This window comes from Oncorhynchus mykiss, chromosome 9, assembly GCF_013265735.2.
Source record: "Oncorhynchus mykiss isolate Arlee chromosome 9, USDA_OmykA_1.1, whole genome shotgun sequence".
NCBI lineage: Eukaryota > Metazoa > Chordata > Actinopteri > Salmoniformes > Salmonidae > Oncorhynchus > Oncorhynchus mykiss.
This window is the reverse complement of record NC_048573.1, coordinates 19,317,206-19,378,153: the sequence shown is the minus strand read 5'-3', so window position 1 is coordinate 19,378,153 and position 60,948 is coordinate 19,317,206. Positions and strand designations below refer to the sequence as shown.

The following is a 60,948-nucleotide window of genomic DNA, read 5'->3' as shown; positions in this document are numbered from 1 at the left end:
TGTGAGGGGCCACCCATAGCCTAGTCTACTAGGCTTCAGAGGGGGAGGGTAGCCTACAGCAGGTGTTACAGAGTTTGTGTTCTTATTTTAATTGTTTTATTTTTTTAACCAGGTAGGCCAGTTGAGAACAAGTTCTCATTTTCAACTGTGACCTGGCCAAGATAGAGCAAAGCAGTGCGACACAAACACAGAGTTACACATGGGATAAACAAACGTACAGTTTGAGAACAGTCTATGTACAGCATTTGCAAGTGTAGTAAGATTAGAGAGGTAAGGCAATAAATAGGCTATAGTGGCAAAATAATTAGAATTTAGCAATTAAACACTGGAGTGATAGATGTGCAAAAGATTAATGTGCAAGTAGAGATACTGGGGTGCAAAGGAACAAAGAAATACATAACAATATGGGGATGAGGTAGTTGGGTGGGCTATTTAAAGATGGGCTATGTACAGGTACGGTGATCGGTAAGCTGCTCTGACTGCTGATGCTTAAAGTTATTGAGGGAGATATAAGTCTCCAGCAATTCTTTCCAGTCAATGGCAGGAGAGAACTGGAAGGAAAGGCGGCTAAAGAGGAGTTGGCTTTGGGGGTGACCAGTGAAATATACCTGCTGGAGCGTGTGCTACGGGTAGGTTCTGCTATGGTGACCAGTGAGCTGAGATAAGGCGGGGCTTTACCTAGCAAAGACTTATAGATGACTTGGAGCCAGTAGATTTGGCGACGAATATGAATTGAGGGCCAGCCAACAAGAGCATACAGGTCGCAGTGGTGCGTAGTATATTGGGTTTGGTGACAAAACGGATGGCACTGTGATAGACTACATCCAATTTGCTGAGTAGAGTGTTGGAGGCTATTTTGTAAATTACATTGCCAAAGTTAAGGATTGGTAGGGTAGTCAGTTTTACGAGGGTATTTTTGGCAGCATGAGTGAAGGATGCTTTTTTGCGAAATAGGAAGCCAATTCTAGATTTATTTTTGGATTGGAGATGCTTAATGTGAGACAGGAAGGAGAGTTTACAATCTAACCAGACACCTAGGTATTTGTAGTTGTACACATATTCTAAGTCAGAACCGTCCAGAGTAGTGATGCTAGATTGTGGGCAGGTGCGGGCAGCGATCGGTTGAGGAGCTTGCGTTTAGTTTTACTTGCATTTAAGAGCAGTTGGAGGCCACGGAAGGAGTGTTGTATGGCATTGAAGCTCGTCTGGAGGTTTTAACACAGTGTCCAAAGAAGGGCCAGAAGTGTACAGAATGGTATCGTCTGCGTAGAGGTGGATCAGAGAATCACCAGCAGCAAGAGCGTCATTGATGTCATTGAGCAGAGCACTGTGTTGATACAGGAGAGACAGATGGACATCTGTGGATTAGATGAAGGAGGGGTTGAGGTCAGGAGGTGAGGACAGGTCACCTGAAGGGAGTAATAAGGGTTTGGGATCTTGTTACTCTATTTCTGTTAAACCATAAGAAGGATTGGAGAGAAGAAGGAGTGTCTTAAGTGGGATATAAATATCTGGATGGGACAAATGTTGGGTTGTCGGATTACAGCTGTACAGAACCGTTGGGAATAATTCAACTTGGTTATAGCTTCTCTAGTGTCCATGGGTTATTTACTCTGAAAAATAAGAAACTAACAAATGGCAGTGGTCTGTTTTTCTAATTGTGACGGGTGTGAACAACAAAAACTCTAACGTCCAAAAAGTGAACATTGGAACAATATGTGACCCAATTCAGGAAACTAGGCATATGTCTCAAGTCACGACTTAACAGGAGAGCCGTTTGAACGTACATTTTTTTAAATCAAAATGAATTTTTGGGGGCAGAAATGCCTTCTTGAACATGTCAACTTTCATGTGCCTAAACAAAAAACTCGTATGCGATCTGTAAATATGAATGTATGAATATGAAGGTTTTTTTTTACGAGCATTTTTGGTTTAACCACAGAAAAAGGTGGCAACCTTTCCACTAGCCATGAATGGCTGACATAATGAGTGGGCTGGACATGCCGTGAGAGAAGTTCGGATTGGTCTGCCATAGAAGCTCATCAGTCTGTGTTGGTGATCCTGTCGAATGTGGCGTTTAAATTTGTTTTATTGTGTAGTGGAGCTGCATAAGTGCAGCTCTCCACTTTCTGGAGGATTAGGTTTTGAAATCAGTGGAATATGATAGCTAAAGAGATGGAGGAAATACCTGTCTCCGGATTTCATCTTCAAACTAAGGGCAACCGTGGCATGGCATTCCTGACAGGGAGATGATCTATACAGGTAAGATAGTCTAGCGTTAGCTAGCTAATGTTACATTTTCAGATATGACATGTTTTCTAATTTTTACAGAAAGTGGTTTCATTTCAAGCTAACGTTAGCTGGCTGGCTCCCTAGCTGATGTTATTATTCATTTCCCAGAGCCGTTTGCTGTTCTAGTTAGAGCCTATTGTTAGCTAGCTAACATTGAACATGGTTGGCATTGTTCGCACTGTTCATTGTTGTTTGACTAGCTTACATTAGCTGGCTGGCTCGTTAGCTAACATTATGTGACGTGTGTGAACTTACACATTGTTTACCTAGCTAGGTACGTTGTTTACCTAGCTAGCAAGCTATATGTCCTAAGCTAAAGCTAACGCTAGCTGGCTGGCTCCCTAGCTGACATTATTATTTGTTTCCTTGAGCTGTGTGCTGTTCTAGTTAGAGCCTAATGTTAGCTAGCTAACATTGAACATGGTTGGTTAGCTCCCAGCGCTGTGGCATTGTTGGCACTGTTTATCGTTCAACTAGCTAACGTTGGCTGGCTGGCTTGTTAGCTTACGTTACGTGACGTGTGTACAACAACCGCTGAATAAGGCCGGTGTCAGTAAACGTCTGCAAAAAAACGTAATGAAATTGTTGCCAGCAGTGCTTGTTAGGCTGTTTTCATGTTATCCCGAGGTAAACAAATCCTCGGCCAGAGCATCGAGTGTGCGTTTCGAGAGCGAAATGAGATGGGTGGGGCTAAAGCTTAGGGTGAGGGTGTGAACGATGCTGAATGGGTGTAGACAAAGCAGAACCCTTCACTAGATAACAAAACATTCAAAGGTTATTTTTCTCATAAGTGAGTTTACAAGTTGATCAACTTTCAAAGCAAAATTACTTTCCCATTGTTCCTCAAATGCAGTGTATGATATACCATTTTGTAGCTTTGAGTCTCTACTTTTATATAATGTAAAAATCACAATTTCAAATTTTGCTACATAAGTCCGAATCCAGGTGGTGAGTCACATGTACCTAACATCAGAATGTGGGGAATGGTCAGTGAGAACCTAAAGAATAATCATGTCATATTGTTTTTCATTTTGTGATGTCATTAAAAACTGTATGAACCAAATTCTGTAACTTAGGAAGTAGCTGTCAAGTTTTCATCCAATCAGATGTGAATACAATATGAAGAATGATGAAACTATTTTTATGAATGTGATTTTGGTTTGAGCACTTGTAATAATATCCTTTGCAAATTAAGTAGCCACCTCCCGAATGAGGTCAGAGAGCTTGTCAGCATGATAGAACTGCCCTTTTCAATCCGAGTGCTTAAAAGGACTGGCTAAGAATTAACATATCAGACCAAAACATTGCCGGGTTGCTACTGGCGGTAAAGTGGTCGGGAGCTAAACGCTAAATAATTCCTTTAGACCAGAGAAGTGTGGAGAGTTAGCTACATGTTGGAAATGGTTGAAACTCTCAACCTCAACATGAAATGGAGAAGATAACCTCACCTACCAGACCAGAAAGACCGCCAGTCTGCAGCTGTGCGTGTAAAGTGATTTGGAACTTTGACCATCTACCCGAGGAAGGAGGGAGAAAATCCCATCTCAGACAAGTATCTGAGTTTTCCCTTTGAAAACACTCCACTACAAGCCAGGACAACTAAGAAGAAGGACATTTTGACCTCTGGTGGACAACCAGAGCCTTCCCCATAGAAGGATTGATTGGTTTCAACAGAGATAGACAACGAACAAAGACATCTACACGTTAATACATGCATTACTTCTTATCCCAAAATGGGTAGTGGTTCGCATGGAAAGTATATGGTTACTGTGAGCCTAGTTTCCAAACATACAATAAGTATTATCTTTGTCCCATTGTCTCTGTCTCTCTGTTTCCCCCTCTCCATCTAATGTTATGTTGTAACAAGCTTTCATTTCTTGTCAGTCCACTATGGACTTTTGTCTCATGTAAGTGTGTATGTGTATTCTGTGTTATTATTTAGTTAGTTAGTAAATAAATAATTAAACCAATTTGTGTATTGCTGAATAATCAGCAATGGTTGGGGTTCTAGCGGAGCCAAGGGGGTTACGACTGTTCAGAATGAGACTGATATGACGTAATGATTAATAAGTGACTGTTATCGATATACTGTTATATAAGTTATATCTTTTAGAGTTTAATTCAGGAGATGGTAACACGTTAAAGAACTTCTTCCGTGGTGCCCAAAATTCCTAATGAGATAATTGTTACATGATTCATTTAATCGGGTAACAATTAAATATAGTTAGTGGACTGAATAGGGGACAGTTATCGCATTAATGAAAGTCACATCACGACAACAGTTACAATACTCCAGACGACCAATGGGAGGTCTGCTGTGCAAAGAACATGTCTTGTCTTGTCATGTACAGTATAGTATACTATGTACAGAATGTGGGGCGGCAGGGTAGCCTAGTGGTTAGAGCGTTGGACTAGTAACCAAAAGGTTGCAAGTTCGAATCCCCGAGCTGTCGTTCTGCCCACTGTTCCTAGGCCGTCATTGAAAATAAGAATTTGTTCTTAACTGACTTGCCTAGTAAAATTTAAAAAATTAAATGTACAGTATAGTATGGAGCATCATGAGTTTATGTGGGGGAAACACCTACAGAATAAAACAAGTACATTTTAGTTAGTTTTACATTCCCTGAATATCTAACACAACAAGTACAGATAGTGAGAACAACAGTGACTTTCACGCCCTGACCTTAGATATCTCTGTTTTTCTATATATTTTGGTTAGGACAGGGTGTGACTAGGGTGAGTACTCTAGTTTTTGTATGTCTAGGGGGTTTTGTATGTCTAGGGTTTTTGTATGTCTAGAGGTGTTTGTATGTCTATGTTGGCCTGATATGGTTCCCAATCAGAGACAGCTGTTTATCGTTGCCTCTGATTGGGGATCATATTTAGGTAGCCATTTTCCTCATTTGTGTTGTGGGATCTTGTCTATGTATAGTTTCCTTAGTGCACATCAGTAGCTTCACGGTTCGTTTGGTTGTTTGTTGTTTTGTTCAGTGATTTTCGAATTATTAAAATGATGTGGAACTCTACTCACGCTGCGCCTTGGTCCGATCCTTACAACGAACGTGACACCACACAGACATCCTGCTGTAAACCACATAGAGGCAGACACACAGAGAGCAGGTAGGAGGATCCTATGTGCACAAAGCCAGCAGGCCCACCTGACCAAAATGTATATACGACCTTGTGCTCGATCTTGTGCTTACAGAAGACCGCAGAGTACCTGTGAACTTGTTGTGTGGGGGTGAGTGTGAGTGACATGCTATCAACACTACTAAAAGAGGTGTTGAGAACACAGTACAGAGGAGAGATGACTTGAAAAAATAGGTTTTCTCCCATACCTATTCAACTACTCAGGAACTCAATTCAAAACTACACACAAACACATGAGTCATTGTCTTCGTCATTTAAATATCTCTCTGCTACCCATTTTATTTTGAGTGCCTGTGTGGCTCCTCCTGGTAACTAAGCTACACTTTATAATATCTTAGTTTATGTTAGTAGTAATGATCCATCCAGTGATGATGACTACCTAGCCTGTTTGATGCATATGACTCTATGATTCTGAAATGGATTTATAACATGATACAGATGTGTAATATGTAAGTAATAAATGTATATATTACCTTGTTATTGATTCTTAACAGCACCACAGTGTCTTTGTTGGGCCTTTGTTAACAGATATTATGACTAGACATCAGTGGTGTAAGGTGATTTAAGTAAAACTACTTTAAATAGCTACTTGTGTTTTTTTTTGGGGGGGGGGGGGTATCTGTACTTTACTTTACTATTTATATTATTGACAACTTTTACTTTTACTTCACTACATAAAATTAAAATAATATACTTTGTACTCCATACATTTTCCCTGACACCCAAAAGTACTCTTTACATTTTGCATGCTTAGCAGGACAGGAAAGTTCACACACTTATCAAGAGAACATCCCTGGTCAACCCTACTGCTTCTGATCTGGTGGACTCCCTAAACACACATGCTTCATTCGTAAATGATGTCAGAGTGTTGAAGTGTGCCCCTGGCTATCCGTAAATAAATAAAAATACAAGAAAATGGTGCCGTCTGGTTTGCTTATTATTAGGAATGTGAGCAATTTTATATTAACTTTTGATACTTAAGCATATTTTAGCAATAACATTTACTTTTGACACTTAAATATATTTAAAACCAAATACTTTTAGACTTTTACTCAAGTAGTATTTTACTGGGTGACTTTCACTTTTACTTAAGTCATAATCTATTAAGGTATCTTGACTTTTACTCAAGTATGACAATTGGGTACTTTTTCCACCACTGTTATACACGTGAAATATCACAGGTAAGTACGTTTTCAACAATTCTTAGTGAACAATTTGAAAATGTTGACAATTCCAAAAGTTGCTGCCAACTCTACTGTTAAGAGAGTTATGGGTACTTCCATGTACACTGCTGCACCCCATTGAAAGAGAAATGAAGTGCAGTACTTCAACCTGCACAAATGCATATTAACATTTTGTATTGTTTGTCAAAACGTCTCAGTTACAATGTGTAGTGATATTTTAATTATATTTTCAACATTATCAGCGCTCTTCAAAATATACTCAGCTAAGGAGTACATTATTAGTTCAGGCTTTTATCATTAAAGAGTGAGTTGTGATCTTAGTGACATATTATTTTGTGGTTTTGATACACTGAGGTGTGAGAAGACAGTGTGTGGTGAGGATTACCTGTTATTGCTGGGGGTTAGAGATGAGTTAAGCTGAGTGGAACATATGTTTAAGGCTGTCAGAAAACCACAGATATGTGATGCAGTATACAGCTTAAAAAATAGAGTTTTGAGACAACTTGAAGAATATGAGAGAAAATCAAACAAAACATCTAAATTACAGTGAATTCATGTTTTATTTGATCTAAAATGCACAACAGTAATGTAAAAAGGAGTTTGACAGAATATAAGCAATTGTAACACAATTATAATGATAAAAAGCAGTGTATAAGAGAAAAAGCGATGCAAGTCCTTACGGAATAAAAGTTGACATTTCAAACCATGTTTTGGCACCTCAGCCCAGAGTACACAGTGTCTCTCTCCATGGTGCTCCTCTGTCTCTGGGTCTTTGGCTTCATGTGGATGACATTCAGAGCAGCGTAATGGACCGATGTGAGTGTGTCATCGTGTTCTTGATCCTAAGAGGAAAAGCAAAACAAATTTCAAAGGCATCAGGAAATAAACTGATTGAGGGATCTGTTTATAGTTCATCAGAGTAATACTCAGAATAATTCACTATACGGTCTGCATACCTGGTTATGACAACTGGGGACTGCCGGACTACCTGACTGAGGATGCTTTCCTTTTAAACACATGAAGGAATCATCTTAATCATGATCATTATCATACATTGAATCAACCCAGTTTCATTACTAAAACATGTAATGTAAACCGCACCAACAGATTAATCATATATTGTGGGCAATGATAACACTTACCGCTGCACAGCAGAGAGGTTTTCTTCGTAAACTTATACAAAACACAACCAAGGACAACGATGAGGATGACACAAAGAGCCAACGCCACACCCAGGCAGTACACCAAGAAAACATGGTCCTCCTTACAACCATCTGTAGAAATACAGACAGTGATAGAGGAGATTCAGGACATTTTGTTTAAGCAGGCATAAAATGTTAGATCATTTCAAAAATGTCAGAAATATCACTAACAGTCAACGTCCAGCTTGGTACCGTTCCCAAACAGTATCTCTCCAAATGATGCCACAGCGCAATAGTAAGTCCCAGCATCAGAGAGGCTGAGGTTCCTCTTGGGGAGATTATAGACAAATCTCTTTGTAGGAGACCCAGCCTCAGGGCTCTCCTCACACTGTTCACTACTGTCTCCGTGGGTGTAAATTATTCCTGGACGGGATTCTCCTGAGCCATGTCTGAACCAATAGATACTGTGTCCTCCAGCACAGGTCTCAGTGTGTATTGTACAGTTCAGAGTCACAGAGTCTCCTGGCTGGACTGACTCAGACACAGGTTGCTGGAGTACATACATGCTGTTGGACTCTGAACCTGAAGAGAGTGACGGAGTAAGATCATAGTGTGTATATTGTATTAGCCTGGTATGTTCATTTAGTGCCAAAGTCTAAAGTATATTTCTATTTTAATGGTGCAAAATATAAAATCCAAAATTAGGGAAGGAATTTAAGTTACCTTTGACAATTAAAACAGTTCCTTTTCCAAATTTGACTTGGCCCGCTTTCATAGCACCACAGTAGTATGTAGCTGAGTCACCTGACTCTGTCTTGGAGATGGTCAGGTTAGAGCTGCCAACTCCTCTCTTCACACTCAAACGTTTAGTCTCCTTGAAGTCCTTGGTAAAATTGTTGAAATAAAAGGTATTTTGAGTGCGATAATATGATGATGCCATGAGAAGAGGCTTCTGTCCAACAGTTTGCTTGAACCAAGAGACTCTGACTATCAAATTAGATCGACAAAAGCAAGTGAGAGATACATTTTGTCCCAGATTTGTAACTATCAAAGGGTCTGGTTGGATTACATCATTTTTAAGCGCACAACCTGTGAAGAAAACAAACAAAATAAATCAGACAGAGGCATCGTACAGATTTATACATTATTAACATTATTCAGACTACATAGTCATTCAAATGGATTCAAAAAGACTGACACAAAAAGTAAAAGGAACCGTATCAGTATTTCTTACTTACCAAAGTTGCGGAAAAACAAAATGATTGTCCAATATATAATCATCATTTCACTGTCCTTTCTGAACTGTATAGTGTGTGGGTCTTGTGTGTGGGCCCCTTTTATATGATGACACACATCGGGTAATCATTATGAAGTAGGTGGAAACTCTGAACTAAGTGATTTTATTGGCTGTCTGAACAGGCATAAAACATGTGATAAAAACTTCAATCTAACATGTGTCCTGTGGCATACCATAGTTAGAGCAGACCTTCAAATGATGTACAGTCAGAGTTACTGGTTTGTATTTTTTCATCATTTGGGTCAGTGGCTGAGACTACCGGTACATATGTCCTCCTTGACTTACACAGGGTGTTTACGTTCCATTTCTCACTTCATGGTTGTAGAACGCAGTTCAAGCTTTCAGGAGGAAGTGAACTCTGGTGAGGTTGGCACCTTTTTTGACAAAAATGTGATCGTTTGATACCTGGTGCAAATAATTGGTAAGAATTGGGTAAGTCATTAAACGTAGGAAATAACAACAAGTTTATTGAAATATCACACAAGCATAAAAGCAGGTAACAGAGTTCCATGTTACAACTATTATCATCATAAGGAAGAATTAAGACATTCGCTAAATCATTGTATACATTTTGTTGTACACTTCTACAAAAACAAATGTATGCAGTCAGTCAACCTCATGCACTATTTCTGAGGATTTGAGACTTCTGAAACCATCCCAATATCAGCTTTCACACTTTCTGGACAATTATGCTCTGCATCTGAGTGATTTTACATTATTATTAGCTGAAGCTTGGCCCCTGCAATGGTGCTAGAATGATGCTTATTGGATGACCCTCACATGTCACTTCCTGTCTTGTTGACTCACACCAGGGCAGATGGTTTCTTCCTCTCTCTGTTCAATCCTCTGTCTCCTGGGCTTGGTACTCTTCTTGTCAGTGAGCTTCAGGGCAGAATAGTTCAGGGCATCATTGTCACTGGGGAGCTTTGGGGTTTAAACAAAGACTCACTAAATTCAGACTCTGGATCCAATCTAATGATGTAATATTTTGCTGTAATATTCTTTCCCAGTCCCATTCTACTAACCTGTTGGTCTGATGTCTTGACATGAAGCTTCCCATACTGGCTATGCTGAGAAAGGGTCCCCGCTAAAAGAAAAATGAAAAAACATTTAAAACACGTGAAACCTCTTATTGTTTACTCATAAAAAGGCGTACTACAATGTATGTATTGTGCTCTTCTTCATTAAAACATTTCATCAGAGTATCTGTAAATAGGTTGCTGTGTGTGTGAGGGAGTGTTCATGGCATGGCATGTAAACATAAATAGATGTTCATTACTGCAACATAAAGATGCCTGAGTATGGCCTAAATAAATATATTCAACTTCCTTTGTCTTGATTAGTGTTAAATTATTAATTTATCTTATCACAAGTAAGTAATGGTCAAATGAGTTTGGCAGAGAAGAAATTCATTAATTCTTTACAATTACAGCTAATAAAGTGAACAACTACGGCTATGTCATTCATCCAGTTCTACAGTCTGATAACATGTACAGATTACCTCAACTAGCCTGTACCCCCGCACACTGACTCGGTACCGGTGCCCCCTGTATACACCCTCGTTATTGTTCTTCTTATTGTGTTACCTTTGTCTTGTTTTTGGAATCATTAAACTGAAGACTGTTAGTTTATCAAATCAATTCTCTGTAATTATTATTACGTGATTATTCTAATAATGTACATTTCATTAACTATGAAGTCGGGGCACCAAGGAAAATATTCAGATTACAAAATTAGAATTTTCCTAATATAACGTTCAGATATTTTAATATCTGATCAATTAGTCTACTAATGACTGAATTATTTTTTACCTCACATTAGTCTCATTCCAAACGTCATAAATTGTTGGTTATCTGCACAAACCCAGTCTTCACTATGAATCACCCATACATAAATTGTCTCAATCATTTATTTATTAACTAACTAAATAATCACAGAAATGCACACACAAACAAAGTAGATATGGTTACAAGAAAATTATAGGGGATGTGCCCTAGTGGGCTAAACAGGCATGGCGGCTTGGTAGACAAAGGGACTGAGAAGGGCGAGATAGATAAAAGACACTACACAGTTGATAATTATAACCATTGAAATGGTAATCCTTTGCACATGAACACTCCCTCATTCGGTAGCAATTGCAATCGATATATATATTTAAGCTCAGTGTGTCGTCGTGATCTCGGTTGGAAGTTCATCCAGACCTCTCTCTGCGCCCCTGGAGTCTTTGGTTAGAAAGGCTACTTCAGAGTAACATTCAGAAATGTTGTTATAGAATAGATGTTTCGGCGGTTGTCGGCCTTCGCATTCATTGGTATAGAATTCCTAGCTGCAGACTAGTAAATAGTATCAAAGATTTGCTCTTATTCAGTCAGATCGATAGTCTCAGAGTTTAACCACGTGGTATGGTTAAAAGGTTCAGCAATCTACTCAAACCTTAGCTCCCTCTGTGATGAGGTACTGGTCTCTACTCAAACCTTAGCCCTCTCGTGGTAATCGAGATAAGCTGGTCTGAAGGGAAATCCTTCAGGTGGGGATTATATTCATAACGGCAGAAGAGGGCTGTCCCATGACGCCAGGTCAATGTCTGTGCTCATGGGGAGGGCCTATGACCTAGTTAAACTCCAAAGGGAATTGGAGTTTCCTTCATTAAACAGTTTAAATCACATTATATAATTTCACAAATAGTTTCATCTTTACTCATTCATTTTATACAACAAGTAGATGCAAGCCTCACAACTGAGACTGCTGTATAAACAGAGTTATGGTAATGTGGCTGTATTGTCTCTCATGAGTTTCACAAACATTAAATTAAATGGACCGGTCGTAGCTGGATTCTTCCCTTACCGTGTACACATTCTCCAAAACATGGACATTGTTCAGTTCTCAAGTTCTGAGATGTGGAAGAGGTTCCTTTGTTCTCCTGTGAAACTCACTCTCTCTCTCTATACTCTGGCCATGAGGAGAGAAAGAGCCTGGGTGTAGTGGGAAGAGAGAGGTGGTGAGAGAGAGAGGAGGATGGTGCTCGCTGTACCCAAAGAGGGCCACATCATGACACTTTTATTATTACTTTTTATTTAAGTCTAATTGGTATGTATTTTCTTCTTATTGAACTGCACTGTTGGTTAAGGGCTTGGAAGTAAGCATTTCACGGTAAAGTCTACAATTGTATTCGGCGCATGTGACAAATAAAATTTGATTTGATCCCAGAGCACCCCTTCCATGTTGCTTCTCTGTCTTCTAGACCTGTTCTTCACTGGTCATGTGGCATTCAATAGTGACATTGCCTCCCAGCTTTGCTTTCTGGGAAGAAGTGGGCTGACCAATAACTCTCTCAGAGAGAGAGAAAGACATAGAGTCCTGTGCAGAAGGCCAACAGGCCTTACCAAAGTATAGACAGCTACAGCCTTGTTTATTGTTCATCAAACAGTTTTGCTGATACAGTGGTTCAGTTTTACAGAGTACATGTAAATAGGTTGCTGTGTATGTGAGGGGGTGTGTGGCATGCAATCAGTAGGCCTATGTCTTAAAGAGAAAACAAAGATGAAAAACACTCCTACACTACAGCTGCATGATATTTACTGTAACATGATGCATGTGAAAATGGCGCCGACGGAGATGGCAGTATTGCGACTGGCTCTTTGGAAACTTTGCAGTATTTTTTTTTTTTTTTTATGTATTTTTTTTTAACATTATTAGCTCAGGAAATGTTTTGAGTCATGTTCTGTGTCTTTGGATATAGAAGTTGGTGAGCTAAGAGCAAGGATTTCTTTCCACAGAGACATCGGGGCTTGTAACATACTTTGTTTCATGGCAAAATGGTTCTCTCTGGATACTCAGTTGGAGTCGGTAAAGCCAGCAGGATTCTCAGTACATCGCGCGGACAGGAATAAATATCTCTCCGGGCGGAAGGGTGTGTTTCATGATTAACGACTCATGGTGTAATTCTAGGAACATACAGGAACTCAAGTCCTTTTGTTCACCTGACCTAGAATAACTCACAATTCAATGCCGACCATATTATCTCCCAAGAGCATTCTCCTCTATCATCGCCACGGCCGTTTACATCCCACCTCAAGCCGAATCCTCGACAGCCCTCAAAGAACTTCACTAGACTTCATGCAAACTGGAAACCACATATCCTGAGGGTGCATTTGTCGTAGCCAGGGATTTTAACAAAGCAAATCATAGTACTAGGCTGCCGAAGTTCTATCAACATATCGACTGTACCAATTGCGCTGCTAAGACTCTCGACCATTACAATTCAAACTTCCGGAATGCTAACAAGGCCCTCCCCCGCCCTCCTTTCGGCAAATCTGACCATGACTCCATTTTGCTCCTCCCGTCCTATAGGCAGAAACTCAAACAGGAAGTGCCCATCCTTCGTACTATTCAATGCTGGTCTGACCCATCGTAATCCACGCTCTTCAGGATTGTTTTGATAACGTGGACTGGGATATGTTCAGGGTAATTTGTGAAAATAATCTAGACACATACACAGATACTGTGACTGAGTTTATAAGGAAGTGTGTAGGAGATGTAGTACCCACTGTGATGATTAAAACCTACCCTAACCAGAAACCGTGGATAGATGGAAGCATTCGCGTGAAACTGAAAGTGCGAACCATCGCATTTAACCATGACAAGGCGACTGGTAATATGGCAGAATATTAACAGCGTAGTTGTTCGCTCCACAAGGCAATCAAACAAGCTAAACGTCAGTATAGAGATCAAGTGGAGTTGCAATTCAAGGGCTCTGACACGAGACGTATGTGGCAGGGTCTACAGACAATCACAGACTACAAAAGGAAAACCAGCCACATCGCCGAGACTGACGTCTTGCTTCCGGACAGGCCTGCTACCAAGGACTGTGGGCTCTCCTTCTCCGTGGCCAACGTAAGTAAAACATTTAAACGTGTTAACCCCCACAAGGCTGCCAGCCCAGACGGCAACCCAAGCCTCGTCCTTAGAGCATGTGCAGACCAGCTGGCTGGTGTGTTAACTGGCATAATCCATTTTTCCCTATCCCAGTCTGCTGTCCCCACATGATTCAAGATGGCCACCATTGTTCCTGTACCAAAGAAGGCAAAGGTAACTGAACTTAATGACTATCACCCCATAGCACTCACCTCTGTCATTATGAAGTGCTTTGAGAGACTAGTCAAGGTTCATATCACCTATACCTTACCTGCCACCCTAGACCCACTTAAATTTGCTTACCGCCCCAATAGATCCACAGATGATGCAATCGCCATCACACTGCACACTGTCCTATCCCATCTGGACATGATGAATACCTATGTAAGAATGTTGTTTATTGAGCATTCAGCATTCAACACCATAGTACCCTCCAAGTTCATCAGTAAGGTTGAGGCCCTGGGTCTGAACCCCGCCCTGTGCAACTGGGACCTGGACTTCCCGACAGGCCACCCCCAGGTGGTGAAGGTAGGAAACATCACCTTCACTCCGCTGATCCTCAACACTGGGGCCCCACAAGAGTGCATGCTCAGCCCCCTCCTGTACTCCCTGTTCACTCATGACTGTGTGGCCAAGCACCCCTTCAACTCAATAATCAAGTTTGCAGACAACACAACAGTAGTAGGCTTGATTAGCAATGATGACAAGACAGCCTACAGGGAGGAGGTGAGGGCTCTGGGAGTGTGGTGCCTGGAAAACAACTCCACTCAACGTCAACAAAACAAACGAGATGGAAATGTCTGCTCCACCCAAAATTACAACCAATTAATTGCAGCATTACCACAAAAATGGAAGAGGCAAGTAGAAGGGGGAAAAAGTAAGGAACTTGTATGTCGGCCCTGCATTAAAGAACATAAATGGTTAAAGAAAAGTGTGATAAATAAAAACATATACCAATTTCATTTAAGGACCAAAAACTGACAATTGTGCCATATAAATTGCAAAATAGTTGGGAAGAGATTTTCGATGTACCCATTCCATGGCACATGGTTTATGAATTGATAACTCAAAACTTCACATTTTTCAATATAAATTACTATACAAAATTCTTGTAACTAATAGAATGTTAGATATATGGGGGATACAATCTTCATTTATTTTGGTATTGTCCATATGTAGCTCGTTTTTGGTCACAGGTCCAGGATTGGCTGAAGAATTGCAACATTTGCCTAGAACTAACACTACAGATAGCAATACTGGGTGATTTGAAAAGCCATAGTCAGTCAATCAATAATATAATAATTATTGTAGCAAAAATGCTTATTTTTTATTTACAATCTGTAGACGCTATGAGAATAGGAAGGTTCAATTATTTTGTGAAACATCACAGCACAGTTGAAAAATATATGGCAAATAGAAATCCGAAATGGATGATGTTGAGAGATAGATGAAAGGGGTTGAATGGAGCTGAAGGGTGGGACTAATAACAAGATAAACAATGTAAAGCATACGGGATCTGTAAAATGTATATAGGTTTGGAACTTTTGTGAAATAGCATAGTTACAAATAGAAATCAAACTGGATGGACATCCAAAATAGAGGAAGGACTAAGAACAAACGAGAGAACTATTGTAAAGTAGACTGTGTCTGTAAAATGTGTATAAGATGTATAAATTGAAGGTAAAAGCAGAAGTGTTTATTAGTTTACTCCAATTGGGGGATCGGCGGTAGGGTTTGCGGGGAATAATAATAAAGGTATGTTCTTTAAAAAAAGTATGTATGTCTATATAGGTATGTGTATGTATAAATGTGCATGTATGCATGCGTGTATGGATATATATATATTTACCAAAAAATCATGGGGGATTGGAAATGATGCAGACAATTACAGTGCCTTGCGAAAGTATTCGGCCCCCTTGAACTTTGCGACATTTTGCCACATTTCAGGCTTCAAACATAAAGGTATAAAACTGTATTTTTTTGTGAAGAATCAACAACAAGTGGGACACAATCATGAAGTGGAACGACATTTATTGGATATTTCAAACTTTTTTAACAAATCAAAAACCAAAAAATTGGGCCTGCAAAATTATTCAGCCCCTTTACTTTCAGTGCAGCAAACTCTCTCCAGAAGTTCAGTGAGGATCTCTGAATGATCCAATGTTGACCTAAATGACCAATGATGATAAATACAATCCACCTGTGTGTAATCAAGTCTCCGTATAAATGCACCTGCACTTGTGATAGTCTCAGAGGTCCGTTAAAAGCGCAGAGAGCATCATGAAGAACAAGGAACACACCAGGCAGGTCCGAGATACTGTTGTGAAGAAGTTTAAAGCCGGATTTGGATACAAAAAGATTTCCCAAGCTTTAAACATCCCAAGGAGCACTGTGCAAGCGATAATATTGAAATGGAAGGAGTATCAGACCACTGCAAATCTACCAAGACCTGGCCGTCCCTCTAAACTTTCAGCTCATACAAGGAGAAGACTGATCAGAGATGCAGACAAGAGGCCCATGATCACTCTGGATGAACTGCAGAGATCTACAGCTGAGGTGGGAGACTCTGTCCATAGGACAACAATCAGTCGTATATTGCACAAATCTGGCCTTTATGGAAGAGTGGCAAGAAGAAAGCCATTTCTTAAAGATATCCATAAAAAGTGTCGTTTAAAGTTTGCCACAAACCACCTGGGAGACACAACAAACATGTGGAAGAAGGTGCTCTGGTCAGATGAAACCAAAATTGAACTTTTTGGCAACAATGCAAAACGTTATTTTTGGCGTAAAAGCAACACAGCTGAACACACTATCCCCACTGTCAAACATGGTGGTGGCAGCATCATGGTTTGGGCCTGCTTTTCTTCAGCAGGGACAGGGAAGATGGTTAAAATTGATAGGAAGATGGATGGAGCCAAATACAGGACCATTCTGGAAGAAAACCTGATGGAGTCTGCAAAAGACCTGAGACTGGGACGGAGATTTGTCTTCCAACAAGACAATGATCGAAAACATAAAGCAAAATCTACAATGGAATGGTTAAAAAATAAACATATCCAGGTGTTAGAATGGCCAAGTCAAAGTCCAGACCTGAATCCAATCGAGAATCTGTGGAAAGAACTGAAAACTGCTGTTCACAAATGCTCTCCATCCAACCTCACTGAGCTCGAGCTGTTTTGCAAGGAGGAATGGGAAAAAATGTCAGTCTCTCGATGTGCAAAACTGATAGAGACATACCCCAAGCGACTTACAGCTGTAATCGCAGCAAAAGGTGGCGCTACAAAGTATTAACTTAAGGGGGCTGAATAATTTTGCACGCCCAATTTTTCAGTTTTTGATTTGTTAAAAAAGTTTGAAATATCCAATAAATGTCGTTCCACTTCATGATTGTGTCCCACTTGTTGTTGATTCTTCACAAAAAAAGTTTTATATCTTTATGTTTGAAGCCTGAAATGTGGCAAAAGGTCGCAAAGTTCAAGGGGGCCGAATACTTTCGCAAGGCACTGTACATTGGAAGTGTCACGGCAGATTTCCTCCTCTTCGTCTGAAGAGGATTAAGGATCGGACCAAGATGCGGCGTGGTAAGTGTTCATGACGATTTTAATAAGAAAAGCACTGAACACTATGAAATAAAAAAACTATAAACGAAAATGTGAAATAACCAAACCGAAACAGTACCATGGGGCGACAAACACACACACGGAAACAAACACCCACAAACCAACAGTGAAACCCAGGCTACCTAAGTATGATTCTCAATCAGAGACAACTAACGACACCTGCCTCTGATTGAGAACAATACTAGGCCGAAACAGAAACCAACATAGAAAAACAAACAGACTGCCCACCCCAACTCAGCCCTGACCATACTAAATAAAGACAAAACAAAGGAAATAAAGGTCAGAACGTGACAGTACCCCACCCAAAGGTGCAGACTCCGGCCGCAAAACCTGAACCTATAGGGGAGGGTCTGGGTGGGCGTATGTCCATGGTGGCAGCTCTGGTGCGGGACGTGGACCCCACTTCACCACAGTTTTTGTCCGCCTCCTCAACCGGCCCCGTGACCTCTTATGAGCGGCGACCCTCGCCGCCGACCTCCGACTGGGCACACTAGCCATGGGTCCCAAATGGACGGGAGAGTCCGGCCGCGCCGGACAGGCGGGATACTCCGGCAGCGCCGGACAGGCGGGAAACTCTGGCAGCTCCGGAGTGAAGGGCGATTCTGGCATTGCCTGGCTGACTGACGGCTCTGGCTGCTCCTGGCTGGATGACGGCTCTGGCAGATCCTGGCTGACTGACAGCTCTGGCAGCTGCTGGCTGGCTGACGGCTCTGGCAGCTGCTGGCTGGCTGACGGCTCTGGCGGCTCCGGACTGGCTGGCGGCTCTGGCGGCTCCTGGCTGACTGGCGGCTCTGGTGGCCCAGGACAGACTGGCGGCTCTGGCGGCCCAGGTCAGACGGGAGACTCTGGCGGCTCAGGACAGACGGGAGACTCTGGCGGCTCAGGACAGACGGGGGACTCTGGCGGCTCAGGACAGACGGGAGACTCTGGCGGCTCAGGACAGACGGGAGACTCTGGCGGCTCAGGACAGACGGGAGACTCTGGCGGCTCAGGACAGACGGGAGACTCTGGCGGCTCAGGACAGACGGGAGACTCTGGCGGCTCAGGAGAGACGGAAGACTCTGATGGCTCAGGAGAGACAGGAGACTCTGATGGCTCAGGAGAGACGGGAGACTCTGGCGGCTCAGGACAGACGGGAGACTCTGGTGGCTCAGGACAGGAGGAAGGCTCTGGCAGCACTTGAGAGGAGGAAGGCTCTGGCAGCGCTGGACAGCCGGGAACACCTGTAGGTAGAAGACGGAGAGACAGCCTGGTGCGGGGGGGCTGCCGCTGGAGGGCTGGTGCGTGGAGGTGGCACTGGATAGACCGGACCGTGCAGGCGCACTGGAGCTCTTGAGCACCGAGCCTGCCCAACCTTACCTGGTTGCATGCTCCCGGTAGCCAGGCCAGTGCGGCGAGGTGGAATAGCCCGCACTGGGCTGTGCTGGTGAACCAGCTGTGCTGGTGAACGCCGGCCCAAGGAGATGCACTGGAGACCAGATGCGTAGAGCCGGATTCATGGCACCTGGCTCGATGCCCGCACCGGGGACACCGTGCACTCCAAGTTGGCACAGGTCTCCTACCTGGCTTCGCCACACTCCCCGTGTACACTCCCCGTGTGCCTCCCCCAATAAATATTTGGGGCTGACTCTCGGGCTTCCAACCGCACCGCCGTGCTGCCTCCTCATACCAGCGCCTCTCTGCCTTCGCTGCTCTGCTTTGGGGCGGCAATATTCCCCTGGCTGTGCCCAGGGTCCTCTCCCGTCTAGAATTTCCTCCCAAATCCATGAGTCCAGTGTCTTCGGCCGCTGTCGCTGCTGCCCATTACCACGCCGCTTGGTCCTCTGTTTCCGTGTGTGTGTTTGTCGCCACACGGTACTGTTTCGGTTTGGTTATTTCACGTTTTCGTTTATTGTTTTTGTATTTCATAGTGTGCAGTGCCTTTCTTATTAAAATCGTCATGAACACTTACCACGCTGCATCTTGGTCCGATCCTTACTCCTCTTCAGATGAAGAGGATATCTGCCGTTACAGGAAGCAACCTTCTTTCCGCAATATTAAGCTGATCCACCCCTTAAAAAAAAACATTTCACGTCACGTTCCTTGGCGTAGACATCACTGACAAACTGAAATGGACCACCCACACAGGCAGTGTGGTGATGAAGACACAACCTCAGGAGGCTAATTCAATTTTGCTTGTCATTAAGCTCGAGGCTTGTCATTAAGCTAGCACTGCCTGCTACGGCACTTGCACCGCCCATAACCGCAAGGCTCGCCAGAGGGTGGTGCGTTCTGCCCAACGCATTACCTGGGGCAATCTACCCACCCTCCAGGACACCTACAGCACCCGATGTCACAGGAAGGCCAAAAAGATAATCAAAGACTTGACCAACCGGGCCACTGCCTGTTCACCCCGCTATCATCCAGAAGGCGAGGTCAGTACAGGTGCATCAAAGCCGTGACCGAGAGACTGTTAAACAGCCATCACTAGCACATTAGAGGCTGCTGTCTCTAGGCATTGACTAGAAATCACTGGCCACTTTAAGGAATGGAACACTTTAATATGTATATGCTGTATTCTATACTATTCTACTGTATCTTAGTCCGTTCCCCTCTCACGTCGTTCGTCCATATATATAGTCTTAGTTCACTCCTACTTAGATCTGTGTGTATTGGGTATATGTTGTGTAATTTGTTAGATATTAATGCACTATAGGAGCTAGAAGCACAAGCATTTTGTTTATCTGACCAATATACTGTAATGTGATTGGACATTGAACAGTATGGTGGCCCTGAGAGGCAAAGTCAAGTACAGTGTATTTGTCAGGTGCGTGAATGAGGACCCAAAAGCGAATTAACAAAACAGAGTTTCTTTAATGACGAAACACACGTAGGCTCAGATGGACAGGCAGATTCCGACAGGACAGGACAAGGTTAGCTGAACAGGCAGATTCCGACAGGACAGGACAAGGTTGCAGCAAACACGACGATAGTCTGGTTCAGGCATGAGTAACACAAACGAGAATCCGACAAAGACAGAAGCAGAAACAGAGAGAGATATAGGGACCTAATCAGAGGGAAAAAGGGAACAGGTGGGAAAAGGGGTGAACGAGGTAGTTAGAGAAGACAAGGAACAGCTGGGGGAAAGAGGGGAAGAAAAGGTAACCTAATACGACCAGCAGAGGGAGACAGGGTGAAGAGAAAGAACAGGAACAGGACACAACATGACAATACATGACAGTACCCCCCCACTCACCGAGCGCCTCCTGGCGCACTCGAGGAGGAAACCTGGCGGCAACGAAGGAAATCATCGATCAGCGAACGGTCCAGCACGTCCCGAGAGGGAACCCAACTCCTCTCCTCAGGACCGTACCCCTCCCAATCCACTAGGTACTGGTGACCACGGCCCCGGGGACGCATGTCCAAAATCTTACGGACCCTGTAGATAGGTGCGCCCTCGACAAGGATGGGGGGGGGGGGGGGAAGACGAGCGGGGGCGCGAAGAACGGGCTTAACACAGGAGACATGGAAGATCGGGTGGACGCGACGAAGATATCGCGGAAGAAGAAGTCGCACTGCGACAGGATTAATGATCTGAGAAATACGGAACGGACCAATGAACCGCGGGGTCAACTTGCGAGAAGCTGTCTTAAGGGGAAGGTTCTGAGTGGAGAGCCAAACTCTCTGACCGCGACAATATCTAGGACTCTTAGTTCTACGCTTATTAGCAGCTCTCACAGTCTGCGCCCTATAACGGCAAAGTGCAGACCTGACCCTCTTCCAGGTGCGCTCGCAACGTTGGACAAAAGCCTGAGCGGAGGGGACGCTGGACTCGGCGAACTGAGATGAGAACAGCGGAGGCTGGTACCCGAGGCTACTCTGAAAAGGAGATAGCCCGGTCGCAGACGAAGGAAGCGAGTTGTGGGCGTATTCTGCCCAGGGGAGCTGTTCTGACCAAGACGCAGGGTTGCGAAAAGAAAGACTGCGTAAGATGCGACCAATAGTCTGATTGGCCCGTTCTGCTTGACCGTTAGACTGGGGGTGAAAGCCGGAAGAGAGACTGACGGAAGCCCCAATCAAACGGCAAAACTCCCTCCAAAATTGAGACGTGAATTGCGGACCTCTGTCCGAAACGACGTCTGACGGAAGGCCATGAATTCTGAAAACATTCTCGATGATGATTTGTGCCGTCTCTTTAGCAGAAGGAAGCTTAGCAAGGGGAATAAAATGAGCCGCCTTAGAGAACCTATCGACAACCGTAAGAATAACAGTCTTCCCCGCTGACGAAGGCAGTCCGGTGACAAAATCTAAGGCGATGTGAGACCACGGTCGAGAGGGAATGGGAAGCGGCCTGAGACGGCCGGCAGGAGGGGAGTTACCGGACTTAGTCTGCGCGCAGACCGAACAAGCAGCCACGAAACGACGCGTGTCATGCTCCCGGGTGGGCCACCAAAAACGCTGGCGAATGGAAGCAAGCGTACCCCGAACGCCAGGGTGGCCGGCTAACTTGGCAGAGTGAGCCCACTGAAGAACGGCCAGACGAGTAGGAACGGGAACGAAAAGAAGGTTCCTAGGACAAGCGCGCGGCGACGGAGTGTGAGTGAGTGCTTGCTTTACCTGCCTCTCAATTCCCCAGACAGTCAACCCGACAACACGCCCCTCAGGGAGAATCCCCTCAGGGTCAGTGGAGGCTACTGAAGAACTGAAGAGACGAGATAAAGCATCAGGCTTGGTGTTCTTAGAGCCCGGACGATAAGAAATCACGAACTCGAAACGAGCGAAAAACAGCGCCCAGCGCGCCTGACGCGCATTAAGTCGTTTGGCAGAACGGATGTACTCAAGGTTCCTATGGTCAGTCCAAACGACAAAAGGAACGGTCGCCCCCTCCAACCACTGTCGCCATTCGCCTAGGGCTAAGCGGATGGCGAGCAGTTCGCGGTTTCCCACATCATAGTTACGTTCCGACGGCGACAGGCGATGAGAAAAATACGCGCAAGGATGGACCTTGTCGTCAGAGAGGGAGCGCTGAGAAAGAATGGCTCCCACGCCCACCTCTGACGCGTCAACCTCGACAACGAACTGTCTAGAGACGTCAGGTGTAACAAGGATAGGTGCGGATGTAAAACGATTCTTGAGGAGATCAAAAGCTCCCTGGGCGGAAACGGACCACTTAAAGCACGTCTTGACAGAAGTAAGGGCTGTGAGAGGAGCTGCCACCTGACCGAAATTACGGATGAAACGACGATAGAAGTTCGCGAAGCCGAGAAAGCGCTGCAGCTCGACGCGTGACTTAGGGACGGGCCAATCAATGACAGCTTGGACCTTAGCGGGATCCATCTTAATGCCTTCAGCGGAAATAACAGAACCGAGAAATGTGACGGAGGAGGCATGAAAAGTGCACTTCTCAGCCTTCACAAAAAGACAATTCTCTAAAAGGCGCTGGAGGACACGTCGAACGTGCTGAAGATGAATCTGGAGTGACGGTGAAAAAATCAGGATATCGTCAAGGTAAACGAAAACAAAGATGTTCAGCATGTCTCTCAGGACATCATTGACTAACGCCTGAAAGACAGCTGGAGCGTTAGCGAGGCCGAAAGGAAGAACCCGGTATTCAAAGTGCCCTAACGGAGTGTTAAACGCCGTCTTCCACTCGTCCCCCTCCCTGATGCGCACGAGATGGTAAGCGTTACGAAGGTCCAACTTAGTGAAAAACCTGGCTCCCTGCAGGATCTCGAAGGCTGAAGACATAAGAGGAAGCGGATAACGATTATTCACTGTTATGTCATTCAGCCCTCGATAATCTATGCAGGGGCGCAGGGACCCGTCCTTCTTCTTAACAAAAAAAAACCCCGCTCCGGCGGGAGAGGAGGAGGGGACTATGGTACCGGCGGCAAGAGCTACAGACAAATAATCTTCGAGAGCCTTACGTTCGGGAGCCGACAGAGAGTATAGTCTACCCCGGGGGGGAGTGGTTCCCGGAAGGAGATCAATACTACAATCATACGACCGGTGTGGAGGAAGAGAGGTGGCCCTGGACCGACTGAACACCGTGCGCAGATCGTGATATTCCTCCGGCACCCCTGTCAAATCATCAGGCTCCTCCTGTGAAGAAGAGACAGAGGAAACAGGAGGGACAGCAGACATTAAACATTTCACATGACAAGAGACGTTCCAGGAGAGGATAGAATTACTAGACCAATTAATAGAAGGATTATGACAAACTAGCCAGGGATGGCCCAAAACAACAGGTGTAAAAGGTGAACGAAAAATTTAAAAAGAAATGGTTTCGCTATGATTACCAGAGACAGTGAGGGTTAAAGGTAGCGTCTCACGCTGAATCCTGGGGAGAGTACCATCCAAGACTACCATCCAAGGCGAACAAGGCCGTGGGCTCCCTTAACTGTCTGAGAGGAATGTCATGTTCCCGAGCCCAGGTCTCGTCCATAAAACAGCCCTCCGCCCCAGAGTCTATCAAGGCACTGCAGGAAGCTGACGAACCGGTCCAGCGTAGATGGACCGACAAGGTAGTGCAGGATCTTGAAGGAGAGACAGGAGTAGTAGCGCTCACCAGTAGCCCTCCGCTTACTGATGAGCTCTGGCTTTTACTGGACATGAAGTGGCAAAATGACCAGCGGAACCGCAATAGAGACAGAGGCGGTTGGTGATTCTCCGTTCCCTCTCTTTAGTCGAGATGCGGATACCTCCCAGCTGCATAGGCTCAGCACCCGAGCCGGCAGAGGAAGATGGTAGTGATGCGGAGAGGGGGGCAACGGAGAACGCAAGCTCCTTTCCACGAGCTCGGTGACGAAGATCAACCCGTCGCTCAATGCGAATAGCGAGTTCAATCAAGGAATCCACGCTGGAAGGAACCTCCCGGGAGAGAATCTCATCCTTTACCTCTGCGCGGAGACCCTCCAGAAAACGAGCGAGCAAAGCCGGCTCGTTCCAGCCACTGGAGGCAGCAAGAGTGCGAAACTCAATAGAGTAGTCTGTTATGGATCGATTACCTTGACATAGGGAAGACAGGACCCTGGAAGCCTCCTCCCCAAAAACAGATCGATCAAAAACCCGTATCATCTCCTCCTTAAAGTCCTGATACTGGTTAGTACACTCAGCCCTTGCCTCCCAGATTGCCGTGCCCCACTCACGAGCCCGTCCAGTAAGGAGAGATATGACGTAGGCGATACGAGCAGTGCTCCTGGAGTAAGTGTTGGGCTGGAGAGAAAACACAATATCACACTGGGTGAGGAACGAGCGGCATTCAGTGGGCTCCCCAGAGTAACACGGCGGGTTATTGATTCTGGGCTCCGGAGATTCGAAAGCCCTGGAAGTGGCCGGTGGATCGAGGCGGAGATGGTGAACCTGTTCTGTGAGGTTGGAGACTTGGGTGGCCAGGGTCTCAACGGCATGTCGAGCAGCAGACAATTCCTGCTCGTGTCTGCCTAGCATCGCTCCCTGGATCTCGACGGCTGAGTGGAGAGGATCCGAAGTCGCTGGGTCCATTCTTGGTCGGATTCTTCTGTCAGGTGCGTGAATGAGGACCCAAAAGCGAATTAACAAAACAGAGTTTCTTTAATGACGAAACACACGTAGGCTCAGATGGACAGGCAGATTCCGACAGGACAGGACAAGGTTAGCTGAACAGGCAGATTCCGACAGGACAGGACAAGGTTGCAGCAAACACGACGATAGTCTGGTTCAGGCATGAGCAACACAAACGAGAATCCGACACAGACAGAAGCAGAAACAGAGAGAGAAAGGGAAAAAGGGAACAGGTGGGAAAAGGGGTGAACGAGGTAGTTAGAGAAGACAAGGAACAGCTGGGGGAAAGAGGGGAAGAAAAGGTAACCTAATACGACCAGCAGAGGGAGACAGGGTGAAGAGAAAGAACAGGAACAGGACACAACATGACAATACATGACAGTATTGATGCAGGTTAGTATTCCTGTGTTAAAGGTCTATGAAAGGTTAGTTTCCAATAGTGGAATGTCACTGTAACACCCTCCACTATGACCACAGAGGTGTGTGAACAGAATGCACGGACCTCAACTTATTCAAATACATTTTGGAGTTGGAAATTCTTTCTTTTACTTACAAATCAAATGTTTGACTGAAAAGCAATGCATTACATTTTTTGTACCTTGTTACAACTATGACCACTAATGTCAACACATTTTACTGAAGCATTCATACAAAGCCAATGAAGTTAGAGCTAGTTAAACAAACAAAGTTGTTAGAGACTATTTGATTTGAGCCAGTTTAAATCTGTTAATAATTGTATAATTCGCATAGTAGTAGTAATTATCGTGTCATGGGTCAATTGGAATGATCTTTGTGCATTGTATTTGGGCAGAGGGAAATAATAAAGGCTGATTGCAAGAATGATTCCATAGGGGTTGAGCAGGAGCCATGTGTCTGATGGATCGTCATTTCTGTTCTATAACATTGTCTTATATAGTTACTGTTTAATATCATTATACTCTCTTTTTGTGAATATACAGTTTTTTATTCTTAGAGATTGAAAGTAGTGTTAGGTTTAAGCTGTAAATATCTAGTGGACTGCAGTGGACTATAGGAATATGTACTCCCCAGTGGTGACCCATCATTCAGGGCAGGTGTGGCTGAGCCCCACATTTGAGCCCCACATTTATTTTTATTTTTTTTGGCCTTTCCTGATTTTCATGTTAGTTTTGCATTCATATGTGTCACAAATCCATTTGCAAACAATATATATATATATATATATATATATATATATATATATATACTTTTTATTTTATTTTTATTAAGTCAGCTCCAATATGCAGGTGTTTCAGCCTAGCTCAGTGCTTTCTGTAGTGGTGGGGCAAGCCAGCAGAAAATATGAAGCGTTGCGCCATGATTGGCTCAGTGTTCTGTCACTCATGGGACACTACGTCACCGCCAAGTCTAAGGGTAGAGCTAGAAAAATTCAAGCACCTTGGGTGCTGCCATAGTTACATTAGAAGTGCCTATCAAATAAGGCTCAAGGTTATAGGCCACAGATAAAAGGATGTCAAATCTCATATCTACAGTGGCTTTGATTGGACTTTCAAAATCTTAGCTAGCTGTGATTATCATGAATCAAGTCGACAATCTACAAAAAATGTTAATCCTTGTCATATGAAGAGAAATAATGAAGAGAAATTATAGATAAAATATATTTGTGATCATCGGCCATTGGACATAAACATTACAAAACAAGTTGGTGCTGTGGCTGTGTGGTCCCAAGTCTAAGTTTAAGTGTCTCCTTTCCTAGTTTAAAATGATAAACATTCAACATTGTCCATGCTGTCAATGAAGCATGATTTATGCCACGCTCAAAACAACTGTTAACTCGGAACTGCAAAGTCTGACTTTAGTGAGTTCAAGACAACTGGGAACGTGTGTATAATTAGCTACAACTGGGAAAATATGTTTTGAATTTTCATCCAACTTGAGCCTTTTTCTTGAGATATGACCTGAAGTTCACTGATGTCATCATGATTCAACCTTTTTTTCCAGAGATCCTAGTTGTCTTGAAAGCACCATAAATCCAGAGAATTCCTGACTTTGATGACAAAGTTTAACGACAAAATTTGCCCACGAAGGACCGTCTCGCAACCTTCCAGTTCAAGTGAGCACAGCACAACAGGTGAATGCAAAAATGGCTTGTATGCTGCTGGATAAATTATGTAACATGTCAGGGAGATATGTATACTGTAGCTAAGAAAGTAATACAAAGTGTATGTTGTGTAGTAAACTGTTAGTAGCCCATGTGCCTCAGCCTAATAATTTGGTCTATTTTCACCTCTTAATTTCGCCTACTGTTCTGACTTGGTGGTGCACATGTAGCCTATAATCTGTTTTTGAGAAATGTAATCATTGAATATTGTAAGAGCTTTCATTGTCTCTCTTTTATGTCAGTCTCGTTCCCTGTATATCATACACAGAAACATCCACTAACTGAAGTGTAAACCTGCGAGTTCCATGACTGATTGGACACACCAGCCTAACTAATACATGTGACATGCTATTTCTATTCTGTTTCACTCTCTGGTTAGTGTTGTTCTCATAGGAAGTAATCATCCTCTATTGGTCTCCTTCTGAAAGAGAATCCTGCAGTAGTCTTACAAGACTTGTCTAATTCAGAATGCACTGAAAAGTTTTCACATGACATCATCATAAACTGTCCCCTCCCCTGAGCCCATAGATCTAGACTAGATGGTGCTGTATCACACATGACACAGTTAACTCAGAGAGTTCAAATAGGGTTCATCAGCAGTTCTTTGTGGTTTGTAAATGATTTTAGGGCAACATGAACAAAATGTAAAGATTGTGAGAACAACAGCGACACCACATAGACATCCTGCTGAAAACCACTTAGAGATACAGAGAGCAGGTAGGAAGGTCCTGTCTGCGCAAGGCCAGCAGACCCACATGACCAATGCTTAGATATGGCCTCATCTTAGGTTTACGGAGGACTGCAAACTACATGTGAACTTGTTGTGTGGGGGTGGGTGTGAGTGGCATGCTATCAAACCCCCTCTGCTCTCCTGTATCAGATTTCCAGACACACAAATATCTCCTTGTATAAACACACATCTCATCCCCCTCTACTGGTCGGGTGCTCAGAACAAGACTGCTGTGCACCAATGGGGCCCGCTCTGGCTAGAGCAAGGCCCGCCTCCAACCCTTTGTGACCAGTCAGAAGACCAAAACGACAAGACTCCACCTACTTTATTCTATGTATAAAAATGAATGTAACCTTTGTATAAGGCCTCTTTTTCACCTGACTCCTTGCCGAGTTATATGAACTAGGTCCGTGCACGTAAAACTGCGGGACAAGATATCTTTGACTCATTAAAACTGTCTTTTGTTACAACTGAAATCCACTCTGTCCAGCGTCCGTGATTTGGTCTCAACTCTCCAGTATTTAAACACTAACAGAACTTGGTAGCGTGAGGATGGTTATTCTTGAATTCGATCTATGATAAGTTAGTGTGAGAGGACGAGACTGATCACGGCTCAAAAATCAGACGGAAGAGTGACTTCTCCAGCCATTCATCTTGCCTCAGGAAATCTGATCGGAGCGCTCTATATAAGGTGAGCAGAGCCTGTTAAATCGAAATCTGCATATTGTATTATAGCCTAAACCAAATTTTGATCAGAAAGTACTGGGCGTGAGTATGAATCGTTGCCAAAATTGTTTTTTACATAAGAACCTAAGGCATTGATTAAAGAAATCTTGTTTTGTATAAAGACAAAATATATATATATATATATATATATATTTTAAATTAATTGGCCTATACTCAGTTATTTTAATAGGAATGTGTGGATTGTGATTGACCAATGTGTTAAATTCCTCCAGGGACCCTATTTGTTCTGAAATCTGCATAGAAAACTGTCCTAATGATATATATATTGGGTTGTGTATAGAGGTGACGTTAAATAGTGGCTGTGTTTTAACACGTAAAGGACACAATTATGGATGTTGGAAATTCAATGAGAATTTCATACGAATGAATAAATGATAGATGAACTGAATCTGCAAGTAAAAATGTCCTATTTTGATACATTGTGTACTATCAAATAAGGTCTTGTGGAGGTGTGGTTATAGTTGAATGATAGATGAACCGAATCTGCAAGTAAAATCTCCTATTGATACGTATAATATCGAATAGGTCTTGTGGAGGTGTGGTTGGATCGAATGAATCTGCATGAAAAATGCCCTATTAAAAAAGCTGTGTATTATTTAACAGGTTATGTAAGAGGTGTAGTCGAGTAGATATAGGATATGTAAGTTTGGCGTTCCACAAGACAGAGATCGGGAATGATGTGGCTATTGCACATCAAACAAAACACATGAACCAGAGTTGACGTTCCATGATTTTGAGACCGGGGAAATTAAATTGAAAGAAACGTTTGTCGCGGAGTAAACCGTTAGGTTGGGATACGTAACTGGGCTATTATGCACACGTGCTGATAGACAAAGCAACCTTAGTAGTCGAATGGCCGTGCAACTTTGATTGACAGCAGCCGGCCTAAAACACTGATTTTCGCTTTTTTCATTCCTGTTGATATTGCCTAAAGTTTAAAATTATTCTGACAATTGCTATAGAATCGCTGGAATTTACTGATATAAGTTCATAAAGGAACTTACTGAATTGTTTCTAGAAAGTATTTAAATAAGCCGCTGAGCTTAGTACAGACTTTGTTTGACAGATGCTAAAAGCTACACACTGATTTTGGGGTTTTTCTATTCTATCCATATTTCCTAAAGAGATATAATTATTTTGACAATTGCTATAGAATCGCTCAAATTTACTGATATAAGTTCATAAAGGAAGTTACTGAATTGTTTACAGAAAGTATTTAAATAATTCACTGAACAACTCTTAGTTTTCTAGAAATTCTATCTATATTTCCTACAGAGCTAGAATTACTCTGAAAATTGTTATAGAACCGCATATATTCACTGATATGTTGTTCCAAAAGGAAATCGCCGAATCATTTCTAGAAAATATCTAAACAAATCGCTGAACAGATTCGAATTACATGCCGGAGAGGCACACACGTAACTGCAACCACATTACTGATAAGATCTTTCGGTGCGAGGGAGGGGGCGAGAGAAGTCTGAGCTAACACCACAGTACGGGCTGGGTATACAAAGATAGAAATAAACACCACACAAAGGACTGACTAAAACTTAGATAAACGCATTATACACATTATCAGACGACTTAGATAAAATGTCTGCAGCCACCACGCCCAAACAAATTATTGCAGTAGAAACTCAAGACCAAGGGGAGCAGCCAGATAACACTCAGATCGTAGCACAGACTGTCTCTCAGATGATCCAACAGCAGGCAGCCCCACCACCCCATTACCCTCCCCCACAGCGGTATATCCTGCAACAGCAACGGGCTCAACGAGGCCCCTGCACTGGACCATACAGAGGGGGAAACTACCAGTGGTATAACTGCGGAATTCCCGGTCACTATGCCAGATATTGCACGAAACCACTCTCCCCGCAGCAACAGCAATGGAGAGAAAGAGGACGTGGAGGGGCACCAGGAAGAGGAAGAGGAAGAGGAGGACCCTCTCCTAATCACATGCAGCAGGAGCAGCAAGATTACAACCAACCCTCCCACTTCAACACCTGATCGCCCAGTAAGAATGATGAGGATGCCACTCCTGCCGATGCCCACACTGTCTGAAACCCAAGAAGTGTACTGGCTAAAATGCCTACCCACAGGGCCTGCCACCCCTCACATCCAGTTTAAGTTCAACCAACTGAAAGCTCAAATCTACACTCTGCACCCATATAAGACTCCCCAAGCTGAGATCCATTGCACACTCAATGCAACAGAAACTGATGACTGCCTCTACACTGCAGACTGGGACGAAGACATGATAAACCTGACCCCACCTATCAGCTGTTGTACCATTGTGTGTGGCCCAGAGGGGGAGGCAGCACCGGTCATCCTATGATCAAGGAACCTCCATGCACCCCTGGCCTGGACGGCTGAAGCATCAACAGCCATAGCACTCCTGAAAACAGATCTATCAGCGGCAGCAGCTCTGACTGCACCTGACTACAAGAACAAGTTCCATTTGGATGTTTCTGAAAGGGAAGGATTCACCTCATCACCTTCACCTCAAACAAGAGGGGGAGAGAAGGGTCTTGATGTACTACTCTTCCAAACTTGACCACATTGAGGTAGGACAGACAACATGCTCCAGATACGTTGCTGCAGTAGCAAAAGCTATTGAAAAAACAGCTCACCTCGTGATGTCACCCTTCAATCAGCCATCATCCCTCAACCAGCATCGGCCCAATTAGCTGAAATCATCGGATTGACGCAGGCCCTCATCAGAGGAAAAGGAAAGACTGTGAATATCTATACAGACTCAGCCCATGCCCATGAAGCAGTCCACACTGATGGACCCAGAACTTTTATGAGAAACACATGGCCCCACACACGAAGGCAAACTAAAGACCCTCCAAAAGGCCTCGCACATCTGGTGGCACCCTCACATAAAAAATATGACTGACTTATTTTATGACGATGATTTATTTTGTGATGAATGCAATGTTTGTGACAGACACAACCCAAAGAAACCATATCGAACACCAATGGGCTCATACTTAGTACCTAATGCATGTTTTCAGGACATTAGTATAGACTACACCGACATGGGCCCCGACAATTTATCTAAAGGCAAACGCTATCTCCTAGTTATAGTAGATAGGTTCTCCAAATGGGTAGAGGCAATACCAACAAAAGGGGAGGATGCTAGGTCAGTCTTTGAGTGGCTACAAACCAAACTAATACCCAGGTATGGCATCCCAAGACAAATCAAATTTGACAAATGGCTCACATTTCAGTAAATAACACCTGAGACAGGTGGAAGAAAGATTTGGCATAACCCACAGATTTGGATCTGTATACAGGCCCCAATCCCAAAATCTGGTGGAACGTCAAACCAAAAGCAAAAGCTAAGATAGCTAAAGTATGTGCCTCATGGGATTATGACTGGTAGAGTCATGCATGGTCCACCAAGGGAGGGAGGTCCGCCCTTGATGTACAACAAATTGTAATGTCTAATTATGTGAAAAAACTGATGGTTCTCTCTGCAGCACTCTCTACCCAGGTTCACAAGGTCCAGGAGGGGGAGCTGCCGGGGGACACGCCACTACTGAAGGTAAAGGTTGGTGACTGGGTGAGGGTTAAAGTCCACAAGAGAAAGTGGCTGGAACCCAGGTGGACTGGACCGTACGAAGTGAAGGAGGTTACTTCACACTCAGTCCAGGTCAAAGGTAAATCAGGCGCACCTTGGCACCACCTGACACATTGCACCCTAGCCCCAACTCCTTCCAGAACACTGACTGAAGTCAGAGCTGATTTGAGCGGCCTAAATTCGATTCCAAATGAAGACACTCCTTCCTCAGGTGATGCGGCATCAAACTCCGCCTCCCCTGAAAAAGGAGCCTCGCCCAGTTAGAGGGACATTTCTCCCTCCCTGGGTGAGGCTGGGGATATCTGGCCCTTTATTTGTGATATTCTTACTGATATCTGGGGTGTCCCTGGGCACTTTCACATGGTTAATTGAACAACTATTTCACCCTGCCACAACACGTACACCAACCCCTACACATGTCCCTAACTCCGTTCCTGATATCACTCCCTCCAATCACTCCAGTCCCAAACGTAGCACTACACCTTTAGACCCATCATGCACACCAGACAAGGTTAGAAGCACCACCTTATGTATACCCACGAATGCAACCACCACCATTGCACTATAGTTTTCACGTCTAATAGATGTGAAGAGGGGGATTTGTTATATAAATATTCATACACATAGCTCATATATTATACAGCGCCAAGCCAAACCGCCTGACTCAAGTCATCTTACGTACCCTTGCTAAAACAGGAACTAGCTCACACAGCCAGCAATAAAACTACCCCTAACACTATCCCCTCAGCTTGGTTGTCTCCCGACCCCAGGAAACAAAGACATTCCATCGCAAGAACACATACACCCAGCCATAAGACTGACCCCCTCTGTTCTCTTCTTTCATGACCCCCTCTGCTCTCCTGTATCAGATTTCCAGACACACAAATATCTTCTTGTATAAACACACATCTCATCCCCCTCTACTGGTCGGGTGCTCAGAACAAGACTGCTGTGCACCAATGGGGCCCACTCTGGCTAGAGCAAGGCCCGCCTCCAACCCTTTGTGACCAGTCAGAAGACCAAAACGACAAGACTCCACCTACTTTATTCTATGTATAAAAATGAATGTAACCTTTGTATAAGGCCTCTTTTTCACCTGACTCCTTGCCGAGTTATATGAACTAGATCCGTGCACGTAAAACTGCGGGACAAGATATCTTTGACTCATTAAAACTGTCTTTTGTTACAACTGAAATCCACTCTGTCCAGCGCCCGTGATTTGGTCTCAACTCTCCAGTATTTAAACACTAACAGTAGTAATGATCCAGTGATGATGACTACCTAGACTGTTTGATACAAGTGACTCTATGATTCTGAAATGGATTTATAACATGATACAGATGTGTAATATGTATGTAATAAATGTATATATTACCTTGTTATAGATTCTTAACAGCCACACAGTGTCTTTGTTGGGCCTTTGTTGACAGATATTATGACTAGACACATCAACTCTCACAGGAAAGTACTTTTTCAACGATTCTTAGTGAACAATTTGAACATTTTCACAACTCTTAATAAAGTTGCTGCACACTCTACTGCTCAGGCAGTTATGGGGACTTCCACGTACACTGCTGCATCCCTATTGAGTTCCTGTACTTCAACCTTCACATATGCATATTCACATTTTGTGTTGTTTGTGAAAACGTCTCAGTTACAATGCGTACATTGTCATATTTTGATTGAATTATCAACAAGGACACAGGACACAGTTTAAAAAGAGAGTTTGAGACAACTGAAAGTGTTAGTCAGTACTCTATGCATGCTATTAGAAACATCATGTAATCAGGATACAATGTCCCTGCAAACCTACCAGTTTAACTTGAAGAATATGAGAGAAAATCAAACAAAACATCCACATTGCAGTGAATTAGTTTTATTTGATACAAAATGCACAACAGTAATGTAAAAAGGAGTTAGACAGAATACAAGAAATTGTAACACAATTATAATGATAAAAACACAATGTGTAACAGAAAAAGCAATGCAAGTCTTTTCAGTCCGTGTTTTGGCACCTCACCCCAGAGTACACAGTGTCTCTCTCCATGGCTCTCTTCTGTCTCCGGGTCTTTGGCTTCTTGTGGATGACATTCAGAGCAGCGTAATGGACCGACGTGAGTGTGTCGTTGTCTTTTTGATCCTAAGAAGAATAGCAAAACAAATTCCAAAGACATCAGGAAATGGCCTGATCATTTGTTTACAGTTCATCAACGTCATAAGATCTGAATACCTGGTTATAAGAACTGTGGACTGCCGGGCCACTTGGCTGAGGGTGCGTTCCTTTTAGACAAACACATGAAGGAATCATCATCATCATCATCAACACAATAAATTAACTCAATTTCATGGCTACAACGTAATGTGCAGTGCATTTGGAATATCTTCAGACCACTTGACATTTTACACAATTTGTTACGTTACAGCCTTATTCTAAAACAGATGACATTGTTCTTTCCCTGATCAATCTACACAATAGCACATGCTGTAATGACAAAGCAAAAACAGTTTATTTTTTATTTTTGCATTGTTATTAAAAATAAAAATCTGAAATAAAACATTTACATAAGTATTCAGACCCTTTACTTAGTACTTTCAAGTATATTTGGCAAAGATTAGAGGCTCGCGTCTTCTTGGGAATGACACTACAAGCTTGGCAAACCTGTATTTGGGGAGTTTCTTCCACTCTTTTCTGCAGGTCCTCTCAAAATATGTCAGGTCGGATGGGGAGCGTTGCTGCACAGCTATTTTCATGTCTCTCCAGAGATTTTCGATCGGATTCATGTCCGGGCTCTGGCTGGACCACTCAAGGACATTCCGAGACTTGTCCTGAAGCCAGTCCTGCGTTGTCTCGGCTGTGTGCTTAGGGTCGTTGCCCTGTTGGAAGGTGAACCTTTGCCCAAGTATGAGGTCCTGAGGGCTCTGGAGCAAGTTTTCATAAAGGAACTCTCTGTACTTTGCACCGTTGATCTTTCCCTCGATCCTGACTAGTCTCCCAGTCCCTGCCGCCGAAAAACATCCACTCAGCATGATGCTGCTACCCCCATGCTTCACAGTAGGGATGGTGCCAGGTTTCCTCCAGACGTGACACTTGACATTCAGGCCAAAGAGTTCAATCTTGGTTTCATCAGACCAGAGAATCTGGTTTCTCGTGGTCTGAATGTATTTTGGCGGCTTTTGGCAAACTCCAAGCGGGCATTCATGTGCCTTGTACTAAGGAGTGGCTTCCATCTGCACACTCTACCATAAAGGCCTGATTGGTGGAGTGCTGCACAGGTGGTTGTCGTTCGGGAAGGTTCTTCCATCTGCACAGAGGAATTGTGGAGCTCTGTCAGAGTGACTATCAGGTTCTCGTTCACCTCCCTGACCAAGGCCCTTCTCCCTCGATTGCTCAGTTTGACCGGGCGGTAAACTATAGGAAGGGTATTGGTGGTTCCAAACTTCTTCCATTTAAGAATTATGGAGGCCACTGTGTTCTTTGGGACCTTCAATGCTGCAGAAATGTTTTGGTACCCTTCTCCAGATCTGTGCCTTCACACAATCCTATCTCGGAACTCTACGGACAATTACTTTAACAGAGGTGGACTCCAATCAAGTTGTACAAACATCTCAAGGATGATCAATGGAAACATGATGCACCTGAGCTCAAATTCGAGTCAAATAGCCAAGGGTCTGAATACTTATGTTAATAATGTATTTCTGTATTAAATAAATTAAAATTTGCAAACATTTCTAAAAACCTTTTTTCACGTTGTCATTATGGGATTGTTTTAATTAAACATGTCGAAACAGTCAAGGGGTGTGAATACTTTCCAAATACACTGCACCAACCGTTTAATCATATATTGTGGGCAATGATAACGTTTACCTCTGGACAGCAGAGAGATTTTCTTGGTCATTTTGTAAGTAACACAACCAAGGACAATGATGATGATGCCACAAAGAGCCAACGCTACACCCAGGCAGTACACCAAGAGAACAGGGTACTCCTTACAACCATCTGTAGAAATACAGACAGTGATAGAGGAAATTCAGGACATTTTGTTCAACCAGGCATAAAATGTTAGAAATATTTTAGAAATTTCAGAAATATCACTAACAGTCCATTTCCAGTTTGGTCCCATTCCCAAATAGTATCTCCCCACATGAGGCCATAGCACAGTAGTAAGTCCCAGCATCAGAGAGGCTGAGGTTCTTCTTGGGGAGGCTGTAGACACAGCTCTGTGTAGGAGACTCAGCCTCAGGGCTCTTCTCACACTGACCATTACTGTCTCCATGGGTATAAATTATTCCTGGATGGGATTTTCCTGAGCCATGTCTGAACCAAAAGACACTGTGTTCTCCTGCACAGGTCTCAGTGTGTATTGTACAGTTCAGAGTCACAGAGTCTCCTGGCTGAACTGACTCAGACACAGGCTGCTGGAGCACAGACATGCTGTTGGAACCTGAATCTGATGAGAGTGAATAAGATCATGGTTTGTACATTCTTCCCTGCTAGATTAATTATTTTAGCATTATGTGAACACACTTCAGTACCAACATTTTTAAAGCAACTTATTGAGTTACCTTTGACAATTAAAACAGTTCCTTCTCCAAATTTGGCTTCCCTCGCTGACAAACTAACACAGTAGTATGTAGATGAGTCCCCCGACACTGTCTTGGAGATGGTCAGGTTACAGCTGTCAACTCCTCTGTTCACACTCAAACGTTTAGTCTCAGTAAAGTCCTCGGTAAAGTTGTTGAAATAGAAACTATTTTCACTGCCATAATATGATGATGCCATGAGAAGAGGCTTCTGTCCAACAGTTTGCTTGAACCAAGAGACTCTGATCAATTGAGATCGACAAAAGCAATTGAGTGATACACTTTGTCCCAGTTGTGTAACTATCACAGGGTCTGGTTGGATTACATCCTTGTTAAGTGCACAACCTGTGAAGCAAACAAACTAAATAAATCAGACAAAGGTATAGCACATTATCATTATTCAGACTACATAGTCATTCAAATGAATGAAAAAGACTGACATAAAAAGTATAAGGAACCGTATTAATATTTCTTACTTACCCAAATTGGCATAATACAAAAAGATTGTCCAATATATAATCATCATTTCACTGTCCTTTCTGAACTGTACAGTGTGTGGGTCTTGTGTGTGGGCACCTTTTATATGATGACACTCATCGGGTAATCATTATGAAGTAGGTGGAAACAGTGAACTAAGTGATTTTATTGGCTGTCTGAACAGGCATAAAACATGTGATAAAAATGTCAATCTAACATGTGTCCTGTGGCATACCATAGTTAGAGCAGCCCTTCAAATGATGTACAGTCAGAGTTACTGGTTTGTATTTCATCATTTGGGTTGGTGGCTGAGACTACAGGTACATATGTCCTCTTTGACATACACAGGGGGTTTACATTGTATTTCTCATGTCATGTCTGTAGAAGGCAAGTCAAGCTTTCAGGAGGAAGTGAACTCTGGTGAGGTTGGCACCTTTTTGACAAAATAAAGATTTGAAAAATCTATACATTTTGTTGCACACTTCTACAAAAACAAGTCAAACTCAGCCACTACTGTTTTTCACTAGTCATGTGGCATTCAATACTAACATTGCCTCCCAGCTCTGCTTTCTGGGAAGAAGTGGGCTGAACAAGAACTGGTGTTGAGATGCTAATGAAAAAAACTCTATGTTTACTGCATTTATTACATTTTCCAAATGCCTATAGTGAACACTTTAAATGTATAGAGAACTTGTATAACATTAGTCAATTGAGCTAGATGTTACTGACATGCTTTCCAAATCAAAAGAAATGTGAGTAGTGTATTCATCCTGGTTGCTCCTTCACGGGACGAGACTGACCTGTGTAAAATGCAGTCTCTCCACAGAAAAGAATGGAAACTTTTGCGTTTGCGTTTGCGTTCATTGGTTCATCTTTGATGGTCAAATTTGATTGGCTGAACACTCGGTAGGCCGCCCAGTAGACAATGAATGGAACAAACACTGTCCTCTTATGTTGTTGTACATCTTGATTCTGTGTTGCACAACTTTATCACATAGCAAGTTTGAATATGTCGATGTTCAGTTTAATGTTTTGAACAATGTCACTACTGTAGATTTGTCCTTTATTGGGTTTAACTACAGCTCATACTGTCTGCAATACTATGTACTGCAGCTGGCCAACAAAGGGCTTGTCCACCCAAAGTAAGAGACACAACAGCAACAGTCAGTGGATCCTTTACTTAATGTTTTTCTTGCCATTGTGGTCCATGGGAGTCGTACAGTAGTTGAGACCTGGTTGGCCACATGTTATGACACTGTCATCCTCTAGGGCCTCTATGACTTCCACACAGTCACTTTATAACACAGAGAAAAAGAAAACGTGTCAATAGTTTTTACTTAACCAACAATATCTCATACACTATTTATTCTGAATGTATTGACAGATAAAATCCCTCCCATCGTATGATTAGAAGGACGCCCTTTCTTCTTGGTCCAGATGATGATGATACTTTACATCACACTTCAAACCATGGCTTGTGTTTAACTACAGACGTCTGATGTCTAGGTCAATTAACTAGTAAATAGTTAATTGTGTTTTTACACAGATTCAAAGTCGACTATGTATAGTTAACTAGATGCCTCAAAAATATTGTTGATTAAAAGGGCAACATGAAGAGTAACAGAGTATGTGATACATCTAACTGACTGACACCACTGAGATCCTGCTGAAACCACATAAAGAGAGACAGAAAGAGACAGAGACAGAGGGAGAGAAAGACATAGAGGGTCCTGTGCAAAAGGCCAACAGGCCGTACCAAAGTGTAGATAGCTACAGCTTAATGTTTTGTTCATAGCAGACCGCAGAGTACATGTAAATAGGTTGCTGTGTATGTGAGGGGGTGTGTGGCGTGCAACCATTAGGCCTATGTCTTAAAATGAAAACAAGGAAGAAAACCTCCTACACTATAACTGACCTGTCCTCCTTTTGTGGTGGGGGCTGTGGTCCACTTTCACTATGAGTGATTATGTTGAAAGGGGCCTATGTTATTTGATGCAAGGGACTACCTGACTACACATAAATGAGAAAACATTGACCTTTACATTGTAAGCACTGTGTTTAGAAACCAGTGTTGCACTCAGGGGTATGAACAATACTCTGGCCCTGAGAAGGAAAGTAGAGTGCAGTGTGTTGCTGCAGGTCAGTCTTCCTGTGTTAAAGGTCTATGAAAGGTTAGTTTCCAATAGTGGAAAGTCACTGTGACACCCTCCACTATGACCCCAGAGGTGTGTGAACAAAATGCATTGAGTTCAACTTATTCAAATTAATTTGGTTTCAACAGATGGAAATGCTTTATTTTTCTATTTGCACTTTATATTACACTTGAAAAACTATGACCACTGATTACAACACATTTTACTGAAGCATTCAAATAAAGCTAATAACGTTAGAGCTAGTTAAGAGCTATCTGGTATTAAATGAATTTAATTCATCCAGTTCTACTGTCTGATCCCAGAGTACATGACCACCGTCTCTTCCTCCATGTTGCTTCTCTGTCTTCTAGACCTATTCTTCTTGTTGCTCAGTTTCAGAGCTACATAATGGAGACTGTCTGCATCTTGGGCCTGTGATGAACAATTATAAAATGGAGGAAGAATATGACTACACGTTATTATTAAATCATTTTTATTTTTATTTTTTTTTACATAGTAATATAAATTTTAATGAATTTTACTTACCCCTGTATCTGAAGTAGAGACTGCTGGACTTCTTATCTGAGAGACGGGTCCTGAAAAGAAAGACAGAAAATATAAAGATACGACTACTCTTTCCATTACAAATACCTCTGGTGATGTCAAAGAAGAGCAACTTCAATGGAGGACTTTACCTGCTACATACATCATTAGTTCATTTAATTTTGATATTTCTTACCTCTGCACTGCAGACACTTTCTCTTGTTCATCTTGTACATGATGTAACCAAGGAAAAGTATCAGGATAAATGAGAGACCCAATGCTGAGCTCAGGCAGTACAATAAGAGAAGAGGGTCTCCACAATTGTCTGGAAAAACATTTTCTTATAAAAATAAATAACTTGTACTGTACGTAGTTGGACAAAGCAAATTATACAATAGATATAAACAAAAACTGTAAAGACATATAACTTACTACTAATCTCCAGCTTGGTCCCATTTCCAAACAGTATCTCCCCACATAAGGCCACAGCACAGTAGTAAGTCCCAGCATCAGAGAGGCTGAGGTTCTTCTTGGGGAGGTTGTAGACACAGCTCTGTGTAGGAGATCCAGCCTCAGGGCTCTTCTCACACTGATCACTCCTGTCTCCATAGGTGTAAATGATTCCTGGACGGGATTCTCCTGAGCCTTGTCTAAACCAATAGACGCTGTGTTCTCCTGCACAGGTCTCAGTGTGTATTGTACAGTTCAGAGTCACAGAGTCTCCTGGCTGGACTGACTCAGACACAGACTGCTGAGTAAGATGCTGGTTCCTGGACCCTGCACCTTTTACTCAATAAAACCAAGGTCCTAATGAACTTCTAATTATAAATGAAATTCACAATTTCCACATGCAAAGCCACTGAAACAGTAACATTCCGTATTAACTTCTGTGTTACTCACCTTTATGCATCAGAAATATACCATTTCCAAAGATCATGCCATCATAATCACGTGCAGCACAGTAATACATCCCCACATCCGATGGCTTGGCATTTGAAATGGTCAGCACAAAACTATCTCCGTTCTTCTCTGCAGAAAACCGAGGGTTGTTGTCAAACTCCCCATAGAGCGTTGGATCTTTTGAGTCAAGGTAAAGAGATACTATCATCACTGGAGCTTGTCCTACTGTTAGTTTGAACCAGTTGTAGTAGTCTCCGCCAGTCCCAGAGATGAAGCATTTCAAATAAACAGTGTCTCCAGGGATGAAGGTCTTCAAAAGATCAGACTGAGTAATGATACCAATGGACAACACTGAAACAAATACATGTTTTATGTCAAAGTCTACACATCAGATTCATGTGTGTACAGGTCCCGTAACATTATGTACCCTTATTCCACCAGAATTTTTAAAAATCTTGTCAACACAATGTCTTACCTGCTCTAAATAAAAGAGAGATTACGAGACACAGTATTGTCATCGTCCTCTTCTGTGGATTGCATGTCCTTTTGTCGTCCTGTGTGTCAGATAAGAGTGAGAATCAAGAGGTTATGGGTGTCTTTTTATACATGACTGGAGAGATGGTCCACAGGCCTGATTGGCTGCTGTGACATTAGTAAAGACACGGAACAGGAAAGTTGAACCCTCCCCTCTGATCTTTTTCTATCCTCATGCTACATGAGTACACTTTCCGTTTTCTTCAGAAAGCTATCGCCAGGGTAGTGATTGAAAGATATGGACACCAAATGCTTATACAGTATATTCTTGTCCACATTTCAGTTCCTGAATGTAAGTGTTTATGATAATATAGCTTGATTACGATTGGCAGGCTCCTATCTACACACTCATAGAAGTGTAATTTAATAAACATATCATTAACATTATTCATGTGTATGACAAATGCCTGTGAATGTCTTCCCAAGCAGTTGAAAACATGTCAAAGACTAAGTCATTGTGGTGGAGGGGGGGGGGGGGGGGGGGGGGGTTCTACTAAGATAACATATGGAATTGTTTTAAGATGGTCATACCATGGATCAGTTACCTATTTGATTTTGAACTTTAGAACCCTTTAGGTATCAAAAACAATAAAGTATTTGATAAAATATTGAATGTGGCCTTTACTGCTATAGTCTATTGAAGCGCATTGAATTACACATTTATGAATGGAGAAAAAAAGACGTTAAAAAAAATCACAAGGAATAAGGTTTTGAGGTGTCTGTCCTATATCTATGAGATATAAGAAAGCTTTAGTTTTTTTGGACATATATTTAACCCAGAAAGATATTAATCTCTCCAGAAAGAAGTCTCTCACTGTCGCCTCCTGTTATAGACGCCCCTCAGCTCCCAGCGGTGCCCTGGACACCATATGTGAATTGATTGCCCCCCATCTATCTTCAGAGTTCGTTGTGTTAGGTGACCAAAACTAGGATATGCTTAACACCACGGAAGTCCTACAATCTAAATCCATAAACATGGGCACCCTCATAGATATCATCCTGACCAACTTGCCCTCCAAATACACCTCTGCTGTTTTCAATCAGGATCTAAGCGATCACTGCCTCAATACCTGCATCCGTCATGGGTCCGCGGTCAAACGACCACCCCTCATCACTGTCAAACACTCCCTAAAACACTTCTGCGAGCAGGCCTTTCTAATCGACCACGCTCGAGTGTCCTGGAAGGATATTGACCTCATCCTGTCAGTAGAGGATGCCTGGTCGTTCTTTAAAAGTAATTTCCTCACCATCTTAAATAAGCATGCCCCTTTCAAAAAATGTAGAACTAAGATCAGAGATAGCCCTTGGTTCACTCCAGACCTGAATGCCCTCAACCAGCACAAAAACATCCTGACTGCACTAGCATCGAATAGTCCCCACGATATGCAACTGCTCGGGGAAGTCAGAAACCAATACACACAGTCAGTTAGGAAAGCAAAGGCTAGCTTTATCAAACAGAAATTTGCATCCTGTAGCTCTAACTCCCAAAACTTTTGGGACACTGTAAAGTCCATTGAGAATAAGAGCACCTCCTCACAGCTGCCCACTGCACTGAGGCTAGGAAACACTGTCACCACAGATAAATCCACGAAAATCGAGAATTTCAATAAGCAATTCTCGACAGCTGGCCATGCTTTCCGCCTGGCTACCACAACCCCGGCCAACAACTCCGCATCCCCTGCAGCTACTTGCCCTGCAGCTACTTGCCCAAGCCTCCCCAGCTTCTCCTTCCCAAAATCCAGATAGCAGACGTTCTGAAAGAGCTGCAAAACCTGGACCCGAACAAATCAGCTTGGATAGACAATTTGGACCCTCTCTTTCTAAAATTATCCACCGCCATTGTTGCAACCCCTATTACCAGTATGTTCAATCTCTCATTCGTATCGCCCGAGATCCCTAAAGATTGGAAAGCTTCTTCGGTCATCCCCCTCTTCAAAGGGGGTGACACTCTAGACCCAAACTGTTACAGACCTATATCCATCCTGCTCTGCCTATCTAAATTCTTCGACATCCAAGTGAACAAACAGATCACTTCGAATCCCACCGAACCTTCTCCACTGTGCAATCTGGTTTTTGAGCTGGTCACGGGTGCAACCTCAGCCACGCTCAAGGTACTAAACAATATCATAACCGCCATTGATAAAAGACCGTCTAAGACCGTGGCTTTATGCTCATAAGTTTTACTTGTTTTGGAAAACTAACTGAAGAGCCATATTTACCATTATGTATTAAGAAGTGGGTATGTTTGCAAAATAAGTTCACATGAGCTTTAAATTATTGAGTCAATTTAGCCTATTTGTCCTCTTTAAGCTGTCTACATCGTCCTGGCCAAGGCTTTCGACTCTGTCAATCACCAAAATCTTATCGGCAGACTCAACAGCCTTGGTTTCTCAAATGACTGCCTCGCCTGGTTCACCAACTATTCTCAGATAGAGTTCAGTGTGTCAAAACAGAAGGCCTGTTGTCCGGACTTCTGGCAGTCTCTATGGGGGTACCACAGGGTTAAATTCTCGGGCCGACTCTTTTCTCTGTATGTATCAACGATATCGCTCTTGCTGAGGGTGATTCCTTTACCCACCTCTACGCAGATGACATCATTCTGTATACATCTGGCCCTTCTTTGGACACTGTGTTAACTTCTTACGGATAATTGGGATGCTACCGTCCCACCTGGCCAACATCCCGTGAAATTGCAGAGGTCTAAATTCAAATTACAGAAATTGTAATATTAAACATTCATGAAAATACAAGTATCATACATCATTTAAAAGCTTAACTTCTTGTTAATCCAGCCGCGTTGTGTGATTTCAAAAAGGCTTTACGGTGAAATCACACCATGTGATTATCTGAGGACAGCACCCCGCACACAAAAGCATTACATACAATTTCCAACCAAGCAGAGGCATAACGAAAGTCAGAAAATAAATAATTTACCTTTGAAGATCTTCATCTGGTTGCAATCACAAGGGTCCCAGCTACATAACAAAATGGTCCTTTTGTTTGATAAAGTCCTTTGTTATGTCCCAAAGAAGTCTGTTTCATTGGCGCACTAGATTCAGTAACCCACCGGTTTCCTTTGTTCAAAATGCATACAAATGAATCCCGTAAGTTACCGATAAACTTCTTCCAAACATATCAAACAACATCCTCAGGTACCCTAATATGTAAATAAATGATTAAATTTAAGACTGAGAATACCGGAGACCATTACTGGAGATAAATAACAAAGTACTCACCGGAAAGCGCAACAAACACTACAGCCAAAATGGGAGACACTTACTAAAACTACAAATTCTAGCTCATTTTTCCAAAAACAAGCCTGAAACTCTTTCTAAAGACTGTTGACATCTAGTGGAAACCATTGGAACTGCAATCTGGGAGGATTTCCTTTTATATTCCCATTGACAGCCATAGTAATCAAGGGATTGGCCTCGGTTTTTCGCCTGCAATATCAGTTCTGTTATATTTACAGACATTTATTTTATTTTTTAGTGTTTTCTATCCAATACTAGCAATTATATGCATATCCTAGCTTCTGGGCTTGAGTTACAGGCAGTTTACTTTGGGCACCTCATTCACCTCATTCGAATACTGCCCCCTAGCCCAAAGAAGTTAACAAACCTCCAAACGAGCTTCAATGCCATACAACACTCCTTCCGTGACATCCGACTGCTCTTAAACACTAGTAAAACTAAATGCATGCTCTTCAACCGATCGCCACCCGCCCACCCGACTGGCATCACTACTCTGGACGGTTCTAACTTCGAATATGTGGACAACTACAAATACCTAGGTGTCTGGCTAGACTGTAAACTCTTCTTCCAGACTGATATTAAACATCTCAAATCCAAAATTAAATCTAGAATCGGCTTCTTATTTCACAACAAAGACTCCACTCAACATTACCCTCTTATAAAAAATGTAAAGACAGAAATACCTTATTTACATAAGTATTCAGACCCTTTGCTATGAGACTCTAAATTGAGCACAGGTGCATCCTGTTTCCATTGATCATCCTTGACATGTTTCTACAACTTGATTGGAGTCCACCTGTGGTAAATTCAAATGATTGAACATGATTTGAAAAGGCACACCACTGTCTATATCAGATTCCACAGTTGACAGTGATTGTCAGAGCACAAACCAAGCCATGAGGTTAAAGGAATTGTCCATAGGGCTCCAAGACAGGATTAAGTTGAGGCATCAAAACATTTCTGCAGCATTTAATGTCCCCAAAAACACAGTGGCCTCCATCATTATTAAATGGAAGAAGTTTGGAACCATCAAGACCCTTCCTAGAGTTGGCCACCCAGCCAAACTGAGCAATCGGGGCGAGAAGGGACTTGGTCAAGGAGTTCACCTAGAACTCGATGGTCACTCTGACAGAGCGCTAGAGTTACTCTGTGCAGATGAGAGAACCCTCTAGAAGGACAACCTTGTACATCTATGCAGCAGTCCACCAATCAGGCCTATATGGTAGAGTGGCCAGACGGAAGCCACTCCTCAGTAAAAGGCACATGACAGCCCACTTGGAGTTTGCCAAAAGGCTCCAAAAGACTCTCAGACCATGAGAAACAAGATTCTCTGGTCCGATGAAACCAAGATTGAACTCTTTGGCCTGAATGCCAAGCGTCATAACTGGAGGAAACTTGTCACCATCCCTACGGTGAAGCATGGTGGTGGCAGCATCATGCTATTGGGATGTTTTTCAGCGGCAGGGACTGGGAGAGAGATCCTTGATGAAAACCTGCTCCAGAGGTTCACCTTCTAACAGGACAAATACACAGCCAAGAAAAGGCAGGAGTGGCTTCAGGACAAGTCTTTGAATCTCCTTGAGTGGCCCAGCCAGAGCCCAGATTTGAACCATATCGAACATTGACCTGAAAATAGCTTTGCAGCAAAGCTCCCCATCCAACCTGACAGAGTTTGAAATGATCTGCAAAGAAGAATGGGAGAATCTCCCAAAATACAAGCTGCCAAGCTGGTAGTGTCATACCCAAGAAGACTCGTTGCTGTAATTGTTGCCAAAGCTGCTTCAACAAAGTACTGAGAAAAGGGTCTGAATAGTTATGTAAATGTCATATTTAGCAACAACAACAAAAAATTACCTGCTTTTCTTGTCATTATGGGGTATTGTTTGTTGATTGATAAGGGAAATATATATATCCATTTTAGAATAAAGCTGTAACGTAACAAAATGTGGGTAAAGTCAAGGGTTCTGAATACTTTCCAAAGGCACTGTATATAGACGTCTCCTTAATTATTGTATCCTCTCAATACTTTATCAAGTTATTGAAAGCATTCTAATATTTGTCAGACATCACGTGATAAAAGTCCATGTTTAGGGGACCTGCTTGGTTCTGGTCCCGGTTCTGACCGACCAACATTTTCACTTATAAATGTACCTGTAGACACCGTAGATCAAACTGTCTTGCATTGAGCAATAGCCCTGGTTCCCACGGACACAGTAGTATATTTTTGTGTGACTCTGAATTCTGAAACCACTTAAACCTGGGATGTCCCTCCTACCATTTAATTCGCTCATCCGACTGTCAATCAACTCGTGGCTGAACCCTACATCACAGCGCAGCAGGAGAGAGTGGTTTCATCACTATAGCACATTAAGAGATCGATTTATCAAAAAAATCATCTAAAAAAATATATATATATTTTAAACAAAAAACACGTTCTGTTTGTCATAGATGGACAAGACTAGTATGAGATGAAAGACAAGTTCCTAAAAAGTTCACTAAACATACAAATATGCATTTTTCAGTTATAAGGAGGTTTAAATCTGTAGTTAGGGGTTTTATCATTTAATTGTACAATATTTAAAAAGTGTTTTCAAACCTCACTCATGCAGTTTTGTTGAATAGAAAATATGTCATGCAATTTTTTCACATTTGTACTGTGTACTTGAGCTTTGTCCTCAGAAGTGACTAAGCAATTTATAACTATTTTTTTACCAGAAAGGTGCAATTTGAATCTTTCTTGGAGTATGCAGCATTACTACTTATTCTTTATGCCTGTCTCATGATAAATTATTACTTTTGGGGATTACATAGTTTACATTTTAGATTACATTTTAAGTTACATTTAAGAGGTTCAAGTGTTTTGTTAACATTGTCAGATGAATATCATGACAACAACAGGTTGTGGTCTGCATATAAATGTAATGTGTGTATGATTCAGACAGAGTGTTTGTTGCAGAGGGTGAGTACGGAGACCTTGGTGGCATCCAAAATGGTACCTTGTTCTCTATATAGTGCACTACCCTTTACCAGAGGCATGTTTTTTGACCAGGGCCCATAGGGTGCCATTTCAGAAGCACACTTGTCATTTGGTTGATAACTGTTTTGTTATCTATAAGCAAACAGAGTGCATGGCCCTACCTCCCTGAAAATTGTGAAAACTATGGTCTGAAAGTGTTGGACCTGAGGGTTAGTTATCAACCTCCTCAGAATCACTCTGTCCAGCAGAAATAGTGACATTGAAAAAGTGACAAGGCTTATCACAGGCCTTAGAAACACAGTGAGAAAGTATATGCATGCAAATCAAACAGCATTGGTAGCAAACCATAACAAACCCTTAAAGTCACAGTAACAGAGGAGGTGAGAACTCAAAAGTGCCTAAGAAAAAAAAAGTTCAAGCCAAATGTGCGAAGGCATGATGTCAGTGTGTTTAGTTGTTGAGTGGAAACGTTGGACCACAGAGATCTTTGTATGAGGTGTGTTTTTTCCATCCGTGTTCACACCAGCAAGGTGACACTGACTACAGGCCGAGGATGTAGCGTCTGCAGCGAATGCATCAGATGAGAGTCTGCAGAGAGGATTGACACCTGCCTCTGTACGCTCAACATTAGAGCAGTAGGTCTATTGTTTATGGATGAATTCACTCTGCATGCAAATACATAATGGATGCACTATGACTGAAGTAGACCTACAAGAGCTCAAAGTGTTCAAGATGTTGCATAGTTTGAACATAGGACATAGGACATAGGACATAGGACACTAAAGTATGGTTATTGTACTAAAAAGAAGATGGCGGTGTGCAGGTGTCCCAAACCCAAGGTGTCCAACATACAGTATCATTGTACATCATGCATTCAATTAAACTCAACTGTATTATGATAACAACAGTAGATAAGTGTTTGTCTTTATTTGTACTCCACCCACGTTGTGCACACATCTAGTCTAGAGCCTGGGGTAGTTTGGTTTTGGTAAGGTATTTATAGTCTGGCGGTATGGATGGAAAGAGATGTGGGGCCTTATTGAGAGAGAGAGAGAGAGAGAGAGAGAGAGAGAGAGAGAGAGAGAGAGAGAGAGAGAGAGAGAGAGAGAGAGAGAGTCTAGCTAGCAACAATTCATGGTCAAATGAATCAATAGCTGTATGTCATTTGAAATGTCTTTATTCTTTTGGAACTTCTGTGAGTGTAATATTTACTGTTCATTTTATTGTTTATTTCACTTTTGTTTATTATCTTCTTCACTTCACACAGGACAAGAACGCCAAGGTAACCTGTCTAAATGACTATCGCTGCTTGGTACATACATCTGTAGCCATGACATGCTTTGAAATGCTGGTCATGGCTCACATCAACACCATCATCCCAAATGCCCTGGACCCACTCCAATTTCCATTCTGCCCCAACAGATCCACAGATGACGCAATCTTGATTGCATTCCACACTGCCCTCCACACTGTCCTTTTCCACCTGGACAAAAAGGAACACCTACGTGAGACTGCTGTTCATTGACTACATCTCAGCATTCAACACCATAGCACCCTCCAAGCTCATCCATAAAATAAATAATCTGGGATCAAACACCTCCCTCTGCAACTGGATTCTGCACTTCCTGATGGGCCGCCCTCAGGTGGTGTGGGTAGGCAACAAATGATATGCTCGCATTAGACTAAATCATGCATGAGCGCACCAGCTGTTCTGGATGACTGTTTGATCACGCTCTCCTTAGCCGATATGAGAAAATCCTTTAAACATTCACAAGGTCGCAGGTCCAGATGAATTACCAAGACGCCAGCTGAAAGCATGCGCTGACCAGCGGGCAAGTGTCTTCACTGATATTTTCAACCTCTCTCTGACCCAGTCTGTAATACCTACATTTTTTAAGCAGACCACCATAGTCTCTGTGCCCAAGAACAACAACGTTTTTTATTTTATTTTTCCTTTATTTAACTAGGCAAGTTAGTTAAGAACAAATTCTTATTTTCAATGACGGCCTAGGAACAGTGGGTTAACTGCCTGTTCAGGGGCAGAACGACAGATTTGTACCTTGTCAGCTCGGGGATATGAACTTGCAACCTTTCGGTTACGAGTCCAATGCTCTAACCACTAGGCTACCCTGTCACCTAAAGTAAGTAACCTGTCTAAACCTGTCTAAATAACTATCGCCCCATAGCACTCAAATCTGTAACCATGAAATGCTTTGAAAGGCTGGTCATGGCTCACATGAACACCATCATCCAAGACACCATGGACCCACTCCAATTTGAATCCCCCTCCAAAAGATGCACAGATGCACAGATGCTGCAATCTCTAATGTCCTCAACACTGTCTTTTCCCACCTGGAAAAGGCAGTGTCTTATGACTGCTGTTCACAAGCATTTCGTAAAACCCCGCAATAACATCTGCTAAATACACTGCTCAAAAAAATAAAGGGAACACTTAAACAACACAATGTAACTCCAAGTCAATCACACTTCTGTGAAATCAAACTGTCCACTTAGGAAGCAACACTGATTGACAATAAATTGCACATTCTGTTGTGCAAATGGAATAGACAACAGGTGGAAATTATAGGCAATTAGCAAGACCCCCCCAATAAAGGAGTGGTTCTGCAGGTGGTGACCACAGACCACTTCTCAGTTCCTATGCTTCCTGGCTGATGTTTTGGTCACTTTTGAATGCTGGCGGTGCTTTCACTCTAGTGGTAGCATGAGACAGAGTCTACAACCCACACAAGTGGCTCAGGTAGTGCAGCTCATCCAGGATGGAACATCAATGCGAGCTGTGGCAAGAAGGTTTGCTGTGTCTGTCAGCGTAGTGTCCAGAGCATGGGGGCGCTACCAGGAGACAGGCCAGTACATCAGGAGACGTGGAGGAGGCCGTAGGAGGGCAACAACCCAGCAGCAGGACCGCTACCTCCGCCTTTGTGCAAGGAGGAGCAGGAGGAGCACTGCCAGAGCCCTGCAAAATGATCTCCAGCAGGCCAAAAATGTGCATGTGTCTGCTCAAACAGTCAGAAACAGACTCCATGAGGGTGGTATGAGGGCCCAACGTCCACAGGTGGGGGTTGTACTTACAGCCCAACACCGTGCAGGACGTTTGGCATTTGCCAGAGAACACCAAGATTGGCAAATTCGCCACTGGCGCCCTGTGCTCTTCACAGATGAAAGCAGGTTCACACTGAGAACGTGACAGACGTGACAGAGTCTGGAGACGCCGTGGAGAACGTTCTGCTGCCTGCAACATCCTCCAGCATGACCGGTTTGGCGGTGGGTCAGTCATGGTGTGGGGTGGCATTTCTTTGGGGGGCCGCACAGCCCTCCATGTGCTCACCAGAGGTAGCCTGACTGCCATTAGGTACCGAGATGAGATCCTCAGACCCCTTGTGAGACCATGTGTTGGTGAGGTTGGCCCTGGGTTCCTCCTAATGCAAGACAATGCTAGACCTCATGTGGCTGGAGCGTGTCAGCAGTTCCTGCAAGAGGAAGGCATTGATGCTATGGACTGGCCCGCCCATTCCCCAGACCTGAATCCAATTGAGCACATCTGGGACATCATGTCTCGCTCCATCACAGACTGTCCAGGAGTTGACGGATGTTTTAGTCCAGGTCTGGGAGGAGATCCCTCAGGAGACCATCCGCCACCTCATCAGGAGCATGCCCAGGCATTGTAGGGAGGTCATACAGGCACGTGGAAGCCACACACACTACTGAGCCTCATTACGACCCCTAGCCTGCTAGGCTCCAGAGCGGAGGGGAACCTACTGCAGGAGTTAGAAAGTTAAAGAGTTTGTCCCTGGGAGAGGGCTCTGAGAATAATATGATGGGCTAGTCACACTCAAAATTAAAGTGGAAAACCACACTACAGGCTGGAGTCATTTGGAGTCACTACTTTTACGTCAAAGTTTGATCAGCCTGTAGTGTGGTTTTCCACTTTAATTTTGAGTGTGACTCCAAATCCAGACCTCCATGGGTTGATAAATTTGATTTCCAGTGATAATTTTTGTACTAGGAACAGTAGGTTAACTGCCTGTTCAGAACGACAGATTTGTACCTCGTCAGCTCAGGGATTAGAACTTGCAACCATTTCAGTTTACAAGTTCAATGCTCTAACCACTAGGCTACCCTGCCGCCCCATTTGACTTGACTACAGCTCAGTGTTCAACACCATAGCGCATCCAAGCTCATTACTAAGCTAAGGAGCCTGGGATTAAATACCTCCCTCTGCAACTCGATCCTGTACTTCCTGACAGGCTGCCACTAGGTGGTGAGGGTAGGCAACAACACATCCGCCGCACTGAACCTCAACACCGGGGCCCCTCAGGGGTGCATGATTTGTCCCCTCCTGTACTCCCTGTTGGCCCATGCCTGCGTGGCTGCGCACAACAAAGACACCATCATTAAGTATGCAGATGAAACAACAGTTGTAGACTTGATCACAGATTACAATGAGACAGGGAGGTCAGAGACCTGGCAGCGTGGTGTCAGGACAACAACCTCTCACTCAATGTCAGGAAGACAAGGGAGCTGATCGTGGACTATAGGAAACAAAGTGCAGAGCACGCCCCCATCCGCAACGACGGGGCTGTAGTGGAGCAGGTTGAGAGCTTCAAGTTCCTCATTGTCCACATCACTAAGGAATTATTATTTTCCACACACACCAACACAGTAATAAAGAGGGCAGAGCTCCCTGCCATCAGGCGATGTCAGACGAAGGCCTTTGTTCAAGACTCCATCCACCCAAGTCATACTGTTCTCTCTGCTATTGCACGGCAAGGGGTACCGATGCACCAAATCTTGAACCAAATCTTGAACCACAGCTTCTACCTCAAAGCAATAATACTGCTAAATAATTAGTTAAATATTTAACCAATAGCTACCCAGACTATTTGCTTGATGCTTTTTGTACTAACTCTTTTGACTCATCACACATGCTGTGATCACTGTTTATTATCAATCCTGTTGCCTAGTCATTTTATCCCTACCTATATGTACATATCTACTTCAATTACCTCGTATCCCTGCACATCGACTCAGTAGTGGTACCCCGTGTATATAGCCAAGTTATCACTACCCATTGTGTGTTTATTCCTTGTGTTAATATTTATCTAAACAGTCTCTTTTTCTCTCTCTGCGTTGTTGGGAAGGTCCCGTAAGTAAGCTTTTCACTGTTTGTTTACATGTGACAAATACATTTGACTTAATTTTGATTTGCCAAGCAGAGATGCATCGGGTCCCATATTTACAGTTTTTGGAGTTGGATTTCAGCCAGATTAAAAATGTACTATATAAAAATGTCAACTCTGAGTTGGGCTGGGTTGCTATGGGCTCAGTATCATAGGCACTAGAGACTGGAATAGGATCATTCACTGTTTGTCCAATTATCAAACGAGAACTGGTCTTTAATAAAAGTTTAATTTCCCAAATAAATAACCAGCCGCATCAAGCCACTATTTAATGTCTTGGTACAATAACTCTGACTTGCTTTACAATGTCTTCTTTAAAAAAAATCTGCTCAAACTGTGGTAAACCAGACAACATTTTTTTTGATTCCTGTTAACACAGCCAATACAATCTCTTGTTTCAGTGTTCCCTCCTACATTGTATAAAGGCTATGTAAAGTGTCATCATTTAAAAGGTGGACCGTTGTCAGACCCTCATTCTATATAGTCCAATGACGTTACAATGATGATCAGACATTGGACAGTCTTTCTGTTTTTTTTTTGCCAACTCTGGTAATACATTTTTATTTAGATCCTCTTTAAAGATCTACATATTATTGGCTTTTAGAATCCATTTGATTTAGTTTGTAGCAATTTTATTTTAGACGTTTTTCTATCTTTATCTTGGTCTTTGGTCTGTATTGTTTGTTTTCTTTGACAGTTTGTGCGTTAATAACCAAGGACATTGTTCAACCAAACCCAGTGATGGTTACTCACCATAGAGGTAGTGTGAATATCACTTGCTTTTGGCAAACTGATGTCAATACCAATGTCGCTTGGTTCAAGCAGACTCTTGGACAGAAACCCCTTCTCATGGCGTCGTCATTTTAAAGTGGCTAAGATATTTTTTACTTTAACAACTTTACCAAAGGACTTTACTGAGACTAAACATCTGAGTGTGAACAGAGGAGTTGACAGCTTTAACCTGACCATCTCCAAGACAGAGCCATGGGACTCAGCCACATACTACTGTGGTGCTATGGAAGCGGGCAAAGTCAAATTTGGAGAATTAACTGTTTTAATTGTCAAAATAACTTAACTTCCTTCTCTAATTCTGGATTTTAGGTTTGTACCATCAAATTAAAAATATACTTTAGAATTGGCTTATAAATGAATATACCAGGCCAATGCAATTTACACTATGATCTTACTCCGTCACGCTCTTCAGGTTCAGAGTCCAACAGCATGTCTGTGCTCCAGCAGCCTGTGTCTGAGTCAGGCCATCCAGGAGACTCTGTGACTCTGAACTGTACAGTACACACTGAGACGTGTGCAGGAGAACACATTGTCTATTGGCTCAGACATGGCTCAGGAGAATCCCATCCAGGAATCATTTACACTCATGGAGACAGGAGTGATCAGTGTGAGAAGAGCCCTGAGGCTGGGTCTCCTACACAGAGCTGTGTCTACAACCTCCCGTAGAGAAACCTCAGCCTGTCTAATGCTGGGACTTACTACTTACTATGATATTCCTCTTAGGATCAAGAAGACAATGACACACTGATGCCGGTCCATTACGCTGCTCTGAATGTCATCTACAAGAAGCCAAAGACCCAGAGACAGAGGAGCACCATGGAGAGAGACACTGTGTACTCTGGGCTGAGGTGCCAAAACATGGACTGAAACGCAGACTTTTCCTCCGTATAGACTTGCATTTCTTTCTCTGGGTTTTATGCTTATGTGTAACTTGTGGCTTTTCAGTGTAATTGTTGTACAAAACAATGGCTTGTATTCTGTCAAACTCCTATTTACATTGATAATGTTGTGTATTTTAGATCAAATCAAAATTAATCTGCTGTCGTATGTGGTATGGTGTGATTTGCATTCATATTTTCCTCTGTCCTTACATTTCCACAACAATTTACCCCACAGATTCAGTCTGCAACAACCATATGCGGCTTATGCTCAATATAACAAAGCTTTTCTAAAACTATTTTTAAGCTGTACCCTGTATCAGATCTCTGTGGTAATCTGACGGCCCAAAATTGATCAACCACTCATCTTAACTGATCGCAAACCCCCAGCCATGACCACCAGTCCTCACCACACACTGTCTTCATACATCTCAGTGCATCAAAACCACAAACATCCATGTCACTAAGAGCACAACTCACTGTCTTCATGAGAAAAGCCTGAACGAAAAATACATGTCATAGCTGAGTATATTACAGTTGATAATGTTGAAAAAAAATATCACAATGTGGACACTGTAACAGAGTAGTTTTAATAAATAATCTACCAACTGTGTATTTATTTTATGTGGACATTGAAGTATTGCAATTCTACTAAATTTCAATAGGGAGCAGCAGTATACACGGAAGTCCTCATGACTGGATCAACAATAGAGTTTCAGGAACTTTTAGAAGTTGTCAAAATGTTTAAAATGTTAGATTCTATGACAAGGTAATATTTAAATGCTTACACATCAATTACAGGTTTTGAATCAATTTCAGCATCATGGAATAACATGTATCAAATGGGAGACAATCTATTTATTCAAGTCAACTCTCTCTAACGTGTTGTCCTCTTTTAGTTGTGTTGATAGCATGTCACTAACACTCACCCCCACACAGTGAACAGTTTCACAGGTACTTTGCAGTCTGCTGTAAGCACAAGATGAGGTCGTATCTACATTTTGGTGGGAGAGCCTGCTGGCTGCTGTAAGCACACGGGACCCTCCTACCTGCTCTCTGTGTCTCTATGTGGTTTTCAGCAGGATGTCTGTGGTGTCAATGTTGTTATCAATATCTTAACGTTTTGATCATGTTGCCGCTGACAGCTTACATACAAAGCAAAACAGCTACTTTTAAAAGAGACTCTATATATTTAGTTATCATATATCAGTTACAAACCACAACAAACTGCTGATGAACCCTATTTGAACTCTCTTGAGTTAACTGGCTCCTGTGTGATACATTTATTCTAGATCTATGGGCTCAGGGGGAGGGGACGGTTTATGATGATGTCATGGGAGAACTTTCAGTGCATTCTGAATCAGACAAGTCTTATAAGGATGCTCTGTCAGAAGGAGAGCAATAGAGGAGGAGCCTCCTTCTGATAGATTGCTTCCTATTGGAACAACACTAACCACAGAGTGAAACAGACTAGACAAAATGTGTCACATGTATTAAGCTGGGTTGTCATGTCAGCCATGCACTCTCAGGAGTTAGTAAATGATATACAGGGAATGTAAGACTGACTAAAATGTACTTGATTCATTCTACAGGTATTTCCCCCACTTATACTCATGACGCTCCACCCCTGCTCACTCTTATACTGTAGATGACAAGACAAGACACGCTCTGTGCACTACAGACCTATTGGTCGTCTGGAGTATTGTAACTGTTGAATGACATGGTCAAAATAGTGTTAGTTTCCTTTCCAATTCTTTATGTACACTTGCTAAGCTTGACCGGTGCAATGGAGGCAAGATAAATCAAGAGCACCTAAAGTAAGTGTGAGAAAACAAATGGTCTACTATTTAACTCAGGTCTGTCCAAAGTGGTGAGACAACCATAAACCAACAAACAAATAAAACCTTCAAAACAATTACTTACAAGACCATTCAACAGCATCCTGTGTCAACAACTAAAACAACTGATACCAACTGAAATCTTTCTCTTGCATTCTGTACATACAGTATGAATGTTTGTGCATAGGGCTTCTGAAAGAAATAACCTACTGTTACCATCCTAAACCCACCCACGCATCATGCACTCAGTGAGCTGTTCACAGGTATCTGAACACTTTGGTCTGCTGTGAGCTCAAAACGACACCATCACTGCACTTTGGATAGGACTGAAACCCTTGTGCACACTGTGTGGTTTTCAGCAGGAAGTCTACTGTATGTGGTGTCAGTCAGTTGCTCTTATTCTGCGTTGTTCACGCCCATGACAATTGGAAACACAGACCACTGCCATGCAGACCAACAAAGTATCTTATTACTTACAAGTTCAAAGGTTTTATAAATTCTCCAACTGTAATCGTTAGTAGAGTAGAATGTGTATCCAGGCTACATCCACAAGCCCTACCCACCCAGGTATGGGTCACCTGGAGTATTGTAACTGTTACAAATTCCCTGCTGTTGACTCGTAGCCCATCATATTATTCTCAGAGGCCTCTCCCAGGGACAAACTCTTTAACTTTCTAACTCCTGCAGTAGGCTCCCCTCCCCTCTGGAGCCTAGCAGGCTAGGGGTCGTAAACTGGCCCCTCACACCTCTGGCCCTAGCCAAAACGATTGGTTGCAAGGGGTCATCTTTGCCAGGTGCTTTATCACACCATGGTGTCAGCCGATCACAGGCAGTCATCTTGGGTCCCAGATCCCAAATTCCTGTCTCCCCATCTCAGTCACCAGTAACAGAAAGAGCAGCAAGCTCATCTCTGTCCTTCAAAACAAAAAGCTGGACTCACTCATATCTCTTTTGACATGTGGGATGGTGTGCATGCACGAAGTGAGTTGTGGGACATGTCTATATTGTTCTTAATAGTTAGCTATTGTTACATTATGTATGCTGCCTCTGTACAGTTTGTGGCCTATAAACATTTTCAGGGATTATATACCATTCATACATTCCTGTATTACTGTTTACTACAGCTCTTGTAATATCGCATTTACAGTATATTGATTGCATTTTAATTCCTTCTACAGAACCACAACCTTTCCCACGTTCCATCCCCATGTACATCTCCTGGGCGTGTGAATGAAGTTCCTGTGTGCCAACTCTTTGGCTGTCAGTTGGTCACAGACTAGTAAACACGTAAAGCTGGGTTGCTGTTTTTCAGTAACTGTTGAATGTCCCGGTCAAGATTCTATTTGTTTACTTTCAAAGACGTAGGGTACACTTGTATCATAGAAGACACAGGGGATTGTGTGTGGCTGTCCATGTGGGTGTTTGAGTGAGAAAGACACAGGGGAGAACCTATCAGTAAAAAAGCACAGCCCCTTTCATTTTCGACTCTGAAGTCAGGAGGTTTTCTAGTTAGTTGTCAAAAGGAGGTAGCCTAGCATGAGCCTTGGCTTTTGCGAGCCAGAACAGCTCATGGGAACCGCAACCTATATCCTGTTTCTGTAGAAGGAGGCAGCTTAATGTACAAGTACACCCCCTTGACAGGACTGTAGTCGATCATATTGCCTTATCCGAAATCTATTTCCATAATACTGAGTGCATAATGCTGATGTTCATGTGGAATGGCGCTGGAGGGACCAATTGTGCTATTTTGTGTATTTTTGGAGCAGATCTTAACTTTTTCTTGTACATGATGTTTCCACCATGGTTTCCTATGATTAAAAGAGCTTCTGAACATCAGAACAGCTATCACTAGCCTCAGTTTGGATGAGGACTTCTACTTCAATGAGTCAGAGGCGATACCATATTGATTATCCAGGACCAGGCCCAAATCCCGACACTTGAAGATGAAGGAGGCAACCCAAAAATAGATGCTGGTGTGTGGGATGCCTGCGAAACTACGTCAAAGAGTTTATAAACCACTTATAATCTCCGTTCTAGTTACGAAGGTACAATCACTGGAGAATAAACTGAATGAAATCCGTTCGAGACTAGCCTATCAACGTGAACTGAAGAACTGTATAATCCTATGTTTCTCTGAGTCGTGGCTGAACGCAGACATGTTCACGCATGACTGCATGGCCATGACGCCTCCTACTCGTTCATCAAGTTTGCAGACGACACAACAGTAGTGGGCTTGACTACCAACAGCGACGAGACAGCCTACAGGGAGGAGGTGAGGGTACTCGGAGTGTGGTGTCAGGAAAACAACCTCTCACGCAACGTCAACAAAACAAAGGCGATGATCGAGGTCTTCAAGAAACAGCAGAGGGAGCAACCCCCATCCATATTGACGGGACAGTAGTGGTGAAGGTGGAAAGTTTTAAGATCCTCGGCGTACACATCACTGACAACCTGAAATGGTCCACCCACACAGACAGTGTGGTGTAGAAGGCACAACAGTCCCTCTTCAACCTCAGGAAGCTGAAGAAATTTGGCTTGTCACCTAAAACCCTAAAACATTTGCAGATGCACAATTGAGAGCATCCTGTCGAGCTGTATCCCCGCCTGGTACGGCAAATGCACCGCCCACAACTGCAAGGCTCTCCAGAGGGTGGTGCAGTCTGCATAACGCATCACCTGCCCTCCAGGACAGCTACAGCACCCGATGTCACAGGAAGGCCAAAAAAATCATCAAGGACAACAACCATCCAAGCCACTGCCTGATCACCCCGCTACCATCCAGAGGGCGAGGTCAGTACAGGTGCATCAAAACTGGGACAGAGAGACTGAAAAACGTCTTCTATCTCAATGCCATCAGACTGTTAAACAGCCATCACTAACTCAGAGTGGCTGCTGCCTACATACAGACTCAAATCATTGGCCACTTTAATAAATGGATCACTTGTCACTTTAAATTATGCCACTTAATGTTAACATATCTTACATTACCCATCTCACATGTATATGCCATTTTTTATACCATCTATTGCCAACTTGCCTATGCCGCTCTGCCATCGCTCATCCATATATTTATATGTACATATTCTTATTCCATCCCTTTACATTGTGTGTAACAGGTAGTTGTTGTGGAATTGTTAGATTACTTGTTAGATATTACTGCACTGTCGGAACTAGAAGCAAAAGCATTTCGCTACACTCGCATTAACATCTGCTAACCATGTGTATGTGACAAATAACATTTGATTTGATTTGATTTTGACAAGGACATGGTAAATAAAAATCTAGCTGCTTTTTCAATACATCGGCAGGACAGAACAGTGGTGAAAGAGAGTGAACCGGCTCTACGTATTCGACTGGTTTGCGACCCACTGACACCGCCCCCAGATAGAGGGGCATAAGGCAGTCCAAGAGTTGACACACACAGGAAATGTATTTACACACACTGGAGATGAATGTGGAGATGGACATAGGAATGTACATGGGAATAAAAAGTGGGAAAGGTAGTGGAATGGTAGTAGTTCTAAAAGAGAGGTAATGAATCCACGGTACACAATACTATCTAATAGCACAAGTAGAGCAACAAGGCTATTAAAAAGGGGAGGGCTGTATGAAAATGTATATGCTACCTACACATTACAATACAGCTATACACAAAGGCAGCATACAACAATCGTAACTAACTATGAAGAACAAACAACAAATATCACATAACTCACTGTGCACGCACACCACCCCACAAGCCCAGATAGATGTTATTGAGTACAGTTGTTGATGGGTAGAGACAGAGATGTTGCTCTCTGCCACTGATTGAGGTAGAGTGCAAGTATTGTGTGACCTGCATCGTCAAGAAGATGAACAGATGTCCGACCCCCTAATAACCTCCCTAACAACCTGTCAGGGCAGTGACACAGGTCAGAGAGAGTTTGAGAGGCAGGTTTATGCTACCCGCTAGACTCTTAGGTTCCGGACGGTCATGGGGGAAGGGGAGTGGAGTGTGTAGCTCAGGGTTGTGAGGTGCTGATTATTTCACCCACAGATTCAGTGTGCAAAACCATATACGGCTTATGCTCTATATAAAACAGCTTTTCTAAAGCTCTCTTTTTAAGCTGTATCCTGTATCAGATCTCTGTGGTGTTCTGACGGCCCTAAATGGATTTTCCACTCAGCTTAACTCATCTTTAAACCCCAGAAATTACCATCAGTCCTCACCACACACTGTCTTCACACACCTCAGTGCATCAAAACCACAAGCATCCATGTCACTAAGAGCACTACTCACTCTCTTCATGAGAAAAGTAGTGCAAACTGAGCAGTTTTAATGTATTTAATGTGCACATTGAAGTATTGCAATTATATTGTCTTTCAATAGGGAGCAGCAGTATACATGGAAGTCCTCATGGCTAGCTCAACATTAGAGTTTCAGCAACTTTTAGAAGTTGTCAAAAGGTTCAAAATGTCAGACTCTATAACAAGGTAATAATTACATACTTACACATCAATTACAGGTTATGAATCCATTTC

The 60,948-nt window shown here is 42.9% G+C and overlaps 3 protein-coding genes and 1 pseudogene across 3 annotated transcripts; 1 reads left to right on the top strand and 3 right to left on the bottom strand.

Moving 5' to 3' along the window:
* Positions 1-7,226: 7,226 nt before the first annotated feature.
* Positions 7,227-13,474, bottom strand: LOC110532960. The gene is made up of 8 exons (XM_036989270.1): positions 13,471-13,474; positions 10,091-10,152; positions 9,875-9,989; positions 8,492-8,857; positions 8,000-8,350; positions 7,769-7,900; positions 7,583-7,632; positions 7,227-7,468 (listed from the first exon to the last, which is right to left on the bottom strand). The coding sequence occupies exons 1-8, from the start codon at positions 13,472-13,474 to the stop codon at positions 7,325-7,327; spliced, it is 1,224 nt and encodes a 407-aa protein (XP_036845165.1). The 3' UTR covers positions 7,227-7,324.
* Positions 13,475-34,314: 20,840 nt separating this feature from the next.
* LOC110532958 lies at positions 34,315-37,427 on the bottom strand. The gene is made up of 6 exons (XM_036987523.1): positions 37,385-37,427; positions 36,887-37,249; positions 36,421-36,771; positions 36,189-36,320; positions 34,554-34,603; positions 34,315-34,463 (listed from the first exon to the last, which is right to left on the bottom strand). The coding sequence occupies exons 1-6, from the start codon at positions 37,425-37,427 to the stop codon at positions 34,320-34,322; spliced, it is 1,083 nt and encodes a 360-aa protein (XP_036843418.1). The 3' UTR covers positions 34,315-34,319.
* Positions 37,428-39,591: 2,164 nt separating this feature from the next.
* Positions 39,592-41,513, bottom strand: LOC110531678. Its single transcript, XM_021614999.2, has 6 exons — positions 41,432-41,513; positions 40,957-41,307; positions 40,489-40,839; positions 40,253-40,381; positions 40,060-40,109; positions 39,592-39,945 (listed from the first exon to the last, which is right to left on the bottom strand). Exons 1-6 carry the CDS (start codon positions 41,472-41,474, stop codon positions 39,820-39,822), a joined length of 1,050 nt encoding a protein of 349 aa, XP_021470674.2. The 5' UTR covers positions 41,475-41,513; the 3' UTR covers positions 39,592-39,819.
* An 11,908-nt stretch (positions 41,514-53,421) lies between these two features.
* LOC110532957 lies at positions 53,422-54,422 on the top strand (annotated as a pseudogene).
* Positions 54,423-60,948: the final 6,526 nt, after the last annotated feature.

What these genes read in the sequence shown, in the direction of transcription:
- LOC110532960 (XM_036989270.1), bottom strand. An exon ending in TACCAAGCTGGACGTTGACT is followed by an intron (nt 7,901 to 7,999) that starts GTTAGTGATATT and finishes GTATTTCTACAG; the next exon opens with ATGGTTGTAAGGAGGACCAT. An exon ending in TCCCCAGTTGTCATAACCAG is followed by an intron (nt 7,469 to 7,582) that starts GTATGCAGACCG and finishes TTTTCCTCTTAG; the next exon opens with GATCAAGAACACGATGACAC.
- LOC110532958 (XM_036987523.1), bottom strand. Translation starts at nt 37,427, where the DNA reads ATGATTATATATTGGACAATCTTTTTGTATTATGCCAATTTGG. An exon ending in AATCTCTCTGCTGTCCAGAG is followed by an intron (nt 34,604 to 36,188) that starts GTAAACGTTATC and finishes TTTGTCTAAAAG; the next exon opens with GAACGCACCCTCAGCCAAGT. An exon ending in TCCACAGTTCTTATAACCAG is followed by an intron (nt 34,464 to 34,553) that starts GTATTCAGATCT and finishes TATTCTTCTTAG; the next exon opens with GATCAAAAAGACAACGACAC.
- LOC110531678 (XM_021614999.2), bottom strand. Translation starts at nt 41,474, where the DNA reads ATGACAATACTGTGTCTCGTAATCTCTCTTTTATTTAGAGCAG. An exon ending in GACCAAGCTGGAGATTAGTA is followed by an intron (nt 40,382 to 40,488) that starts GTAAGTTATATG and finishes ATGTTTTTCCAG; the next exon opens with ACAATTGTGGAGACCCTCTT. An exon ending in AAAGTGTCTGCAGTGCAGAG is followed by an intron (nt 40,110 to 40,252) that starts GTAAGAAATATC and finishes CTTTCTTTTCAG; the next exon opens with GACCCGTCTCTCAGATAAGA.